At 37.1% G+C, this 63,273-nt stretch overlaps 2 protein-coding genes and 1 long non-coding RNA gene across 6 annotated transcripts; 1 reads left to right on the top strand and 2 right to left on the bottom strand.

Annotated features, from left to right (window-relative positions):
- The first annotated feature begins 26,572 nt into the window (after positions 1-26,572).
- Positions 26,573-36,310, top strand: LOC125256883 (NLR family CARD domain-containing protein 3-like). 4 transcript variants are annotated; one of them, XM_048173183.1, is made up of 5 exons: positions 26,573-26,660; positions 32,728-32,878; positions 33,003-33,107; positions 33,720-35,648; positions 35,748-36,310. In XM_048173183.1, the coding sequence occupies exons 2-5, from the start codon at positions 32,748-32,750 to the stop codon at positions 35,776-35,778; spliced, it is 2,196 nt and encodes a 731-aa protein (XP_048029140.1). In that variant the 5' UTR covers positions 26,573-26,660; positions 32,728-32,747; the 3' UTR covers positions 35,779-36,310. The 4 variants fall into 4 exon arrangements, with proteins under 4 accessions (XP_048029140.1, XP_048029143.1, XP_048029144.1 ...); XM_048173185.1 differs by having other exon boundaries at positions 26,586-26,660; positions 32,743-32,878; XM_048173186.1 differs by having other exon boundaries at positions 33,720-36,310.
- On the bottom strand, positions 27,116-30,091 carry LOC125256884. The gene is made up of 3 exons (XR_007182206.1): positions 29,915-30,091; positions 29,668-29,801; positions 27,116-27,713 (listed from the first exon to the last, which is right to left on the bottom strand). It is a non-coding gene; the product is annotated as an uncharacterized LOC125256884 (long non-coding RNA).
- Positions 36,311-52,458: 16,148 nt separating the features above from the next.
- Positions 52,459-53,632, bottom strand: LOC125257180 (UDP-glucuronosyltransferase 1-6-like). Its single transcript, XM_048173654.1, has one exon. The coding sequence runs from the start codon at positions 53,419-53,421 to the stop codon at positions 52,474-52,476; it is 948 nt and encodes a 315-aa protein (XP_048029611.1). The 5' UTR covers positions 53,422-53,632; the 3' UTR covers positions 52,459-52,473.
- Between the last annotated feature and the right edge of the window lie 9,641 nt (positions 53,633-63,273).

Here is a 63,273-nt window from a genome sequence, read left to right on the forward strand (position 1 = left end):
GCGGTAAAAATAAACTATGCGTAGCAGAAAACATGGAGGGAAGCGCTTTTGAGTACCGGTTCACAGGGATACGTTTACTTACTGGAGTAGGATTTTTCTCCATCTCTGGTAAGATAGCAATCATGATAATATGTGTGTTCTTTAATTATTAGGTGTGCAACGGATCGCAGTTAATCCGTGATCCATACGGATAAGGTCCAACGGTTCGGCACGCATGTGATTCGCGGATTAACTGCTATATTTAACCATCATAGAGTGAAAGTTTGTAATTTGGACGTGTTTTGTCTCGCCAATTAACACATTCAAACGACTTTAAAAGCGGAAGAAGAGGCGAAAATCGGGACTCGCGAACTGTAATCTGTGCGCACAGCCCCCCGAAACGCGCGCATGATGAGAGTCAGACAGCGCTTGAACACCGAATTAATTCCGCTTTCGCGTTTACTTGCGCTTGAAAGGAAACATACACACAAAATTATGTCAAAATACCTGTCTCGGCAAGTATTCTCTCGCTTATGTCATAAGTGAAGTGTTGAGAAAGAAACCGGATGTGTGTCAGTTATTCGGTCCGTGCTTTCCTTCTTAAAGTGACAGCAGCCTTTGCTGTCATTAATGTTAGTAAAAAAAAAAAAAAAAAAAAAAAATCATTATCATCATCTACCATGTTCGAGAGAAAAGAAGATAGTGAGGAGAGCAGTCAGGAGGAAAGTGATTAGGACAGCTTTTAGGATGTGTCGTGTAAAGTGTGAGTACCAAGCAACATCTCCAGGTACTCCCTTGAGAACCAGACCAAAAAAGTTATGTGCACCCCTGTCTATAGGTCAAAAAAGAAGCTATATCTAAACATGATCCAGAAGCGCAGGCGTTTTCTCTGGGCCAAGACTCATTTAAAATGGACTGTGGCAAAGTGGAAAACTGTTCTGTGGTCAGACGAATCAAAATTTGAAGTTCTTTTTGGAAAACTGGGACCCCATGTCATCCGGACTAAAGAGGACAAGGACAACCCAAGTTGTTATCAGCGCTCAGTTCAGAAGCCTGCATCTCTGATGGTATGGGGTTGCATGAGTGCGTGTGGCATGGGCAGCTTACACATCTGGAAAGGCACCATCAATGCTGAAAGGTATATCCAAGTTCTAGAACAACATATGCTCCCAATCCAGACGTCGTCTCTTTCAGGGAAGACCTTGCATTTTCCAACATGACAATGCCAGACCACATACTGCATCAATTACAACATCATGGCTGCGTAGAAGAAGGATCCGGGTACTGAAATGGCCAGCCTGCAGTCCAGTGCCCGGTTGCATAAAGCACCTTAAGTGTAATTTTCCCTTAAGTTCGCCCTTATGTTTCCCTTAAACTTAAGGGTGTTGCAGAAAATAACCGTTAAGTGTTACTTAAGGGTTTCTTTAGGTGAAACGTCATAAACCCTAAGAATTTCCCTTAAGTATATATTTTTCACTTAAGTAATCCCTTAAAAAACCGTAAGTGTTGCATAAAGCCCCTTAACTGTCATTTCCCTAAGTATAACGTAAGGTTCGTAAAACTTCACCTTAAGTGTTACACGGAGTGAGCAGGTTCAATCCAAGTCTTCTAACGAGACACGATCGACCGCTTTATATGATAAACAAATTGTACTTTAGCAGGTTATTCACATAAACGTTAATGAAATCACATATGTAGCACATATCTTATATAGTCAACGGAAGCGCAAACGTGCGTGCATCACACGCAAAAACAAACCTGATTGGTTCTTGCACGCTCGTTTGAGCTCCCGACACAGCCGTAATCATATGGATGTCTTTCAATAAATGGAAATAAATGATGAAAGAATATTAAAAATATATTTATTTGTTATCCAAAGATGAATGAACGTGTTATGGGTTTGGAACGACATGAGGGTGAGTGAATGACGGCAGAATTCTCAATTTTGAGTAAACTATCAATTTGAGTTTCTCGTCTGGTCTTTCTCTTTCATATTTGGTTTTATTTATTGCTTTCTTTATCCATCGTAAGTTGTTTTCTGTGAAAACATGTCGCGATCGGTATTAACAAATAACGTGTCCATGGCAACAGTAGAATTTTTCAACGGCAAATCCTGGGATGCTGTCGTTAAACACTTAACAGTTTCCCTTACCTAAGTGAACAGTTTAAGAGATTATATGCAACACCCTTAAATCATTCCCTTAGTTAAGGGGAAATCACGCCTTAAGTGTCATACTTAAGGGAAAAACTTAAGATGCTTTATGCAACCGGGCACAGATCTTTCACCCATAGAAAACATTTGGCGCATCATAAAGAGGAAGATGCGACAAAGAAAACCTAAGACGGTTGAGCAACTAGAAGCCTGTATTAGACAAGAATGGGACAACATTCCTATTCCCAAACTTGAGCAACTTGTCTCCTTAGTCCCCAGACATTTGCAGACTGTTATAAAAAGAAGAGGGGATGCCACACAGTGGTAAACATGGCCTTGTCCCAACTTTTTTGAGATGTGTTGGTGCCATGAAATTTAAAATCAACTTATTTTTGCCTTAAAATGATACATTTCCTCAGTTTAAACTAGGGCTGTCAAAATAACACGTTAATTTTGATTAATTAATCTGAGAAAAAATAACGCGTTAAAAAAAATAACACAGATTAATCCACATTGACCTTTGAACCTGGAGCCGTTTTAGCCGACTGTAATTGAAGGAGGGAGATGACTGCTGCACTGACGGACAGAACGATTAGAGAGCTCCTCTCTCGTGCGCGCGAGCTCTCTCTGTCTTCAAAGTAAGCACCGTCTTTGCACTCTCTCTACCTCACACATAATAATCTAAATCAACTGACACAAATCCATGTTTCACAAGGCGCATTCGGAGAATGTTTTTCCTGAATAACCGTTGGGTGTGAATAGTGCTAAAAAAAACGTCACCTCATCTTCTCTGACAGGCGCCCTGCACGTGCAGCTGACATAAACCACACTTTCAGTAAACAAAAAGAAAATCCTATCCAGTGGTGAAGTGTTTTCTGTGTTGACAAATCTTTTGCGATGTCCTAATAACAGTCACGATTCGCATGCAACGCGTTAATGTCCGCTAATGTCTAATTTGCGACCTAATGACTCATTTGAACAGATTCAATTTTAATGAATCATGACAACAACTGATCTGTCCACACGGTCTATAATGAATCATTTACTCGAACAACTCTGAAATGAGAACATAAGTGTGCTTACCCCATTTAGCAAGAGTGGTTAGTAAATTAGCCTTAATAATCCACAATATTTTCAGGTTATTTAAATGACAATGTGTAGTAAATTAGGCCTACCTATAAAATCAGTTAAGTTTAGACTGGAGTGAGGTGAAACCAGAACAAAGCAAGTTGTTGTTAGCTAGGTGCATTCGATTGTATATGGTAGAAAATTATATTATTAGTTAATATAACTTCTGAAATGCTACTTTTTAATACTTTTCAGGTTCAGCAAAAAAGCATCTTCTCTTACAAAGCTATAAAATCACTTTTTTTTTTTTTTGCAAAGAGGGCAAGAAAGAATTACAGTGACGGGTACTTTATTGTCAGTATTGGGCTCACAGATCACGTGGGTAGGGCACTTTTTGCTGACTGTGTGGATGACCATGTCTGTCACCACCGAAGACCATTTTTTGACCCAGGAAAAATCCTGCATTGATTCATTTGAATTGAAATATTTAATACTTTCACAACAAAAATTATGTATGCGATTAATTTAGATTGATTAATCACAGAGTATGTAATTAATTAGATTCAAGTTTTTTAATCGATTGACAGCCCTAGTTTAAACATTTGATATGTCATCTATGTTGTATTCTGAATAAAATATTGAAATTTGAAACTTCCACATCATTGCATTCTGTTTTTATTCACAATTTGTACAGTGTCCCAACTTTTTTGGAATCTGGTTTATATCTTTGTCCATATTTATCTATCGATCAAGAGCCCTTTTTAAAATATCATATTACATTATTTCGATTGTGGTGTCACATTTAAGTTCAGAAACGGTCCAGAGTTGGGGGATCTTCTGTTAGAGACTGTGTTAACAAAGTCATGAATAGGTACGTATTTACCTTGCATTGTTAGGTTGTAGTGCTGCATAATATTTCAGGAAATATATATATATATGATTGGCACCATAATAAAAATAGCCTTTTATATTACTTGAATTCGGGATTAGTCTGTCACACCACTTGTTCAGAAGTTTTAAGGTGTCCATACTGACTCACAGTCAGCCAGATGGAAAACAAGAAATCAAAACATAATTTCAGTGTAAGTCATAAATGACGGTCATTACTTGTCACCAAAACTGTGAACATGGATAAGGGTCATAGTTCATAGCACAATGACATTACATGATAGATGACTGGTTGTGGAAGTGTATGTTTTAACATTGCATGCTGCACATTACTGTTAATTGTAATATTGACCTTATGTGATAATTTTTCTGAGATGAAGTAATCTTGAGTATTTTTTTCACAGAATCATGTCAAATGCCCTAATGGTGAAGTTCAATATGAGGGATTGTGGCAACCTTGAAAAGAAGCCATTCAAGGCTACACATTTATACTTTGTAATTCAAGGTAATTTTAGCCTTATGACATTGAAAAAATCAGGGGAAATTCTCTAAATGACCTCCTGTTTTGTTTTTCTCCTCGCTAATGTAATGCACATTTAATGCAGAACATCTATTATTGACATAAGATTATTATACAGTAAAATAAAATGTAAAACATGTTGATTACCATTCATGAAATGGACACAATCTTGTTCCATTGTATTTTAAATTTAGTGGTAGAACCACAAGACATTTTCAAATTAAGTACATGTCACTTTACCTCAAATGTGAATGTTTTTTGTTTGTTTTTTGCATCATGTTCTCTTCCCTCAGATGCTGTGAAGAGGTGGAGCCCAAATGCCACTGACTCGGAAATTGATGCAGCAATGGCAGAACACCTAAAGCATGCTCCAGGAAGAGCTGGGGGAGGTGAATACAGGAAATGAGCCAAACAACTTTCACATGTTAACCATAATTCAGTATTTTGTAGTTTTATTTTGTTACAGTATTTGGTTAATGGATGCAAAAAATTAATGTAAAACTGAAGAAAATTTGTTTCTGTTCAAAAATTTTATATCCACAATAAAATATTATGCTAAATCAGAACACTCTTAATTTGCTTGAGTCTACAAATGTTATTGTTTGTGATGTACATGTGATTAAACCGTTTTATGGACGATCAGGTCTGACTGAACCGATTTTGGACCTTTTTATAACTTTTTTCAAGTAAACCTCAAGACATAATTGATTGCCTTTCACGATGTTACACAATGGGTGTGTGATTATTTTATATGCAAGGCTTACATATGCACTTAAATTATACAGCAAACACACCTTATGAATATCCAGAAGATGACACATTTAGACATCCAGGGACACGCAGAAAAGACGTGGAATTCACGGCCAAATGACGTTGGTTCAACTTTCATTTTGGAAGTATTTATCAATCATGACGGGACGTGTTGGACTGACATCTTTTCAGCATTAATTAAACGTCCAAATGTGTGTTTGTTTATGTTGACTTATAGGCTACAGTTACAAAGGGAGAAAGGGAAAACTTCCATTTCTGCAGCTTCTTATCAATGATGTCATCATACGTACATTTCTTGCCACTAATGACTAATGATGTGTCTGTGTCAAGATCTCAAATTAACTGGATTGTAAATAAGAGGTGCATTACACTCACACGCTTCAGTGTGTGGCGGAAAAGCAAAGGCTGCCAATCATACGGGCCAAAACGGGCAGAAAATTTCCATGCTATGAAGGTGTGAATTACAGTGTGTTGTAGCCTAAATGACTTGTAAATATTTTCTTATTCTACACCTCTGTTTCCACTGTCATATGAATGGCTCGTTTGACTTCCTGCTTCTATGAAGCCACTCCCTCCAAAATACACTATGTGCTCAGATTGGTTAGCAGGCCCAGTTTATCGTGATTCGCTGAAGCACAGATGGGAGTTTTACTTACTCAAACATGTTCTAAGGGCAGAAAGGAAAATGATTGGTTCACAGATTCAACCAATGAAATTGAAGCAGAGGTGGGATCAAGTTTATCATACGTTATCGACTGTTGATAGAAGATTAGGTAAGTGAATTTACACTATATTTTGTTAAAATTCTGAGATAAACAGCCTCTAAAGTGTACTAAGATAATTGGGGAACACTGAAAATGCACAGAACTTACTGAATCATCATCTAATATCGGATCATTTGTATTTTGATTCGACTGCTAACTCCACTGCACCTAAGCTGCTAATGGTCTAAATGGAGTTAAACATGATTTTCCAATACTACCCAGCTGTCTGTAAAGCCGATATATGCGAACACAGAACAGTCAGTTAACCTCATAACAGTCTACCGTCCCGCCGGCGGTCCACTGGGTTTTTAAAGGGTTAAGTATGCTTTTATTCAAGCTTTCTGTGAGATTTCCAGAGATCAACTCTTGAACAGGTGTTGATCTTAATCTTTTGTAGTAGACATGGCTTACACCCTGAGAAATAGCTCTAGCTATTTTTCCTCTCCGTATGTTTCTTGCTGGTCTAAATCTGGTTTCCATTTTCAGATGTTGAATTGAACCATTAAGCCTGACTGTCATTGTAATGCTAGAGCACAGTCGACTGGGCTCTTTCAGCATTACGAAAGAGTACCGTACATAAGTTGAAAATTTACAAACTGCTTGTACCTTCAGATAAGTCACATGTCTCTTGCGGTCTTCCCTGTCTCCCTGTCTTCCTAAACCATTGTGAGTGGAAGATTCTGATATCTTCTCTTCAGATTCACTTTCTGCTTCATGTTTCTGTTGCAAAGCTTCTATTTTCTTTGGTACATGGCATTTCTCTGTAGCATATGTGTCTTTTTGTGTGTCCTTCTGAAATGATGTCTCAGATTCACTGTCAGATGTCACTTCTTTTGTGCTGTCTGGCAAATCAACATAATTATCCTCTGACTCCACAGGACTGTGCAGTAATTCCTTTCCATCTGACTTATTCTCTTCTGTATTCATAGATGTCAAATGTCTGGCTGGCTGTTCTGTGTCATTTTGTGTTTCTATTTCACCTTCACTTTCAAGTGCCTCAACCTCAGGATGTTGTGACTCTACCTCTACTTCCTCAGAGTTAAGAATATCCTTTTCTCCATCCATCCCATAGGTGACATGTCTGGCTTGCTGTGTAGTGTCTGTCTTACTCACTGTTTTCAATGTGTCTTTGTGATCGGGCTCTGAAGAATCTCTTAATTTTTCTTCCTGACTCACACTGGACACCTCTGTATTGTCAATTTCACCTTCACTGTTGATGTCTGTGCTTTTCTTGTCTTCATCTGTCCCTGGAGAACTTTCTTTTTTTTTAAGCTCTGCACTTCAACCAGTCTTTTGATATTTTTTCTACTGAATGTTCATACAACATACAGCCATTTTCTATTTTTCAGCGTGTCACACTGAAATCTTGACCACAATGGCGACTTTGAAGAGGTGTCTTGCTTTAATATTTCAATGGACAGGAAACTTTATAAAACAGCATCTACACCACCAACTATTGCCCAGATGTCTGATCTCGCAGCTGCCTGTCCTTTCTGCGATTTTGGCATTTTCTAAACTTGGGATGATAAAACACACAAACTAATTACTGTAAAATGTATGTATATCATGATTTTTTTAGCCTGGGTTAGCTGGTGTTCAGCTGGTTTAAGCTAGCCTCCCAGACTTCCAGTCTCCTAGCTAACCAAAAACCCTTGAAAACCAGCTATGACCAGGCTGGGAGACCAGCTAAAATGTAGCAATTGAAGTAGGGCTGGGCGATTTTTCTGATTTTTTCAATTAATTTGAATGTCATGTTTTGCCTTGATTTTATTATTTTTTTTCTAAATTGATAAATCGCGGCTTTTAATAAAAATGTTAGCAAGCATTACAACTAGACATGTTGATAATACAGCAATGATAACATATTAGGAGAAGAAAATGATCTGACCTCTACTCTCATGTGACGTTCTATGAACGTAGAACACATCACTATTCTTAACACTCCTATTATCTTACAATAGGGTACAGCCATGGCCCAAAGGTTTGGGGGTTCTCTGCAGTGGTTTCTAGTCTCAGAAACCCTCATTAGATGAACTGCTTGTTAAAAGTTTGCTGCTTTAGTTGTGGTGTTGATTCACATTGTTTCTAAATTATTGTGCAGATTGATTAGATGCATTTTATATACAGTATTTGCAAAAAGCTTCATTGGCAAAAAAAAAAAAAAAAAAAAGACCTGTTTTTGGCACTGGTAAAAAGTGACCAACTAGCATAATTTCACTAATCACATGTCACGGAAAAGAAGACTGGATACAATTGCAAGTTAATATCTCTTTAATAGAGCTTCACGCTAGGTAAGTAGACCACAAAACACACAGCAGCAACACAGACAGCAGGAGAGGGGTAACACAGGGACTTCGATGGGCGATGAAGTGTCCGTGATGAATGATGGTCCTGAATGGTGAGTCCGTGTGAGTATCCGTGAATAAATTCCAGAACGAGTAATCCAACGAGACAGACAGGTAACAGGAAACAGCGACGAGAATCCAGTCCAGGAACAAGAAACACGAGAAACAACGGGACAACACCAGGACTTCAACAAACGATCTGACAAACATGAGACGAAAGACAAGGCGTTATATAGGCAGGTGTAATGATCCACAGCTGCCGCTGATCAGCAATCAGCGGCGACGCCCACACAGAACAATCAAGTGACACATCCCAAAACCTACACACAGACAACAGTATGAGACAGCGGATTAGTGAACCGTGACAGTACCCTCCCTCCTAGGAACGCCTCACGGCGTTCCCAGAACTCCTTACCTGTTGATTGTAATCATCAATAAGGGAGTGATCCAGAATGTCCCTAGCAGGAACCCAACTTCTCTCCTCCGGACCGTAACCTTCCCAGTCCACCAAGTACTGGAATCCGCGTCCCCTCCGCCTAGAGTCCAGAATACGATTAACCGAATAGGTTGGTTCCCCGTCTACGAGTCGTGGCGGAGGAGGAACCGGAGTAGGCGGATTAAGATGAGAACGGTAAACAGGTTTAATTTTGGACACATGAAAGGCGGGATGAATCCTCCTGTACGCCGGAGGCAATTTGAGGCGGACTGCCACTGGACTAATAATTTTAGTGACAGTAAACGGGCCAATGAATTTGGGAGCAAGCTTATTGGCAACGGAGCGGAGCGGAATGTTCTTAGTAGAAAGCCACACTTTTTGACCCACGACGTATACGGGAGGCTTCGACCGGTGGCGGTCGGTCTTAGCCTTGGTACGCGCCCTCACTTGCAGCAGAGTCTCGCGGGCTCTGTTCCAAGTGTGGCGGCACCTCTGGACGAAGGCGTGAGCGGAGGGGACCGCGACCTCGGACTCCAGACTGGGAAACACAGGTGGCTGGTAACCTAGACTACATTCAAATGGAGAAAGGCCCGTAGAAGACACTGGCAAAGAATTGTGAGCGTACTCAATCATAGAGAGTTGTTGACTCCAGGAGGAAGGATTCTTGGACGCCAAACATCGCAACATTCGCTCTAAATCTTGGTTGGCCCTCTCAGTCTGACCATTGGTCTGGGGATGGAACCCAGAGGAAAGACTAGCCGTCGCCCCCAGTAACTTACAAAACTCCTGCCAGAATTTGGACACAAATTGGGGACCCCTGTCAGAAACCACATCCACCGGGAGGCCATGTAACCGGAAGATGTGATCAATGACCGCAACCGCTGTCTCCTTAGCAGAGGGTAATTTGGCTAAGGGTATAAAATGGGTCGCCTTCGAGAATCGGTCCACCACGGTCAAAACAACCGTATACCCTTGGGAGGGTGGGAGGGCGGTAACAAAATCTAGTGCGATATGGGACCAGGGTCTCGAAGGGACAGACAGAGGTTGGAGTAACCCATCTGGAGGTCGGTTGGAAGTCTTACCAGTGGCACAAACTGAACAAGCCAAAACAAAACTGCGAATATCACGAGCCATAGCTGGCCACCAGAATTGTTGCTTGACCAAAAATCTAGTTCGATTAACCCCTGGATGGCAAGCCACATTGGAACAATGACCCCACTTGATAATGCAGGACCTTAGCCCCTCCGGCACAAACAAACGGTTCGGTGGGCATACGGGCGGAGGCGTTACCCCTTCTAAGGCCGCTAGGACCTTCGATTCGACCTCCCATGTAAGAGTGGAGACCACTAACGTCTCGGGAAGAATACACTCGGGAGTGGACGGGCGTTCGGAAGGGTCAAAAATACGAGAAAGAGAATCGGGCTTGATGTTTTTAGAGCCCGGGCGGTACGATAGAGTAAAGTCAAAACGTCCGAAAAAAAGTGCCCACCGAGCCTGCCTAGAGTTGAGCCTTTTAGCCGATCGTATATACTCTAAATTCTTGTGATCAGTCCAAACAATAAAGGGAACCCCCGATCCCTCTAACCAGTGACGCCATTCTTCCAACGCTAATTTGACTGCCAACAACTCTCTGTTACCAATGTCGTAATTGCGTTCGGCGGGAGATAAACGATGCGAAAAATACGCGCATGGATGCATCTTGTCGTCTGAGGGAGATCGCTGGGAAAGAACTGCACCTACCCCCACCTCTGACGCATCGACCTCCACCACGAACTGACGCGAAGGATCAGGGGCAATCAAAATGGGAGCCGAAACGAAGCGGCTCTTCAGTTTGGCAAATGCAGCGTGGGCTGCATCTGACCACCTGAAGGTCGTTCTGGGGGAGGTCAAGGCGGTCAGAGGCGCGGCTAGTTGGCTGAAATTGCGAATAAAACGCCGGTAAAAATTAGCGAAACCCAGAAACCGCTGTAGGGCCTTACGGGAATCTGGGTTTGGCCAATCCACCACAGCCTTAACCTTGTCAGGATCCATGCGAATTCCCTCAGACGAGACGATGTACCCTAGAAAAGAAACAGACTGTGCATGAAATTCGCATTTCTCCGCCTTGACAAAAAGCCCATTCTCTAGCAGCCGCTGAAGCACTCGTCTGACGTGTTGAACGTGCTCCTGGAGAGACGACGAAAAAATCAATATGTCGTCCAGGTAGACATATATGAACTGGTCAACCATGTCTCTCAACACGTCATTGACGAGTGCCTGGAAGACCGCAGGCGAGTTGGACAGCCCGAAGGGCATGACCAAGTATTCAAAGTGCCCTCTGGGGGTGTTAAAAGCGGTCTTCCACTCATCCCCCTTCCTGATGCGGACCAAATGATAAGCGTTCCTTAAGTCCAATTTAGTGAAAACGGACGCTCCTTGCAACCTCTCGAAGGCTGAAGACATCCACCGCCTCCTCCTGCAAAACAGAAACAGACACCGTGGGACAAGCAGACAAAAGACAAGACTTGTGACACTGGGTGCTCCACTCAGTGATGGTTCCTTGTTGCCAGTCGATGCGGGGATTGTGTTTAGTGAGCCAGGGATGTCCAAGAACAACAGGTGCATGAGGTGAGTCCATGAGCAGAAATTGGGACTTGTCAGTGTGATTACCAGATGTGACGAGGGTGATGAAGTCCGTAGTATGGGAAACACTGGGAAGAGACTGTCCATTGAGAGCGTTGACTGATATGGAGTGCGTCAGAGGTGATGTGGGTAAACCGTGTTGTCGTGCGAAAGAAATGTCCATGAAGTTGCCCTCCGCCCCAGAGTCCAGAAGTGCGTCGCAGGTGATGTTATGCGTTGCCCATCTCAGTCTTACCGGGAGGAGGGTGGCTGGCGAGGACTTCTCGGCGGAGATCCCGCCCGATAGTAGCCTCGAATTTACTATCGGGCTTGGTCTTTTACCGGGCAGGTCCTGATGATATGTCCTGACGCCCCGCAGTACAGACAGAGACCCTGGGACCTCCGCCTCTCTCTCTCCTCCCGGGAAAGCCGAGCTCTCCCCACCTGCATGGGCTCAGGATCGGAAACAGGACCGACCGTATCCACCACGGAGGAAAAACGACTGCCGCCTCCGCTGTGTTTCTCTCCAGATTCTTCTAAAAGCTCTAACCTCTTTAAACGAGAGTCCACACGTAGAGCGAGTTCAACCAGTCCATTGAAGGTCTTAGGTAGGTCCAGTGTGTAGATTTCACGGTGGATACGATCGGCCAGCCCATGCAGGAACACATCCCACTGCGCCTCCTCGTTCCACCGGCACTCCGCCGCGAGGGTGCGGAACTGAATAGTATAGTCGGCGACCGTGCGGTTGCCCTGTTTCAGGGCGGTGAGTTGACGGGCGGCCTCCTTTCCTGCCACCGCACGGTCGAACACCCTCCTCATCTCGGCGGAGAGTGCCGGGAACGAGGAGCAGCATTGATCTTGATTTTCCCACACCGCCGTTCCCCAGAGTGCCGCCCTTCCGGTCAGGAGGGTTAGAACAAACGCTACCTTAGATTCTTCCTTCTCGAAGGTGCGTGGCTGCAGAGCAAAGTGAAGAGAACACTTGTTAAGAAACGCTCGACAAAAATCTGGCTCACCAGCATAGCTCTGTGGGACGGGAAGGCGGGGCTCAGGCAGGTCTCTCTGCTCCGGTGATGGTGGGGGAACAGGCGGCGGGGCTGGCGCAGTGGGAGCGCGAAGTTGTTGCAGCTGCTGGGAGAGCTCGGACACCTGTGTTACCAATGCCTGAACAGCGCGTCCGGTGGAAGAGATGCTCTCCTGCTGCTGATCCATGTGAGAAATACTGTGGTTGATGAACTCCGTGATAGCTGCTGAACTTGCTGCATCCATGGTTGGTCAGATCGTTCTGTCACGGAAAAGAAGACTGGATACAATTGCAAGTTAATATCTCTTTAATAGAGCTTCACGCCAGGTAAGTAGACCACAAAACACACAGCAGCAACACAGACAGCAGGAGAGGGGTAACACAGGGACTTCGATGGGCGATGAAGTGTCCGTGATGAATGATGGTCCTGAATGGTGAGTCCGTGTGTCCGTGTGAGTATCCGTGAATAAATTCCAGAACGAGTAATCCAACGAGACAGACAGGTAACAGGAAACAGCGACGAGAATCCAGTCCAGGAACAAGAAACACGAGAAACAACGGGACAACACCAGGACTTCAACAAACGATCTGACAAACATGAGACGAAAGACAAGGCGTTATATAGGCAGGTGTAATGATCCACAGCTGCCGCTGATCAGCAATCAGCGGCGACGCCCACACAGAACAATCAAGTGACACATCCCAAAACCTACACACAGACAACAGTATGAGACAGCGGATTAGTGAACCGTGACATCACATCAGCACATGGGAAAGTGCAAACAAGTTCTAGCCAGGAGGAAAAAGTGCTTCCAGTCATTGTGTTCTTGCGTCTTCAATGGTTTCCTCTAAAGAAAGACATGTACCCATCATTGCTTTGCAGCAATTTCTTTGCATGTGAGGCCATTTTGATGCAAAGCATCTGAAAGAACCATTTACTGGATCATCAAAAACTTCAAGTTGAGAAATTCAACTGCAATGAAGAAGCCTTCAGAACATCACTTCCTGAAGAGTCAATCCTGAACCATGTGCAGAGCTCAATATTGGCAGCAGTGAGGTCAAGACTTTTGGACAGTGGCTTGGTGAAGAAGAGCAGCAAAGAAAAAAAGAAAAACATCATATAGGTATTATTGCATTTGTAATTTATTTTACATGCTATTTTTTTAGTCTATTGAACAGAAAAGGCATAATATTTTAAGTAAAGGATGTATAACCACGCACACACACACACACATTGTTTTTATTTGTAGTAAAATGGTTGATTTTCGTAAGGCTGGCGATTGAGGACAACTGTAATGTAGCGACTGACCAATGAAAATCAAGGATTTCAGGTAGTGCGTAATAAAAAAAAAAGTTAAAAATATTTGAAATAAAGCATGAAATATAATATATTATATATAATTAGCATAGGCTTTAATAACAAACACAATACCATTAGGATATTGTGCTGGTAATTGCCTGTATTTATTTGACATTTCGTCATTGCACAGTAGTACAAAAAGCTATACAGAAATCTAGCATGTATTTTTAAACATGCTGTGTTATCAGATACACAAATAGTTTTGTTTTTTTTCGCTCGGTGCTTGAACCACTTCCGGTGTCTTGTTTAGTATATCTCCCGCGCATTGCGTGGAAAGAAAAATCTAAGCGTGTTTTCATAGCAAATTGCCCAGTGTTCCTTTAACTCCACAAGTGTACATTTTACACTTCTCTGGTGTATATATAGGTCCCACCAGCCTGGTGTTTAAGTAACACTTTCAAAAGTGTTGAATATCTACGCCTCGACAGTGTACATTGTTTTACACCAAAAGTGTACAATATACTCTAGTGTACACTGTGTATTACTCTCTGCAAGAGTGTATTATACACCAATTCAAAAGGTTATTTTTCACACTGACAGGGTAAGATCATTTCTAAAATTCCAAATGTTCATCATTTTGAATTGTGTATATATACATATATATTGTATTGCGATGTGTCTCTAAGCACCTTTACCTTATTTTTATTATTCTCAGGTTAGGTAAGAAAGTCAAATCTGACCTAAATTATAAGCATTTTTAAAAATACTTACAATCAGACAGAAGACTTCTCCGTGGTCTGTTCAGGTTCAACGACTTAAATTAATGCCACATGAGGCCGAGTTTAGTTATAAAGTTATAGGTTCATTTATTTATTACATTAATATTACTAGCATTACATATATTCTACTAACATTCTATACAAGTAATTAAATAAAGTATAAGTATTGAAAAGTTCTTCAGTCAAGGCAATATCAGCGATGGAGGCATCATCAGCTGGTTCTGGTGTCGGAGGTACAGCCTCAGGTGTGAAGCAGCCCCTCCCTGTTCTCTTCATGGTCCAGCCTTTTATAGACTATCTGACCACTTGATGTCATCTTCTTGGGAATTCCCCTCATCTGAGTGTATATATAGAGGCTCGTCTCTTTGTTCTGGACTCTTCTCTTCTGCTGCGGTGTTCTGGCCCACCTGCTCTTCTGATCAAGACATCCTTCAGCGGTAAGATTGCTTTTCTTTCTAATACATATTAGTTCCTTTCTAACCTACTATGTTACTAACAAATGCATTATAATAGCAGTTGTTTTTCATTCTTTAATAAGTGATTAATACATGCAATAAAGGCATTACAATATCAGTTGTCTGTCATTCTTTAATGATTAATATATGCTTTAATAAAGGCATTACAATACCTGTTGTCTTTCATTCTTCAGTGGTTAATATATATGCTATTGGGCTCTTTTTCTTTCTACATTCTTTTGATATGATCACATCTTTCTGTTTACATAAACAGATATCAACCTTTTTGTTTACATGAACAGTTATCAAATAAACAGCTATCAAATAAACATTTCTTTCACTGTTTACCCATAAACAAGTTATCTATATATCGCTCATAACAGCTGTACTTCCTAAACAGCTAACTTCTTTTCACTTGTTTACACACAAACATGTCATTGAACATGTTTCTTCCTCCAAGGTATCTCTTTATGATAGCTGTACCTCATAAACAGCTATTTTCTCTTTTTTTTTTCAAATCACAGTTGTGTTGTCATTATTATTACTTATAAATCACTTATTTCAATAAATGTTTTTTCTTCTTAAATCTCAGTTGTGTTGTCATTATAATTCTTTATAAGTAGAAGAGGTACAAGTAGCCTAAAAAAAGCTGCATTGCCTAACGAAGCAGGGTGTGGCTCATATCAACAAATATATATATATATATATATATATATATATATATATATATATATATATATATATTTTTTTTTTTTTTTTTCCCTCAGATTCAACAGGCCACAAAGAAATGCAAGTCATGTTTTTACATGTTTTTCATGTGTTTACAAACACAATTAGTACAGCAAGCATAAAAAGCAAATCACTTAAATTTTTAGGACTGTATGAATTTGTCATTTGTGCAATTTCATATTACTGAATGACAACATACACACTTAAACATGTGTATTGCATTGTATTAAAATATTAAAAGTACAATCTACAAGGAACAGACAAATATGAAGACCTGAGGACTAAAGCACATGTAACGGAACAATATAAAGGTCATTTTGAAAAGTTCATCAAAGGCTGAGAGAGGACTTAGCCATGCAGGGGAAGAGCCGCTCATCCACAGCAATGTAGTAGTCATGGATGCTACTCTTCGAAGTGCCAACTGCCAAGATGTAGGGCTGTGTTGTCTGTTTTAATCCAAGGACTTCTTCAAAACTGCAACAAGACTGAAAACAGAAAAAAACATTCACGTTTAGGTTAATGTACACCTACACATTAACAAACATTCTAGGCATGACATGCAGTTCTACATAACATTAAAATGATTTTCAGTTGAGTATGGAGCAACATTCAAAGTATGCAACATGCAACTCCAAGTTTTTGTGTGGTCTTCTTGAGCCACTGGCCTGTAGTTTAAAGGCTGTTTTAATAATATGCTGACAACTTTGTGAGAAAGAATAAAAACACAAGAATATATTTGTAAATATTTATTTAAACAAGCAATCATACACATTGAAAAAGCTTCATTTCAGTCACTCTTGAGAAACATACAGTTCTACTATAATAAAATGTCAACAACTTATGTGGAAGAAATTTGGAGAAACATGCCTTTACTGTAGGTGTGTAGTTTATTTTTGTCTTCCAACGCTTCCTACATAGTGATCAGGTCTGTAATAATTCAGGTAAACAGAGAGTATACTGAGAAACACAAGCAACAAAAACGATACATTATTTATAAAATGTGAAGAGTCATACTTATAGTATGAAGTAGTTTAAGTTTAACTTCGTTCAACTTGATTGAAATAATCCATAAGACAAAACACAATCTGAGACACTCACGCAAAAAATTTCTGTTCCACTGTAGTGCTAACCCCGCCCACGATATGGTCGCATGAATATTCATGTAAGCTCCACCCATTGGAACCAAATATTTCAGGAACCGAATACATTGTAACACCGGCCCCATATATCATGGGTTATCGGTGGGACGGTAGGAAGGCCGAGGTCTGTTCAGTCACATTCACCAAAAACAGCAGATTATCTGTGAATCCCAGCTGTCTGATGAAAGTTTGTAAAACTATCTGCTGTAGAACGATCACTTTAGAGACGAAATTAATCCACCCCTTCATATCATCGTTTTAGGAAATTTAAATAAGGAGACTGAGCATATTGTATATTTTAACAACCATGTAATATGCATTTGCGTGACGAAGGCATTACTATCTAAATGTGCAAAGGGCTGTATGACTGTAATGACATTCGAGATTGAGCGAGTGAACCGCTGTAGAGTTAGAGGCAGCGCCACGCTCGGTGCGTCATCGACAGTTATATAGTGTTAGGGGAGAGGCTAGGCTCGGGGGACGATGTGCGTCATCAGACCCCCGTTTTAGCTCCGCCCAAAAAATCCTGAGCAGAGACTTGGTGAAAAACTGTTTAACGCTCTAACTTCACAATAGAGCATTACACAATTTACAGTCTTTGTAATGTGTTTCAGCAATACATTTGTAACATTTATAAAGTGTTTAGAAAGGGACTTTAACTGGTTCCTAACTAGTTGCTTTAAAAATTGACGGTTATATCGTTCTACTTACAGATAGTGCAAGATGTCGCTGGTTATGGGAATGACTTATTCAATGAAAAGGGATTTTGTCAGCTGTCCTGAGAGAGGACGATGTAACAGCTGACAATTTGGCCAGGATTTTTAAGGTATGCTCACGTTGAACCATATACCATCTAGCTAACCTCTGTTTTGTTTGACAACACTTCGAACGTCAACAGGAAGTTACTCCACCCAGGATCGCTTAGAGAACCTTTAACTGCAATAAAACAAGGGAACCAATTAGTACAAAGTGACCACGATTTAAATAAATTAAATTGTAAAAATGATCTAATAGTGATAGAAATAGTGATATACTGTTAATATTGATTATCATCTACATGTAAAGTAAAACAGCAATGCTAGGGCTATCTTTGAGTGCAATCTTTAAAATGTGTTTTAGAAAATCCTTATCCACCACTCACTAACAACTGGATAAGTCATGGAATTTGGTGGGCCTTAAGTACGGCGGTAAAGTTAGTTTAACGTTTGACATTCGTTAGACAAATGTCCTATCAAACCAACTGTAAATTACTCCGATAATAATTCCCCATGTTGCACAAGGCTTGTTTTTCAGATTATTAATCTGGTATGTTTTATATACAGTATTGAACCCATTTAAATCCATTAAACTAACACCATTTGACCTAAAGGTATTAAACCAACTGTAAATTACTGTAAACTGTAGAATATTAAATACACAAGGTTTTTTTTTCTTTTTTTTCTGATGAACAGTTGTTTTACAGTTGGTTTGATACCTTTTAGGTCAAATGGTGTTGTAGTTTAATGGATTTAAATAGGTTCAGTATACATCAGTAGGCTACTTTATATTTAATAAATATACCATGTTATACATACCATCATTAATTTAAATGTAATTTATTTAATACCTTTAGGTCAAATGGTGTTAGTTTAATTTATTTAAATGGGTTCAATAACTGTATATAAAAAATACCAGCTTAATCATCTGAAAAACAAGCGCAACATGGGGAATAATTACAGTTATTTTGATACCTTTAGTTTAGGCCAAAGGATGTTGTAGTTTAATGGATTTACAGTTATAATACTTTTTTTTTACTTAAAAAGTATGCAATAAGGTTATATGTTGGTAATTGCAAAAACACAGATAAAAGGGATATTTTTCTGAACATTTTACTATTAGTCTAATATGTCATTTAGGCATTAACTTGCTTAATTGATTTATATGGATAATTAATATATATTGTATTTCTTTAAACAAAGTCTTGTGCTTAGTTGTTTCGGCTCAAAACATGAAATGCACAGAGTTTAATGGGTATGAAAACGAATGTGTAACAAATGTAAAACTAGCTTTACCATTCTGTCATAGTCTTATTTATTTATTTATTTTTTCCTGATATTGTGCTGTTTTCTTTATCTCCCTCTGTAGATTACCAGTTGTACCAGATGTACCTTACCAGTGACCAGGGATTTTTCAGTTCTATGGACCTTATGACTGGAGGGGTCACCTACCAGGTGATGGGTGATGACATGGGGGTGGTACTCCCAAACCAGGTTGCCTCTTTTCAGTCAAACCCTGGACAGAGCAGACCACGTTTTAGTTTTACAAGGTCTGCCAGTGCAACAGCAGTTCGGCCAAATCAAAGCCCAAAAATGTTCCAAAGGTAGGTTGCATTATTGCACTTTGTCTAAACCACCTCATCATGTGTGGAGCCAATGTAGATGCACTAGACCTATTTTAAACATCTCCACTTAATTTAAACTCTTCTGGCTTTTACTTTTTCAGTTACTGTAAATAAAATGTAAAATTTTTGTTATAGGTTGAATGAAAGACAGGGGATAAACAGGCCTAAAAATATTTTTTTCCATAGACTGCTTTACTCACGTTTACCTAGGGTGCTAGCTGGTGTAAGAAGACCTGCCACTGACCTGGCACCACTAGAGGCAGGTGCCACTCGACCCGCGACTCTTGTATGCACCTGCCTCACAACCTATGACCATTATATGCACCTTTGACTCAGCCTGTTAATGTTATATGTCCCTGCTTTGCAACCAGTGAGTACAACCGTTATGTGCCTACCACTCGTTAGATAATAGTTGATATAGTCGAGCAAATACATAGTTTAGAACTCACTCAAAATTAACTTATTGTTTATTGATCCGTTGTCAATATCACATTTTCAGTCATGCTCAGATTTGGGAAAAGCACTCTTTCCTGTGAAATTGCTTATCATCATGTACATTTAAAACGAGACTGTCCTTCAAAAAAAACGACCCTATAGGTCGTTTTTCAAGCACCTTATTACGACCTATATTTACGTTTTGAAGTCATGCGCCCTCTAGTGGGCATAAAAATAATGACAGTGTCGTGTTATGTCTGTCGTCATGAAATGACGTATTACTGTCATTACCAATCAAAATGCGTGTTCATTTAAATGCAATATGTGGACTTTTTACACCATTTATCCTATTTCCATTTACCAAAACTATTTCTTTTTATTAACGACTACACCCAGTTCTGTGTCTGTATAGTTTAGGATACTGAACTTTTTTCTTTGTTCCTGCAGAACTATTTTCCTAGGACAACTAGAAGGTGACAAAATTGTACAAGATAAAGCCCTAGTCATACCCTTTGAGGAGTCAGAGGCTTGTCTAAAGACAATTACGTCAAAAGTGAAAGAAGCACTGAACATGGGTGCTGAGGAAAACATGTTTTTGACTGATAGTCAAGGACATCTTCTCCTTGACACCCCTGGTACAACAGGTTTGTGTTTTTAGGCAGGGATGAATGTTGAAAAAGTAAATTACTACATGATTACCTGACAGTATTCATTCTGACTTTCATTATTTTTTTCTTTTCTCCACAGGGTCTGGTTACTGGAAGCAAAGCTCCAGGAGGATTTTTGCTATTAGGGATGATGTGTTCGCAGAGATGGGCAGAAGAAAGAGAAGAAAAGTCTGGTTAGTCCATGAGTGTTGTCACTAGAAAATAAAAATCATCTATGGACATTATATTGTCCGTTTACAAAGGTTATTCTAACCTCAGTCATCAAATGTTCTGTCTGTCTGTCTGTCTGTCTGTCTAAACGGTTTCAAACTTTTTTTTTTGCACATACTCAGATAAAAATGTATAGTATAATGCAATGTAAGTCGCTTTTGATAAAAGCGCCTGCCAAATGCGTAAATGTAAATGATGAACTTTCTTTTGTATCTACTGTTATAAGGGCATTTTTCTAACTCTATTAAATGTATGCATCATCTTTTATACCAAATTTTTAAAACTAATCAAATTCAATGAGACAGTAATAAGACACTACAGGGCTGTTACCAATTAATTGCAGTCAGTATTAACAATATCCATATTTGCACTGCAGAGGAGAACACTTGACGCTGCATCTGAAGTGGCATTTAGGAATATTTCTAGAGTCTGTCTAATGAAGCTCAAAGGAGGCATGAAAAACGCAAATAGGTGGTCTTCAGGAATGAATCATTCATTCAACTGATAGTTTAAAATGGCTGATTTATTCAGTAATGAAGCAAGTGACTGACTTTATGAATGAGTCATTGAATCGTTTAGCCTCTACATATAAAAATAGAATTAAACATTGCAACATGTCTTTTATTTATTTATGTATTTTTTACTGCTATAATAACACATCAAGGAACGATGGATTAGGTCTTGGTAATCTCAAGAACATGATTGAGGAAGTCATTATTGCAGCAGATGGCCTACCTGCTGTTTCTGAGAAGATCAGAGAGGTGTGCAAGCAGAGCGAAGGCCTCACACGGCAGCAGTGTGACATTTTGAGGACATCCTTCAGATGCAATGTGTGCAGAGGCAAGTAGTCACCCAGACATGTCACTCTTGACTTTGATAAAATGTTTCCTATACTCTGGACAATACAGGATTATAAATATCTTTATAATGAAGTAAAAAAGGCAAAAAATTATTTTAACCCTTAAACGCATATCTCAGGCCGTCATACACTAGCCTCTCCTTAATTTAATTTTTTTTTTTTTAAATTAGACCTACACCTTCTTAGTATTTCTTGTTCTTTTCATGATCAACAATGTAATGAGAAAAAATAAAACAAAATGGTAAAAGAATGCTAGATTTCTAACTTTATTTTTTTAATAAAAAATGTATAGGGTCGCTAGTGACCCGAGATTTTAAATTTCTTTTTTTCTGAGCAACAATATTGAGTCTCTGACATCTCAGTAAGGGTAATTCATATTTATTCCTCAAGGTGGCAATGTCTGATAAACAGTTATGACATGATGCATCAATCATAGTAATTAGTGCAGCCATTGAAACAAGTGGATTGTTAGTTTTCCTGTCATGTTCCCAAGGGGACAGATTTGAGTGATGCACGATCGGAAGTGAGTGACGTTGAGACAGAGAACTAGCTTTTTGGCACTTGTAATGCTGTTATGCACCTGTGATAAATAAAGTAAGCAAGGATACTGCTTTAATCGTCCATTCTGTATAGTTTGATAAAACAGATCGGAATGAAACATGGTGGCAGCGGTCGTGAATTCAGCCGAAGTTAGTACCGAGCCGTGAAGAGTGAAAAGTGCCGCTAGCTTGTTGTAGTTAGCCTAGCCCGCAAGCTCGAGCAAGGGACTACACAGTGTTTACGGAGTCTTGCCGGAGCAGAAAGGAGCGCCAGACGTCGCGATGGATGGTCTCAAGCCGCCTCCAACACTTTGTTTGGATTCAGCCAACTTAGCGAAAACTTGGAAAAGTTGGAAAGAGGAGTTTACGCTGTATACAGACCTCACTATGCCCGATGCAGAGGAGACAACTAAAGTTAAGTTGTTTAATTACCTCCTCGGAGAGAGAGGGAGGGAACTTTTAGCAACGTTGACAAGCGGTGATACATCGGCGAGGGGGACAGTGAGTACAATGATAACGCTGTTTGATAAACATTGCAATCCGCAACTGAATGAGACTGTGGAGCGATATAAGTTTTTTGTTAGAGACCAAGGACAAGACGAAAACATTGACAGATATGTCACAGATTTGAGAGTATTGGCCAGCACATGCAATTTTGGTGACATTAAGGACTCACTAATAAGAGACCGCATTGTGTGTGGTACACAGAGCCCTGCGATGAGGGAAAGACTGTTAAGGGAAAAAAAACTTAACGCTGGATAAGTGCATGCAAATATGCAGAGCTACTGAACTGTCAAAAGAGAACAGCAAAACCATACAAGGTAAAACGGTGGAAGAAATACATGCAATGAAGAAGAATCTAAAGAGAGACAAAAAGGAGGAGATTAACTGTAACTTTTGTGGCAAAACACATGAGAAAAATAAACACAGATGTCCAGCCTATGGAAAGAAGTGTAAGAAGTGTGGAAAAGAGAATCACTTTGCTGCAAAATGCAAGTCCAAGTTTGAGAAAAACAAGAGCAGACCGGTACACACAATTTCAGAATCAAGTGAGTCGTGTGAGGATATCATGACAATAACAGACATCAGTGAAAACCAAGAGACAATAAATCAAGTGAAAGAAGCACACAGCAAAAGTCAACATCTCTTTGCAGGTATGTTGTTGGACAAAAAGCTAGTTAACTTTCAGATAGACTGTGGTGCTACTTGTAATGTTATCCCAATGCAACTGTTGAACCCAAATATACAATTGGAAAACACAGAGAAAGTACTTGTCATGTACAACAAAAGCAGATTACGACCACTTGGAAAATGTAAAGTCAAACTCCGAAATCCGAGAAATGATAAACTATATAGACTTGAGTTTCAAGTGGTGGACCAGGTGGACAGGATCCCGCTACTGGGAAGAAAAGCTAGTGAAGCCATGAAATTGATCAAAGTACAGTATGAGAACATACTGGCGATTGACAGTATAGTGAAAACACAATGTACAGACAAAACGACTGACAACAGTGAGCAGCTGACAAATATGGAGAAAATAAAGGGAGAGTTCGGAGATGTTTTCACGGGCGTTGGCTGCCTAGAAGGCGAGTACAACATAGAAATAGACAAAAGTGTACCACCAGTAAAACTGCCTAAACGCAGAGTGCCTGTTGCAATGATGACTCCACTCAAAGAGGAACTAAAGAATCTTGAAAGCCAAAGAATCATAGCACCTGTGGAGCGCAGCACTGACTGGATAAGCAGTATGGTGTCAGTGACGAAACAAAATGGAAAGCCAAGGATCTGTATAGACCCCAAACCACTGAATAGAGCACTAAAAAGGAGCCATTTTCCTCTTCCGACCATTGATGATGTTCTGCCAGGACTCTCAAAATCCAAGGTATTCACTGTTTGTGATGTAAAGCATGGATTTTGTAAGAATTGAAAATATCCAAAGATATTTTAAAATGAACAAAGACATTTGCTTTACTGTTTCACACCCCTCTCTCTTGCCAAGGGCCATTTGGGAGGCACAAAGGTGATAGTGATCAAGGCCTGTAGGCCAAGATGTGTGTACATCGGGGGTCTACAAATGGTCACACCTTTAGTACAGTGGGGGGAAGTTTTAATCTTCTGATTGGTCAGTTTGAATGTCTCACATTTGAGTTTTGGTCACATGGTCAAGGAAGGCATAAAAGAAGATTGTAACTGTTGCTCTGGTCTTTTTGATACTCTGCTCTTCTTTCTTGGATTCTTGGGCACTCTCTGGCCCTCTCTCTCTCTCTCTCTCTCTCTCTCTCTCTTTCTCTCTCAGGTAACTTTTTCATACATGCTGTGTACGATTAATGGTATATGATTTTATCATCTCATACATCTATTTTGTGATTATTTTAAGTGTAACCATAATCAGATATTGTCATTAAACCCTTTCAATTACAAATGATGTGCTAACTAGTTTTGATTTAGTATGAACATGAATGTTCTCCCTATTGCAATACAATATTGTCACACTATAGCAACGCTCTCCCACATATTTTGCTATTGTAACTGCGCTTATTTCCGTCTTTGGTATAAGTTGCAGTGGGTGGTAATAGACAAGAAATGTACAGTATTCTAACATCTTACTGATAAAGTTTCTTTAGTCGCTCGGCAAACCTTACAGTCTGAACCGCTGTAGGAGTTCCACCCTTACAGAAGTACTACATGTATATTTACAGATTTTCCTGATGCACAAGTTGTGTTTTGGATGCTGTTGTGTCCCATTGTTCCCTTGACCAGCTCAATCACAACACTTCCTCGGTCAACCAGCTTCTGCAGCTCAGGTTTGCTGGTTAAGCTACTCAAGAGGTCATATCTGCTGAACATTACAGAAAAACAAAGTGCCACAGGTGTTTGTTTTATTTACATTTTTATGTTCTGCCATTAAATAAAATGTACACTGACCTGAAACCTTCAGATGCAGAATTCTGGACGCAACTTTATAAATGTTAATGTTTCTTCAGCAGTCCCTAACAGACCACACAATTTAAAACAGATTCAAAGAGCGTTAGTAACTGTAGAGGAATGGGGGGATTCATGGGGCTTTAAAATCTCTGCTTCTAAGACTAAATATATGGTATTTGTTTTTAAAAGAAAGTTTCCTAATCTAGGGCTGTGTATGTATGGGTCTCCACTGGAGAAGGTGAAGGTTTTTAAATGTTTAGGCATTTGGTTTGAAGAGCACATGACTTGGGCTGTGCATGTGGGTAAAATTGTGTTAAAGTGTGAAAGTTTTGAATGTTATGAGAGGTCTGGCTGGAAAATGGCTGCTCACTGAAATGGGAGAAATGCCCTTATGGTTAAAGCACATTAACTTAGGGTTACAGTACTGGGCAAAACTCAGCGGGTGAAATCATACCTTCACAGCAAGATCTGTTACAAGAGTTTACTGGAGATAATAAATACAATATATTTGTTGTCAAAGTAAATCAGAGAGCTAGGAAGATGTTTATGGAACAGGGAGGTATTGTAGAGCATGCAGGATGGTTACCTGTGCCCTATCGGATGATGCCTGAACTGAATATTGAGCTTGCTTTCCTTCAGGAAAAAGATAAGTGGGAGGTTACACCAGAAATAGTGGAATATCTTCATTGAATCAGTGAGATGATTGTTTTTACAGATGGATCTAGAGATCCAGTTAGTGGGAGAGCAGGATTTGGGGTGTATGTGGAGCAGCTAGGGTTGAAGATTGGACGGCACATTTCTAATGGAAGCTCTGTTCACTACTGAATTAATGTCAATTCTATGGGCTCTGTGGTGGATTGAGGAAGTCAGACCTAGAGAAGTCATTATCTGCTCTGATTCTGCTGATGCTCTACAACATTTAAGAGCAGGAAGATCTAAAGCTCGTCCTGATATTGTAAATGACATCTTGAATGTGATTTTTAGGATTAGGTTTGATTGCGATATCAGTTTTATCTGGGTTCCCGGGCATGACAGGGTGAGGGGAATGAGCAGGTGGATAACATTGAGCTTAGGAATAGAAGGAGAAGTTCATGTGTTATTGGGAGAGTGGAAATGAGAGAAAGAATTAAAGAGGACTTAATAAAAGAATGGCAAATTGGGTGGGAAAAGGAAATTAGGGGTACACACTACTTTTCTTTAAACCTGACATTAAGAAAAGATGTTTCTGTACTTTGATATCCCGCAGGAATTCAGTGAAACTGTGTGGATTGAGGTTGGAGCACTGTGGGTTAAAGTACTCTTTATGTATAGCAGGAAAACATGTTTCTGGACTATGGGAATGTGGGAGTCTGGAAAAGGTGTGTTTTCCTGGAATGTAGAAAATATAGGGTAGAAAGAAATATATTATTTGTTAAACTAGCAGGACTTGGAGTTGAGGCTTTTTCTGTTTTTATCTTTGTTTGGACACAGTAATAAGCATAAACTGATCACTGAGGAAGTTCTTCAGTTCTTCATGACACAGGACTGTGTGTGAGAATTTAGTTTAAATGTTGACCTGAGGAGGGCAGTAATACTCTTAGCAGTGTCTACACTGCCGGAATCCTACAAGAAGAAGAAGAAATAATGTTTGTTTCGGTTTCGTTTTGACCCGATCTTGAAGTGTCGGTGCTGAACGAACATCAGTGAGTTTGACGGTAAGTTCAGTTATCAGCTTTATTTAATATCGTGTCATGTTGTTATATGATGTTGTTCTGTGTGTTTATATGATCGTGACACACTCTTGTTCACTGACAACAACAAAAACTGACGAACATAAAATGGCGTCAGGAATTATACGGGATCTGCGACTTCACTTTTCTAATCTTTATCCAGATTATATCAAAACCGTGAAGATATTTCCACTGAAGCTATATTTAGTAGATGTAACTTGACCTGTGAAACATTTTCTTGTCTTCTGATAATTATAATGTTGTATAGGGAACAATTCCCTTGTCAAAAAATCCTAAAGGATTCCAATAAGAAATCTGTACAGGATTCCAATAAGAATTTCTATCATATTTTGGAACCAATCCTATAGGATTCCATTAGGAACTATCTTATAGGATATTTATGTCTTGTCCTAAAATATTCCTAATGGATTCCTATAGGATTCTGTGGGAATTGTCTTATAAGACAATAAATAAATATCCTGTAGGATAATTTCTACAGGATTTTAATAGGATCCAAATGGGCCCCTATTCCTATTCAGGACTATATGTAATTTTGTATTTATTTATTTATTTTTTAATCTTCTGTATCCTTAACTAACCAATGGTAGTTTTTGATTGTGTTTTACGGTTTACTTAAACACCTCAATGTAGACACTTTTCATTGTTCAATGCCTGTTGCATAACCTGCAGTCACATTATAAATGTCAGACGTGATTTGAAATGAGACAAATCAACAAATTCATGTTTTATTTTCATTTTTTATTTCAATTAATTTAGTCTTCTTTCATAACTTGAATTATATTGAATGTATTACCTTTTTTTACTGTCTAGATTATATTCATGACAGGCTTCATTACAGACAAAAACAAACAAACAAAAATGTTTAATGTTCAAATACAATGTTCCAGAAATCAGTCTGGTTTACACACACTGACACAATCACTGTGGTGCCTTTTTGCCAACTTGCATTCGTCTGCGCATTGCTAGGAGAATGCTTAATTATATTTGCTTCAACATTGAATTTATTTTTGATGTAGCCTGTAAGAGAGAAATAAACAGAACGCAAGTTTACAAAACATTACAATTATTGAGGAATGGTATTTGCCATATATGTACACAACAAAACTCCTCAAGGCTGAGCCTAAAACTAGTTCTTGTTTTCTATTACAAAGGTGTTTGTATGATATATATACAGGGGTTAAATTGCGCCGGGGCCGTCCGGGGCTGAGCCCCGGCACATGGGCTTAGGGCTTGTCATACGCTTGTCCGGGACTGCGGGACAAGTGGATTTTTTGATGTGAAAAATAATTTTACTTGCCTGACCAGATAAGTAGCTTGATTAAAATGTCAAAAACAACCATAACGCGAGAATGATTTATTTAGCTTAAGTGGCGATTGAGAGTGGATATTAATATATGTAATGTAAGTTACATTGGCGGTGATATTGCGCTGTTGAGACTCACGTAACCTCTTGAGGAGAATTCAAAACAAATGAGCTCTGCTCACACAAAGAAACTCAGTTATCATGTTGCAATAAAAATTTCATATGTGGGGTTTTTATAGCTATTTACGACATATGATCACATATCACCTCGGTTGAAATTGACACTAATTTTATACAACAGTTCAATAAACAAGTAGATAATATTAATGACTTACATTTTGGGAGCAATATTGCCTGTTTTTTGTTCTATTGTAGCGGCGAAAATAGTTCCAAACAAAGCAGAACCAGCGCATCTCTCAGCTACTCTCAGCCGTTTTGAATGATTCAGCGTTCTGAACGAATCGGTTGAGTGAAGATTCAATGTCCCAATCATATACAACTGCTTCATTATTGATTCAGCCTTTTGAATGAATCATTTGAATAAATGAATCAGTGGCTCACTCATTAAGACGGTCACTTGCCGCCATCTACTGGTGGTTTAATTTCATGTTTAAAAGTATAAATTTCCCACCAACATTTCTTATTTGCATATTCAAAAATATTTAAAGAATTTTATATCATTATTGAATTCAGTTGTACTTTTTCAATGTAAATTATTTAATTTGGTAACAGCCCTATAGTGTCTTACTATTTTAATTTATCAAATGTAAGAATTTGAAATAAAAGATTAAACATAAATGTAATTAGATTGTGGGGGAATGCCCTTAATAAAATACCCCCAGGGTAAATAACATAAATATGCAGATTTAAATATGTCACTGCTGATAAAACAGTGATGAGAATGTTGCTTGTTTCAGAATAAATTATATTTACAACACACAAAAAAAATCCTATTTTTTTCCAGGCAAGCTACTTTTTTACTCTGACAAGTAAATGACCATTTTAGTTGTCCAAGGGACAAGCATAAAACAAGGCTTAATGTCAAGCACTGTATTTTGTATTTAGATTCTCTCCTTTAATGGTAGCATCACTCTTATATTTGATACTGACACAAAGCACAGGCCTACAGAAAGATTTTATTGTCATCAGATGTAGATTTGCACACTACCAGCATCTATAGAATGATTTTGATCAGCATTTTAGTGTTCACTGCAACTCATTATACTTTAGTTTGTCAATTGATATGATTTTGTAGTCTTCGCATACACATGCACCCCTGAAACCAGAGCCCCCCCACGTAAAAAAATCCCAATTTAACGCCTGTAATATTATATTTATATATATAATTTTATATATATATATATATATATATATATATATATATATATATATATATATATATATATATAATTTATATAATATCATGAAACCGCCATAATCTTTAAAAAGAAAAAAAGAAAGAAAAAAAGTAATACAGATTTTTGCTCAAACTGTCCAGCATTAATTGAATATTTACACTATATACAAAATCAGGACAGAAGTGGATGAAAATGAACAAAAGTGCAAATGGCAATGTGTCTCCCAACTCCCAGTGATCGGATCGACCAAATCATGTGTAAACAGGGTCATAATTACAATCTTACATACACATTAAACACTTTTACATACCAGAGGAGTTTTCCATCGTAATGAAACTCAAACATGATAACTTTGAGGGCATCATGATGATATATTCTTCACTGCTCGAGTCTCCTCAGCAGAAAATCCCCTTTATCAAACTCAGTACAGCTGAACACCTCTCCCTACATAACAACAGAGAAGAAAAATCATCACTGTAAATAACATCAACCTGAGAAAGCTTTATTAAACAAATTAATTTCACTTTAACTTACAGCTATCAAACCATTTAACTAACCTTTAAAAGCATTGATGCATCTGTCTTCTGAAGTGATATCTGTATGTATCCTCCAATGGCTTGGGCTTTCAGACATTATTTGATGTGTCTGCTGTCATATAAAAAAAAAAAACCCTCAATAAGTTTAAATTTGCCATTATTCAGCAAGTTTGTTTTCAGTATAAATGTTAAGACTGACAGTTCTATTGGTACGGAGTGTATTAACAAGTTAACAAGAACACATCTTGAACTCTTTAGTTGCTTAATCTCTTTAAACCAAGCTAATAGTAGTAATATTTAACAGAACCCACACGAAAAAAATAATATAATTATTTTTAGTAAATACTCTAGTGTTTTTTAAACATATGGTAAAGTTACTACAGTAACTTGAACGAATTTGTTGTGGTAATTCTATAGAGGATTTAGTAAATCTACTATAGTAATATAAGCAAATTACTTTACCCAATACTGTACTAAGTTTTTACAACTATAGGGTTCAATACACCACAGTTTACTGTAGTAAAAACTAAAGTATACTACAATATATTCTTTATTACAGTTTATCAGTTCAATATAGTTAATACTACAATATGTTGTAGTGTAGTAAATGATATATTATGCTACAGTATCCTACAAATAATATAGTTTACTACAGTATTTCTTCATGTGGGCAGCATGTCAGGATACTGTACTGGGTGGGAATGGGAAACCCCTCCCTTTCACAGATTGTAGTCATGACAACGCAATATTATGACGGCTACTTGCAAGACAAATTATGTTACAGATACAATTATATTGATGACAAAAAAACAAGTTAAAACTAACTGACAAGCATCTCTGATTCCCTCCTGACAATCTGTTAACAGAATGACAATCACTGTCAGAAAGCAGCTAGCGCGCGATGCTAATGGTGCTAATAACGGACCGTTAGCATCGCGCTAGCTGCTTTCTGAATGTAAACGATCAGCGAGGAGACTACAAAACATGCACAAACTGAACATGCAGTTAAACTGACGAATAAACATTAGTCTTACCTTTCGTATAATAGTTACTTCAAACAGGTCCAAATCATAGATGTCTTCTCAGCTACAGAGTTTCCATTCGGTCCAACAGGAAATGATTATGACGCATCACTAACGTTACTTAAACTGACTGATAACAACTTTCAAATGACTTTCATCACTCTGCGTTTATATATTTAATTTATGATTGATAAATTATATATATAATATATATATATAAAATGTATTTTTAATAATTAGAAAACTGTATTAACATTTAAATTAATACACAAGTTTGACAAAACCAGAAATTAAGAGGACTCCCGGCTGTCAGCCAATCAAATGCCTCGATTCCAAACACGAGGGGAGGGGGTGCAGTACCACAGAACCACCTACGGGGGCGCTGTCTCGATACACAGCTTATACACAAAATCAGGTAATTGTGAACTATGGGGATATGAGCAGAAATTTTGATTTTGCACTTCTACATTGTCTGAATAATGAGGACACCGGCCCTGTCCTCGCAATACAAAATGTCCCTCTAGTGTGGTGTGTATTCATATGAAATGACCTCATAAATCACAAAAAAAAAACAAAAAAAAACATACACACAATGTTACTCTAAAAAAGTAAAGTTACTCTAAAAAATAATTCATTAATTAATAAGTAGAATAAAAAAATATCACAGGACAAAGTAGAATTCCATTAAATAAAATCACAATGTACAATAAGATTCTAAAGGACATGAAATTCTATTAAAATAAATCTGAATATTCAATGGGATTATTAGAATACAGTAGGTCCTATAGGACAAAGTGAAAATCCATTCAAATAAATCTGATTGTTCAATAGTATAATGAGAATCCAATAAGATTCTACAAGACAAAGTGAAATTCCATTAAAATCTTTCATAATGTCCAATAGGATTTCAAGAATCCATTAAGATCCTACAGGACAAAATAAAATTCCATTAAAATCTTTCAGAATGTCCAATAGGATTCCAAGAATCCAATAAGATCCTAAAGGATAAAATGAAATTCCATTAGGATTTTTTGACAAGGGTAAAGCAGGGTTGATTCCTTAATTTTGTTCAGGAAAAATGATTTTACTAGAGTTTACTGCATATTTTGATGTATTTTGTTATTGTTATAAATGTTGTGAATATTGTACCTCAGATGTATGAAATGTTCACCTGTTTGCAAGTGTTTGTCATGTTCTGGTTTCTACAACTTTACCTCAGGAGGAGAAATCTGCCTTTATTTGAAAGAAATAAAGATTTGACATTTATCCTGATGATTATCAATATCCACTGATATGAAATATATGTTGCCCAGCTCTAGTTTAATCATTTAATGATTCAGTTCTTTGTTGTGTTCATATTATCTTTGATGTTCACAGAGAACATCCTAAATAACAAGATTAATGTTCTCTCAAACTCATGAACAAATGTCTTTCCAGTAACTTTAATAGATGGTTTGTTATCTGTTAGATCATGATATAATGAATGAAAGTTATCTGTTAGTGTCAAATGTTAGATGAATGTCTCTTTTTAACTTCTACTTTATCAGGACATTCAGAAAACATTCAAAAGTAACGTTCCCTTAATGTTTCCAGAATGATCAAATGAAATATTGCTTTAGTGTTCACCTAACTAAGAAACATTTTGATCATTCAAAGAATATTTAGAAATAATGTTTTCATAAATTAGTATTAAGACATTCTCAGAGCACATGTTGTTCACTGGGATATGTGCTGAAATCAACACACTGTAAATTACTTGTAATTAAAGCATCTGCTAAATGCAGAAATGTAATATTAATGTAATGTTCCCAGTGTTTCCATATACAGGGAAGATGTCAGACTCTGAGACAAGGAAGAGGAAGAGATCTTCATCTCCAGATCCCAGCTGTGTGTCTCTGAAGAGCAATCAATCCATGCCTCCTCCTACTAACTTCAGTGATGGACAAGTGACCTCTGACCCCAGGTAAGACACTGTCTTGTTCTGGAGACAATAGACTGACTTACACAACAGCATTTGAATTAATTATATTATGTTAATTACAGTGTAAAGATGTTTATGAATTATTAATATATCTAAATATCTTCAGGAAGGGATCTTCATCTCCAGATCCCAGCTGTGTGTCTCTGAAGAGCAATCAATCCATGCCTCCTCCTACTAACTTCAGTGATGGAGCAGTGATCTCTGACCCCAGGTGATTATCACCATTATTTAGTGAGTTTCCTGCTGCAGTGAAACTAGTTTGAGGCACTTATTTATAATAAAATAAATGTACAATGTCAGTGTTTACTTATATAGATAAATATAATGAAATGTTCAAATATGTACAGGTCTAAGCAGAAAGCAGAATTTTAGTTGTCATGGAAACAGTTACAGTATTTTCCAGAAAATAAATCACAACTGACTGTAAGTCACAACGGGTGAAAAATTACATTGTTGAGAGAGTTTCAGTGCCGTCATATTGATGATATTTAACCAATATTATTTAATCTTCACTGAAATATTTAATCGATAACTGAATATTAAGTGTCTTTTAAAGCCCAAATAATCAAGACAAAACTAGGACGGGAATCTAAGAGACCAAAACTTCTACATAAGAGTCCAAAACAGACAAATATAAGATGCAGCACATTTCAGATGATAGAAAATGTGACTTAAATTCCAGAAAATATGTTAAAGTTTAATGTAAATATGTGGAATATAACAGGAGTCTGTTAAACTGACACTTCTCTCTTAAATGTGTTGCTGTTCCTTGCATGATTTATTGATTAACATGTTTTTATGTTTGTATTTTGTTTCCAATCAGAGATGATCAGACTGGAGACCAGGATTCTCCTCAAGCAGTAGATGATGAAGTCCAGAGAGTCAAAGAGCAGCTCAAAACCAGCATGAAGAACAAGTATGAGAGATTATTTGAGGGACTGAACCTCCAGGAGAATGAAACTCTCCTGAACAGGATCTACACACAGCTCTACATCATAGAGGGAGAGAGTGAAGGAGTGAATGAAGAACATGAGGTTTTACAGATGGAGAAAACAGCCAGAACACAACACTCACAAGACACTCCAATCTACTGCAATGACATCTTTAAAGCCTCACCTGAACCAGGATGTGAGGAGAAACACCAGATCAAGACTGTTCTTACTAAAGGCATCGCTGGAATCGGAAAAACCGTCTCTGTGCAGAAGTTCATTCTGGACTGGGCCGAGGGAAAAGCCAATCAGGATGTAGATTTCATGTTTGTGCTTCCATTTCGAGAGCTGAACTTGATCCGAGATCATCAGTACAGTCTTCACAGACTTCTGCTGGACTTTCATCCTGAACTTCAAGATCTGGACTCAAAGATTTATGAGGAGTGTAAAGTTGTGTTCATCTTTGATGGTCTGGATGAAAGCAGAATGAGATTGAGGTTTTCAGGCAAAAAGAAAGTTTCTGATGTGACTGAGACTTCATCAGTGGATGTGTTGATGTCAAAGAAAGTTTCTGAAGTGACAGAGACTTCATCAGTGGGTGTGTTGATGTCAAACCTCATCAGAGGAGACCTGCTTCCCTCTGCTCTCATCTGGATCACCTCCAGACCAGCAGCAGCCAATCAGATCCCATCTGAATACATCAACCGTCTGACAGAGATTCAGGGATTCAATGAGCCTCAGAAGGAGGAATATTTCAGGAAGAGAATCAGGGACGAGCATCAAGCCAGCAGAATCATCTCACACATCAGAAGAGCAAGAAGCCTCCACATCATGTGCCACATACCCGTCTTCTGCTGGATCTCATCCACTGTGCTTCAGAAGCTCCTGAAAGAAGATCTGAGTGCAGAAATCCCTCAAACGCTGACTGAAATGTACATCCACTTCCTGCTGATCCAGATCAACATGAGGAATCAGAAGTATGAAGAGAGAGATCCAAAAAAACTCCTTAAGTCCAACAGAGAAATGATTGTAAAACTTGCTGAAGTGGCTTTCAATCAGCTGATGAAGGGCAATGTGATGTTCTATGAGGAGGACCTGATTGAGAGCGGCATAGACGTCACTGACGCCTCAGTGTATTCTGGGATCTGCACTGAGATCTTTAAGGAGGAATCTGTGATTCATCAGAGGAAAGTCTACAGCTTCATTCATCTGAGCTTTCAAGAGTTTCTCGCTGCTTTCTATGAGTTTTATTCACATGTGATCAAGAGCAAGAAACCACTGGATGAATTCAAATTTTACAGATCTGATAAAGTCTCTCTGGATGATAAAGTCTCTCTGTATGATGAAGACTCTCTGTACACTCTACTAACATCAGCAGTAGATAAATCCCTCAGGAGTAAGAATGGACAGCTGGATCTGTTCCTGCGGTTCCTGCTGGGCGTCTCACTGGAGTCCAATCAGAGACTCTTACAGGATCTACTGACACACACAGAGAACAGCTCAGAGAGCATCAGGAGAATCACACAGGACATTAAAGAGAAGATCAAAGATCAATATAGAGATCTCTCCACTGAAAGATCCATCAATCTGTTCCTCTGTCTGCTGGAAGTCAAAGATCAGTCTCTGTCCAGAGAGATTCAGGAGTTTGTGAAATCAGACAAACACTCAGAGAAGTTTCTCTCTCCGTCTCACTGCTCAACAATCTCCTACATGATTCAGATCTCAGAGGAGCCGCTGGATGAGCTGAACACCATGAAATACACCACATCAGTTGAGGGGAGAAGAAGACTGATACCAGCTGTGATCAACTGCAGAAAAGCCCTGTGAGTGTTTAATCATTAACTAAAGTATCATATTTAATCATGAATCTGACACCTTTAAAATAATGGTTCCTAAATGAGAGATTTTCTCCTCAATAACAGGATCTTAAAGGGTCACGACACGCCTCTTTAATTCAGTAGATAGTCACTAAAACGCCTGTTACGGCAGCGGGTAAACACAACCCAGTCACGTGTGAAACTCGTTGGTGAAATCACCACCAGGTGGCGCAAAGGGACAGTCAACACCATTGATCAGTAAAGCTGGAATTGAGACATTTTCACTTGTGAATGAAGATAAAATGACATAAATTACTGCTAATATTAATAGCAATAATAATATATCATTATGACATTTAATCTTCTGTAATTATTCTTCATAAATGCTTAATGTTCAGCTATTTGACGACTGTTACAGTGAACTATTACAGTGACGGCTGTGCTTGAAGTGTGCTTACTTTTTACTGTATAGCACCAGCCAGTGTTTTACATTATTATATATTTAAAGAGGTGTGATTATGCCATAAATAAATGAAACGATAGAGAAGGTGGATTACTGTGAATGGGAATATTATGAGTGATAAAGGTCTAGTTTTCTAACATATATTTACTCTGTTAGCATTGAGACTACATTAATGTCAAAATAAAATATTGAACTTACATTTCAACAGGTCACACACGTACATTAATTAGTCACACATAAAAATATCTGCCAATGAGGGAAGAAAAATAATCTTAATTTAAACAGACAAGATTATTTTTCTTCCCTTTGGCAATTTTTACTTTTTCTTTTCAGAAAACAAGACTTTATTATAATTTTTCTGAAGTAAATGTGTCTTGATTTAAGAATGTTTAGATACTTTTGCACAAAAGTCATACATGTTCAAAACTTGAATATCTCCACCCTCATTGTGACCGTCTATCAGAAACGCTCGGTTTATGATAAATGACGTCTGTTTTGATTGGCTGATTCAGTGCTTCCCACAGGTTTGAAATATACTTGCGGTGGTAGCCGGGTGAAAAATCCTCCTATTACCCACAACACAAAAATGGTCTACTACATGTGACAAACAAATAATGTGTGATTTTTAACAGTATTTTTTATTTATTTAAATTAATTTTAATTACATAGCATACTATTACAATTTAATTACATACTAATATTATGCATTATTATGCATTGTAAATTATGCAAAATTACAGCATTTAAATAGTTCTCCTTTTCCTGTGTTCTCCTTGCTGTCATATAGTGTCTCTCTCAGTGAATGGAACACAGATTTTACTAGTAAAATTTATATAATGAATAATATATGTGTCAAATAATAGTCTTTTCTTTCTGTGGGGGAGACTACAATAATTTAAACTATAAACAAGCACGAAATACAACGGGACTCTTATTTTGAAATATCTGTACTATTGCAGGCTGATCCTTCAGATTCTTACAATCGTCTAAAACATTTTATATAAAGGCCATGAAGTAGACATTGTAATAACTCATTAACTTGAGTTCATTAGCAATCGCTTGGCATAAATCTGCGCACATTGATTGAGAATCACTTTGAAGCGTTGTTGTGTGGGCTTGTTCAAGTTCAAGTTCAATTTTATTTGTATAGCACATTTCCAACAGCCCCCAGGCTGACCAAAGTGCTTTACAGAAGAGCAAGAATATCACACATACATAAAAATAAACCAGAAGAAAATAGAAAAACACCTATTTAAAAGTTTAACATATCACGGTAATCAGTACACTAAGGAAAATAAAAAAGTTTTTAGCAAGGACTTAAAAATAGGCAAAGAAGGGGCCAGCCTAATCTCTAAAGGTAGAGTATTCCAAAGTCGTGGCCCTTTTATTATACAACAGCGCCCCCTTGTGACTTTGCAAAATGCAGCACCCGTAGGAATGTTAGAAGAATTAAACAGTACAACACACATAATGAGCAGGTATGAAACGAATAGTTAATTGATCGCGGATGGTTTCATTATCTTGGGCGGATATAAAAGTATAAGAGGGTAAAAATAATAAAAGCAAAAATGTGTCTCCAAATATACTTGGGCGGCCGTTATTATACCTGGGCGGCCCGCCCAAGTAAAGTCAATGTGTGGGAAGCACTGTGATATCATTGCATCTCTCTTTTCATCTCCTCATTGCTCACCGCTGCTGTTCTGCTTCCAGAAGTGATCAGGAGGAAGTAGAAAAGAGTCATTTTGGCAGCTTGGTTCCATCAAATACTCTTTTTGCAGTGACAAGCAACTTTGCAATGATGGTAAACCCAGGAATAAGCACTAGTTGGCCACTCATTCTAGAGAACTCTAAACTGTGATGTAATTCTCACTGAGTTTTAGGAATAACTCAGTCAAAAGAAAGAAGAAAAGCCCACATGTCCCAACTCTTTATCGTGTTCATCAAAATTAATACAAACAAAACAACAGCTAGTTCACTGGAGTAATTATACAAACAAAACAGCAAATGATTTACATTAGAATCGCAGGATTATCAGAATTATTCATGTTTTTGTCGTGGTCTAGTAGGGCTGCATGATTATGACAAAGATCATAATTGTTGATTATTCCCTTGAAATTGTAATTGCGGTTATTAATTACAATGATCACAATGTACGCTGAATGATGTTTTGAATAGCTTTATGCCATTATTTGAAGTGACTGCATGCCATATTATATCAAAACAAACAAGCTGAAAACACTCTTTCTGAAAAACTTTTATTGCTTTTCTATAGTATTAAGCCTCATTGTCAAATATACATTGGTTTAGTTGCTTTAAATAAGTAAAAATATAAATATGCATGGTATTATGTTGTACTAAAACTAAAATTAAAACAATGGGAAAAAATCTTTAAGTTAACTTATGTTATCTTATGTTATCTAACTTAAGTTATCTTACGCACACAGAATAATGTAAGTGGACTTTTTTTGTAATTGCTCCTTTGAACGATTATATAATTGTGGCATCCGTAATTGTAATCAGGATATCAAACTTGATTAATTGTGCAGCCCTATGGTCTAGAATAGGCAGGCCTATTCTATAGGCGCGTGCCTATATGAGAACTAGGCAGAAAAAGAGGGATTTACATTTTAATTTCATTTATTTTTTGGATTAGGTCAATCAGAGGTGTTTAAGTTAGAACTGAAGAGAAACGCCGGTGTTTTGAGCGCTGTGTGGTGTGTGGAGATTTGCTCAGCTTCAATTATTATAACAGAAGTGAGATAAAGTAATATAACAACTTTTTGGTGATTACAGAGGGAGCTCTTTGTGCGTTTTCTGCCATGCCAAATCCCTTATACAGTATGTTTATTTTTCTGTTCAAATTAACAGTGGTTTGTGAACGTAGACGCTTTCATAACACATGATTTATCAGGAGTGTTTATGCTGGGCTGTGTAGGTTGTGCGACGACAGGTAAAGTGAAACTATTAAAGGAAATGTATTTAATAATAATAATAATAATAATAATGAGTTTTATTTATATAGCACCTTTCCAGGACGCTTTACAGTGTACAATCAACAGGGAAGAGATAATACAAGTAGACAATAATGAGAAACAATAATGGACAGGGAAGTATACAGAAAAATAGAGTCAAGTACAAAATTACAAAACAGGACTTAAAGGCAGGGTAGGTAAGAAATTTTGTTCCAAATTTGTTTAAACTTTCTATATATATACATGCATAATTAAAATGTAAGAACTCTGATAAAAAGAGTATAAAAATCGAGTGACTCTAGACCGTTTAATCTGTATTAAACACAGCTCATTATTTCCATCCGGGACGAAACATAGGATTGGCTTAGGCGGCTGTCACTCTCTCGCAACCATGGCAACCACCCTTTTGCCACACATGACCTGCCCACTTGCGCGCGCACGTTTGATTTGGGGAATCCAAGAGGCATGGATCCTAGGAATACCAAAACAATGGCAGAGAAACAGCAAGCTAAATTCACAGTATCGGCCTATGCAGTTAGTGAAGGCAAACCAGGCAAAAAAAGGAAGACAGTAACAGTACAAGAAAAGGCAATGAACAAAAAGTCTTTGGATAAACAAAGAAATAAAACGCGAGTTAATATCGGCGTGGCTTTCCAGCGATGGCGAGAACTGAGGGAACTCAAGGGGCTGAAAAGTGACTCCTTGATGGCTTTATTTCTGCTGGACAGGTAAATCTTTCTTTTTGTATTTTGATCATACATATTTTTTTGTTTATTTTTTCATGAAGCATGTGTCATTAGCACACGTAGCTGCGTAATATAGCTAACATAACATTACTTAGCGAGCCGTAGTAGAGACGATAAATAATGATAGCTATAGTGTTGAATTGTGCATAATTTTACCCTCTGTCTAACTCTTTTACCATGTTCACCTGTAAGTTTACCTGCACGTTTTTTTTTCGCCTTTGTTTTGTTTTTATATTCTCTACCTATGTTTACTGATGTCTTTATCTTGTATCTGTGTGTGTCGTACACACTTTGTTGTATGTGTGTGTTATTATTTTGTGTCTGCAATGCAGTTGTGAGTTGATATTTGAGTGTATGTTACTCTGTTGATCTGTAGAACAACGTATATGTTATGAATCTTACACGAAATTCATCTTCATCACAGTGTAAATGATGGTAATGGAAAAACGTGTATCATGCAACCTGTTTTTAGCTTTGCCTTATAGATAGCTCGTTAGCGAATCAAAAAATATATATTTTAAACTTTACCAATATCAATATGCTAGCTTGATAGTGAGTACTAAAATACATCTTGTTTGTTTATCTTCATAATTATAAAGTTATTTTTATTACATGTGATTCTGACATGATGTCACTACATGCCGTGCTCCTTCCTCTCCGCTCGTCTCAGGTAAATAATGCGTCTTCCAGCTCAGTGGTCGGAGTCACACGTTCATGCGTTTTGGGGGCGTGGCTTTGGAAGGAGCCCAGAAGGGAGGGGGTGGAGTGAATGGAAATAATGAGCTGTCTTTAAAACAGTCGTGAGAGGTCTACAGACACTCGATTTTTATACTTTCTTTTTCAGAGTACTTACATTTTAATTATGTATTGATATATAAATAAAGTTTAAACAAATTTTGAAAAAAAGTTTTTTATACATTTTTTTGCCTACCCTGCCTTTAAGAGACATAACATTCAGGGAAATATTAGTAATAATGCAGAGTAATCAATTAATCAAATCAGAGGTTTAACATTCAGAAAATAGGTGAGTTTTGAGTAATGATTTAAATTCAGAGATATTATTTACACAACAGAGTGAGTGAGGGAGAGAATTCCAGAGTTTGGGTGCAATAACACTGAATGATCTGCCCCCCATTGAAGAGAGGCGATGCCGAGGGACAACGAGAAGGCCAGAGTCGGAGGAACGTAGTGAGCGAGTCGGAGTGTAGGGGACGAGCATATAACAGAGATAAGGGGGAGCCAAGCCATGCAGAGATTTAAAAAAGAGCAGGAGAATTTTGAATTTAATACAGAAGGCAACTGGAAGCCAGTGGAGATCATACAAAATTGGGGTGATGTGAGCAGAGCGCTTGGTATGGGTGAGTATTCTATCAGCAGAGTTTTGAATGTATTGTAATCTGGAAATGGAGCTGGCAGTTAGACCAATGAAAAGAGCATTACAGTAATCAAGGCGTGATGAGACAAATGCATGGATGACAGTTTCAGCATCTTTGGTACTGATGAAGGGACAGAGTTAGGCAATGCGACGTAGGTGAAAGAATGCAGATTTGGTAATAGAGGTAATATGAGACTGAAAGGAGAGGGTGAAGTCAATGATTTCACCTAAATTTTTAACAGTATTGGATGTTTTGATGTGAGAACCAGCAATTTCACAGGTGAGATTGGTAGAGATGTTGGAGGTAAGTGAGGGAGTTCCAATGAAAATAATTTCAGTTTTGTCCATGTTGAGTTTCAGAAAATTTGTATTAAGCCAATCTTTTATGTCTTTCACACAAGCAGAGATTTTGTCTGTTTGGTGTGCAGATTGAGTATAATTGAATGTCATCAGTGTAAAAATGATAGCTGAGACCATGACGTTGTAAAATCTGACGAAGTGGCATGATGTAAATTATGAATAATAAAGGCCCGAGAACAGATCCCTGGGGAACACCTCGCTTCAGGGGGACAGTAGGTGAATGAAAATCCTTGATTGAGATGTAAAATTGTCTGTCAGAGAGATAGGAAGAAAACCAAGAAAGAGCAGTACCAGAAATACCCAAATCAGAGAGACGAGAAACAAGTAATTCATGGGAGATGGTGTCAAATGCAGAGCTGAGATCAAGTAGCAAAAGTATAGACAGAGAACCAGAGTCACCAGAAAGCAGTAGATCATTCACTACCTTTACAAGTGCAGTTTCAGTACTATGGAGGGGGCGAAAACCAGATTGAAAGGGATCGAAGAGATTATTTTCAACTAGAAAAGACTGGAGTTGGGAGGCAACAGTGCTTTCCAGTAATTTAGCTATGAAGGGTAAATTAGAAATATGACGATAATTAGATAGAACGGAGGGGTCGAGGTTGGGTTTCTTGAGAACAGGGGTAACTGCAGCAGTTTTGAGTGGCAGAGGAAATGAAGCAGAGATAAGAGATGTAGGGTCTGCACAGTGTCGAAAATGAGCAGATCCCCCCCATAAACTGTGTCTAAGCCTCAATTCAGGGAACTTTGATTTCTCACATTGGCTCCGGCCTGGAGGACACTAATAGATCACGAGACTCATTTTATTACCGCTATAGTAAATTCCGGAACATTTCCCTTGCGACTTCAAAGGACCATAGCCTCCTCCGATATATATGTATCATAATTAATCATAAAGCTTTATGGTTTATTATATTCATATATCTCACCCATAAATTGATTAAATAATGTGTACGATTCATACACCTTTGCTACAGAGATGTATTGATGAAGTGAGAGATAGGTGCAGAGATGGAAGAATGGCAAAGTTTCAGGAGAAAAGTAGGAGCAGGATAAAGTTGACAGGAAGAAGAGTTGGATTTCAAGATTAACTTAGAGACAGAAGATGGGGTTGTCAAAGAAAAACAAGACAGAGTTTGACTGGATAGATTTGGTGGATAGTTGAGCTTTGTATCAGTAGAGAAGTATTGGTGGACGGCATCAGTCTTTTCGAGTAAATAATCCATAAAGGAACAGCAGAGATCATTAGAAGCTAGGAAGTCTTGAGGTTGAGGTTTAGTGAGCTTATTTATTGTATTGAATAATGCTTTTGGTCTGTTACTTGATTTATTAATTGTGGCAGAGACAAAACTAGAGCGAGCTGAGATGAGAGCAGATTTGTATATTTTGAGATGATCAAGAAAGGTTAAATAATGTACAGTAAGACCAGTTTTTCTGTAGAGACGCTCAAGCCGTCTACCAGTAGCCTTGAGAATACGGAGTTCAGGGGTATACCAAGGAGAAGAGTGTGTGGAAGGGACACTTCTGGTCTTAAGAGGAGCATGCTGCTGTAAGATTTCAGAAATTATGGAGTGATAGTTAGATAATATCATGGAGGGAGAAGAAATATCAAAGACATCTGAGAGGTTTGAAGAAACAATAGAGCTTTCAGATTGCGGTATGAAATAACAGTTTTAAGGCATTTCTTACACATAGGCAGACTTAAGCTAAAATCAAGAAGTTTGTGATCAGAGATACCAGTGTCAGATGAAGAGATGGAACAGATATCAAGTCTTGATGTACATATCAGATCAAGGATATGTTTGCTCTAACACTATCGACATGAATATTGAAGTCATCAAGCAAGAGAATGGGAAATGACAATGAACAGGCAAGGGTTAACAGTTCACTGAGTTCAAAAAAAAGTTGGACAGGGCTTTAGGAGGACGATATAGCAAGATAATTATAATAGAGTCAGCCTTCAATACCATATATTCAAATGAATTGGTATCATGAAAATTAACCCTTGTATATTGTTCAAATTTACTACCCTTTCATTATGTTCGTGGATGAAAACATCCACTAAATTAAACTGCTGTAAAAATATATAAGATAAATATTTTTTTTCAATTTTTTTTTGCATAAATCTGTTAATCAACCTCAGTCCTGATCAAAACTACTAAATCTTTTTTAAAAATCCTGGAATTTTACTCTTTTATTGCCAAGTTTATAAATGATGTCACTGATTTGGGGGAAAAAAACACACAAAATAACTTATTTTCAATATAAAAAGTGATTGTGGACTGGATTTTTTTTACCTTTTATCAGAGTCTTGAACATGTGAAAGATTAGTAACAACATTGGTTTTGATGCATTGTTAGTTTTTGTGCAGCATCAGATTTTAATTTTTTCTCCCTCATTTACTGTTCGTGGCTGTTTTTGCCCCATTGACTTCCATTATGACTACATTTTTTGATTGCAAAGCCATGACACCATATAATCTTGCATTCTTGATTTATGGTGGTTTTCCCTGTTGGGAAGAGGTGAAATTTGTCATTTTCACAGTTGATCACCAGGTGGCACCATTAACCCTTTAGATAGGCATGTGCAAAAAAAGCTTAGTTTCTGGCTTTTATATGGAGTTATATGGAGTATAACAGCATATTATAGTGCGTGTGTGTGAGAGTGTGTGTGTGAGAGAGACAGACAGAGAGAGAGAGAGCGAGAGAGAGAGAGAGAGTGTGTGAGAACTTACTGTGATGTATCTGAGAAAATCAAAATATGCACCTCAGCTCTCAGAACTACATGGAGTAAACAAAAACAAAGTAAGTGTATTTATGCACCTGCTGCCTTTTGATGGTGAGAAGTACAGACTAAACAAAAACAAGGTAAGTGGATTCAAACACTTGCATGCCATCCTGATGGTCATTTGATGGAGAGAAGAGCAACAAGCAACATGAGAAAGGGCTTGACTTGTACCGAAGTTTTAGAAATGATTATGCAGCCTGATGCCTCCAGCGAGCTGCAGGATGTATTGTCTTCTCCCTCTGACACCACAGACTCAGGAGAGTCAGATTCTGATTTTGTTGTGGCACCCTCATCATCCTCTCCAGCTTCCACTGAAGGCGAGGAGGATTCAGAGGATCCTGGATCTGGGTGGATTGGGAGAAACGGCAAAGTGTGGTTTTCCACTAATGTGAAGAAAACTCCCTTTCTTCAGCCTGCCAGAGGCGTGACTCCAGAGCCAACGCATTAAGGCAGGAACACACCAAGCTGACGCCGACGAACTAGTGGCGACGAGAGCAGACTGCGGGTTTGGCTCATGTCGGCATGAGATAAATTAAAGAGCAATGTGTAGTATTGTTGGCGGGTACTTGTCTGAGCATGGATGACGATCTATGATTAGTCCAAATGCATGGAAGGGTATCAGGTTTAGAGCAAAAGGTACTCCTGAAGACACGCTGTGAGCGGTGTATGTATCGAGGGCACCGGAGAAGCCCTAGACTCCGGCAGCATTCATACGTCACAGAATCGAGACGCGGGTGGCAATTCAAGGCCCTTAGCTGCGATGGTAAATATCCAATATCCATTTTGGAAGTGAAAAAAATGAGGCAGATAAGAGAAGAAAAAAGAAAAAGTTTTGCCCGAGGCAAACTAAGCAAATGCGAGCCGATCACAGGCAAAAACCACGTTAGCCAGACCCTGAACGCCACTTCACCAAAAACAGCAAACTAAATAGGAGATAACACACCCAGATAGCAAGCGATTAAACGAACAGCGCAACCGACTGAGAGAGGGATAACACAGTTACGCTTGCAAACTGAGTGAGAGACATATGAAAACGTTTATTTAGGTAGGCTAAATGGATGATTTTTGCATATCGTTTCATTTGTACGGTGAATATGGCAATTTTAAGAAATGGGCCCAGGCACAAGATGAAATAGAAGACTTGGAGAATACGTTGAATGACAAAAAGCAGCACAAAGAATTAACACCGGCAGAGCTAGATAGGATAGAAGGCGACAAAGATGAAGTCAATAAGAAAAAGACAACTAAATGGGCAGTTAACACTTTCAGTGACTTTTTGCACCAAAGACAGAACAATTGTGATGTCGAGACCTATTCTGCTTCTCTTTTAAATGAGACATTGCGGAAATTTATGTTATGTTCAGTCTACCGCTGGACGCGAATACAGTGTTGCAAGTTGATTTGTCTCAGAGCAGGTATAAACCGTAATTTTTTTTTTTTTCATTTAATTTGATGCAATTAAATTAATACATTTAATTCAATAAATGTAATATGTCTTTATATTTATAGTAAACGGTGGTTAGAGATGCCGGTTTTATTTCACACTCTACATAATTAATGTAAATAAATGATATGATTAATTAAAATAAAGATTTCCTTGTCACTGTCAGTGTTGCCAGCCTATGCTTTGTTTAAATGGGTGGACACAGGCTTTAACCTGAGGCATCGTAGGCCTGTGAGTATTAGCACCCACAAGGCCCGGCTGTTCAGTTTCACAGTTTCTTTCCAGCCACTGTCAGGTTAGTGGCACAAGACATTAAGGAGGGAAAAATGTATCCTATCCCTTGCTTTTAATTATTGTAATGATTAGTTTAATAGTAATCTAGTATATTAAGAGTTCTAGTTTTATATGCATAACATTATCATTATTTATTATAATGTGTATTTATTTAAATTAGGAAAGTTATTTATATGCTGTTTCTGTATTTCTTCCTTTTGTAATTCTTTTAAAATTGACTAGCTGTTCCTTTGTTTTATGCAGAATGTGTATGTGGTGTGTGTATGTATGTATGTACTATTTCTATGTTTATGCATTATTTTTAACTTGGTACTTGACTCTTGAGAAACGCATAAGAATTCCAATGTACCTGTACTGAAACGTACCTGTGCAAATGGCAATAAACTCTAAACTAAACTAAACTAAACTATTCTGCCCTCGCATGTACGACGTCTGCTTTGTACAGCTAGACAGATAGTTAACAGCAATGAAGAAGAGAAACTCTAGATGTCTTGTTGAGGATTGATGTTTGATCTTTTGTTCTCTTTTCTTCCTCAGTTTTATTTCTTAATCTTTTCTCCATTTAAGTCTGTAAGACTGGAAAAATAAACAAAAAGAACAAACATTACAAAAGTGTAACGTCTGTTGTGTCTATTACACAATCAAATATAAAGTTACCCAGTAACTCAGTAAAATTAAACATTATTCTCTATATCACACTTTTACATAATGAACTACAGATGTTCTTAATGTATAGAAATCGAACAAACATCATCATTATCACCAAACTAACTGCTACACTGTTACATGCATAATCTATGCAAATCAGCAGAGGAAAACAAACCAACTAAGTTAATTAATCTGAGGCGAAGTGTCGATGCTCGTTGCTGAACAGATAAATCAGAGCGTCAGAAAAAACAAAGGCTTTTATCTAGAGCATACGCGAGAAAACGAAAACAGCCACGAACGTAGTAAAATACATTACTGAATGTAAACATATACATCATACAAGAACTACAATTCTGACGTGTAATTACTTACAGAAACATAGAGACAGAGCGCAACGCGTCATAGTCTGAAGACCACGCCCACCGGGGGGGGAAACAAACCAACAGTCCCCATTGACTTTGCATTGCGTGAGGCTGCCTCCTTGTCTTTTCTGGCTTATAACAAAAAACAGAACAATGCCTAAAAGCTGCTGTATGACAAGGTGCACAGCTAACAAGCTAAAAAACCCAGAAATAAGTTTTTATAAGCTGTCGACCCCAAAAAACTAATGTTTAAGGGACACAAAAGTGGATACAGGCAGTGAGACAGAGCGCAACGGGTCATATTACTATAAGAAATACACTGGAGGGGGTCGTAATCGGCGACAACATATGCTAAATAATCCAACAAAGACAAACCATTCATTATTTTTTACCATGTCAAAGAATTATTTCACCTGTCGCCGATAACGTTCCCCTCCAATGCATTTCATATAGTAATATGACCCGTTGCGCTCTGTCTCACTGCCTGTATCCACTTTTGTGTCCTTAAACATTCGTTTTTTGGGGACGACAGCTTATAAAAACTTATTTCTGTTTTTTTTTTTAGCTTGTTAGCTGTACACCTTGTCACACAGCAGCTTTTAGGCATTGTTCTGTTTTTTGTAATTAGTCAGAAAAGACAAGGAGGCAGCCTCACGCAATACAAACTCAATGGAGACGGTTGGATTGTTTCCCCCCCCCGGTGGGCGTGGTTTTCAGATTAACATAAATGCGCTCTGTCTCTATATTTGACCAAGCTGTGTAATGAAGCAGAGTCTTGAATGATTTCTGCGCTGTTGCTCTAACAGGTCCGTCACTGAAACGAGTCCGACTAGGAACTATAACTAAATGCCAGAGGGCAGCACACCTGTCATTCATATATCATTTTAATAAATTCATTAAAGAATCATTAAGTTAGCCTATGTTAGTTAAGTTATATGCTTAAGCAATGAGGGGACTTAAGACTGTAGACTTTAAAGAAGAGACGCACACAGTGCAGGTATCGCGCACGCATCTCTCTCTCTCTCTCTCTCTCTCTCCCCCTGTTGGAGTGGATGTTGGGAAGGGTTTGTGTTTGAGAGCGGTTTGCTGTCGTGCGTGTTTTCTATCTTCTTTTTTCTGTATGTGTTTTTTCTTTTTTCTTTTTTCTTTTTGCTTTGTACATTTAGCTGTGTGTAAAGTTTAATATTGGGTTAAATTTAGTAGCGTGCCGTGCTTTTGCACGGTCCGCCTAGGAATGGCGTCCACAGGTGGAAGAACGCCATTATCTCTGCGTCATGGTTTCAGGTGTGTGTCAGAGTCTAACGCTATAGTTGAGGATGTACTGTTGGCGGTCGGTGAGCAGATAGGTTATGAAAATATAGTTTCGGCTTCGAGAATGAATAAAGCCGTAGTTGTGTTTCTTAAAACGGAATCGTTGGTTAATAAGGTAATTGAAAATGGTCTGTGGGTGAAAGAAATTTTTATTACCGTCACTCCGCTGTTTGCACCAGCAACAAAAGTGATTATATCAAACGTCCCTCCGTTCATTGAAAACGAAGTCATAGTGAGAGAACTTGCGAGATTCGGAAAAGTTGTAAGTGAGGTCAAAGCGGTTTCTTTAGGATGTAAAAATCTTGCGCTCAAACATGTAATATCTTTTAGGAGACACGTGTTCATGTTTCTGAATTCTCCGGATAAATTATTGGATGTATCGTTTAGGGTGAAAGATGGTGATAGCTCGTACATGATTTTTGCAAGTACGGAGAGTTTACGCTGTTTTGAGTGCCGGGAATACGGCCATAAAAGAGACGCGTGTCCTCAAAAGAAAATTTTGGACCAAGCTAGGACAAGTGAGACGGAAGAAACATTGGTGTGTAAAGATGTGGAGGTGAATCAGAAGCCAGGAGAGGAAACATCAGGCTCGGAAGAGGGTCCTGTGGCTGTGGCTGAGACGAATAAAGACAATGGATTGGAGGTGAGTGAGAGCGTTGTGAGTAACCTAAAGCACGCTGACAATGAAAAGCCGAGTTGTAGCAGTGTAAATGGTACTGCACATGTAAAAGAGAAGTTCGTAGATAGTGATGTAGGCTTACACGTCAGTGGGCAGCTGTCTGCGAGTATAGAGGAGGAGGAGGAGGATGTTGAAGTCATGATGCAGAGTCAGGATGATATGAAGGATGATGAGAGCTTGTCAGATTTGTTAGATCTCTATAAAGCTGATGATGATTTGTACTCTGTGGAACAGATAAATGCTTTCTTGGATGAGACTAAAGGGAAAAGGGTAGAGATAGGAGATTTCTTCCCTGATAAGGAAAAGTTTGTTGCTTCTGTAGTGTGGGCACGTAAAACGTACAATCTTACTGTGTTATCCCAACAGAAACGCTATAGGCTTAAGAAGTACATAACGACGATTAGACAGGATAGAAAGAATGTGAATGAAAGAAGAGTTCGAGGTAAAGCTAAATAGACAGTATGGCTTTATACATGCTTTTGTGTGTGTTTTTTCTTCTTTCCTGCTTTTCTTTCTATTCTTTCTTTTTCATGGAGTATCTCAAAATAGGTTCTCTTAATGTGAATGGTTTGAGGGATAGGAAAAAGCAGGCTTTAGTTTCAGAATACTTCAATATTAAGAATATTGCAGTAGGTTTTCTTCAAGAAACCCATAGTAATGTGAGTAATGAGTCTGAATGGGGTTTGTGGTGGAAGGGAGAATATGTTTTAAGTCACGGCTCTAATGTTAGTGCAGGAGTTGCGATTCTTTTTAATCCAACTTTAAAAATAAAAATTGTATCTACATATGATATAGAACCTGGAAGACTACTTTTAGTAAGAGTTGAAATACAAAATTTTTATTTTCTTTTTGTTAATATATATGCTCCTAATGGGGGAACAGAAAGGGTTCTTTTATTCGAGAAATTAGGTCGTGTTTTAAAAACTCTTAGTGTAGGAGATATAATTATAATGGCAGGAGACTGGAACTGCACCTTGAATTTTAATATAGATAGAAATGCTGAAGAACCTCACCAGAAATCAGCCTGTGTATTATCTAATATGGTAAAAAATTTAAATCTTGAAGATATTTGGAGAATAAAAAACCCAATGCTTAAACAATACACTTGGGTAAAAGTCACAGATGGTAGAGTTCATGCTGCTAGATTGGATCGTTTTTATATTTCTCGCGATTCAAGAAATCGAGTGGGTAATGTTAATATTATTCCAAATATAATTTCAGATCACAAAATGATAACAATGGACTTTGTCATGTTGAAAGAAAGTAAAAGGAGTTTGTATTGGTATTTTAATAATAAGCTTTTACAAGATAATGTTTTTTGTGAGAATTTTAAATTGTTTTGGGAAATATGGCGAAAGCAAAAAGGAAATTATAGTGATATTAAACAATGGTGGGACATTGGAAAAGTGCAAATTAGAGTTTTCTGTCAGCAATATTCATCTTATTCAAAAAGGACATTAAAGATCAGAATACAAGACTTGGAGAATGAGATTTCTGACATAGAAGAAAAAATGATGGCGAGGAATGGACTTCAATTGGAAACTGCCCTTTCTGAGAAAAAGCTTCAGTTGAATAATTTATTGTATGATAAAGTGAAAGCTGCCCTTGTTAGGGCACGTTTTATCCAAAAGAAGGACATTGATGGACCTACAAAATACTTCTTCAATTTAGAACGAAAGAATAATCAAGGAAAATTGATGGTTGGTTTAAAAAAAGATGATGGTGTTGTTACTTATGATTCTTATGAAATGAGAAGAATTGCTGTTGATTTCTACTCTAATTTATATGCCGATAATGTCACAGATTCTAATTGTAGAGATGAATTATTTTCATATCTTAAAAAGTTGACGCCTGAACAACAGGAGGTTATTGATTTACCAGTTACTTTTCAAGAAGTGACAAAAGCTGTACATGATTTATCATCTGAGAAAGCTCCAGGTCTTGATGGGTTTCCATCTGAATTTTATAAACAATTCTGGAATGTGATTGGAAAAGATTATTTTGAAATGCTTTTAAGTTCAATACAGACTGGGTCTTTACCTAAGAGTTGTAACAGGGCAGTGTTGTCTTTGTTACCGAAGAAAGGTGATTTGTATTGTTTGAAGAATTGGAGACCTGTTGCATTAATGTGTATAGATTATAAAATCTTTTCGAAATGTATTGCCAATAGATTAAATAATTATATGAGTGTATTAATCATGAAAGAACAATCATATTGTGTAAAGGGGCGATGTATTAAAGATAACCTTTTTTTAATGAGAGATGTAATAGATTATGCAATGTACAAGGATTATGATTTGGGTTTAATATCTCTTGATCAAGAGAAGGCGTTCGACAGAGTTGAACATGCTTATTTGTTTGATTTACTTAAGGCTTATGGTTTTGGAAATGGTTTTATCTCATGGGTTAATTTATTGTATAATGAAGCTGAATGTATGGTCAAAATTGATGGTGGATTGAGTGTTCCTATTAAAGTAAAAAGAGGAATAAGGCAAGGGTGCCCTCTTTCAGGGCAACTCTATAGCCTTGTAATTGAACCACTATTGTGTAAATTGAGAGAACAGTTGACAGGTTTACACATTGAGGGGTCAAATATTTTAAATAATGTGAAATTATCCGCTTATGCTGATGACATAACTGTAATAATTAGAAACAGTGAAGATATTAAAATAGTTTTAGAAAATCTTAAATGTTATGGAAGAGCATCATCGGCAAAAATAAATTGGACAAAAAGTGAAGCCTTATGGTGTGGTTCAGAAAGATCTAATGTCCCACAGCTGCCAAATAATGTCACTTGGGGAAAAGATGGTTTTAAGTTTTTAGGAGTGTTTTTAGGTTCTAAGGTTTATAAGGAAAAGAACTGGGAAGGATTACTGGAAAAAGTGCGTCTCCGGTTATCCAATTGGAAATGGTTAATTCCTCAGCTCTCCTACAGGGGAAGGGTCCTGATAGTCAATAATCTTGTTGCCTCAACATTGTGGCATAAAATGGCTGTATTGGACCCCCCTGCTGCTGTCATAAAGGACATTCAGAAATGTCTTGTTGACTTCTTTTGGACCGGTCAGCATTGGCTGAGACCTGCTGTACTTTACCTACCTCTGAATGAAGGGGGGCAAGACCCTAATAATAATCCTTAGAAGAACAAGAGGGCCCTGCGCGCTTAATTCGCTTGGGCCCTAAAAAGATATTGGAAAAATAAGATATTTGAGAAATATCTCAGTGTTTTGGTCCATAAAATGGAAGTCAACTGTCGTGGTAGTTGACTTCCATTTTGCTCAGATTTCATTAAAAATATCTTCATTTGTGTTCTGAAGATGAACGAAAGTCTTACGGGTTTGGAACGACATAAGGGTGAGAAAATGATAGAATTTTCACTTTTTAAGGATCCATTCAAATGTTTACAACCATCTCTGCACTTACCTTAGTCAGAGGTCTTTTCATGGCACAGTTAATCCCCCCAACTAAAACCATGTTTGGCATCAAGGGTTTTGGAAACTCCAAGATGAAATCATAACGCAGTAGCCATAGAGCTCCACTTCGCAGGATCTCCGCCACACTCACATCTCTCTGCAGGAAACGGGATGCTACATCCTCAGTTGACCAATATATCAGTTTGCAGAGAAAAGGCTCCAGGATGCTCACTAGAACGTTCAGCACACGCTGACGAAAAGACATACGGTCTGAATTGTGTGTAAAGAACCGTGGGACGTAAGAGGGGGGGTTTGGGCAGGCTGTGGCCATCGAGTCCAGTCCGCAGGGTAAGCCTCGCAACATATACACAGCAGGTAAGGAGAGGTTATAAGCCAGGATGGCACCAGTTGGCACAGCTGGGCTGGTGAGTACCGCATCAAAATTCTGCTTCCTCAGGAAATCCACCAGCTCTTGGTTTAAGAGGAGACTCTCAGCTGTGGCCCTTTGGAGGTCCACAAATTTCCTCATGTTACTGATTCTGGTGCTGATCTTCTCCAACAGAGGCTGCTGCTTACTTTCCATGACCTCAGCATTCCGAGCTTGGAGTTCATCCAGTTGTTGCTGTCCATATGGAACTGGAAAAGTTCTAGTAGTGTAGTGTTTACCAGGTCCTAGCAGTACACTGACCTCGGGAATGACCACCATCACTTTGTGACCCCTGCGGCCCATCTCCTCCGCTACAGCCTTCACACCAGTCCAGTGACTTCCGTCCATGGGCACCACTAAAAGCGAACCAGTCCAACCAGGGTTTCTAGGCTGTATCGTCTCTCCCACATTTGCAAAAGCAAGCATGAGGCACCCCACAAATGTAACCAGTCTCATCTTTGGGTCTCCATGTTCAAAGGATGTACTCGAGGAGAGATGCATTCTGCCAATGATTCGTCAAGGTTTTGTGCAGCACTTTCTTTAAATCTCTCCCCTTCACTGCACTGAACAAACTGGATCAAGGCTTGTTTTTCTGTGAGAATTCCTTGCAGGATTAACCAACTGTGTGATTAAAATAGACCTGTAAGTTTAGGGACCACTCTTAAAAGTGATTCAGAAAGAGGAAAAAAAAGGTAAATTAAGAGAGGGTGAAAAAAGAGCCAAAATGTAGGTACAAAGGTCCTGCTTATCTTCTGCTTTTTTTACTGGCTGATATCCCAGGACCTTTGTTACCCTTTCCAGCCTGGGTTAACCTAAAGATAATATAACTAGATAATGACTTTGAAAGTGTAAACCTCAGTTTAAAAACAAACACAACCTGAGTGCTGAGATTCGTGATTAAATGATTAAGTCATTTACATTGACAATCTGATTTAGTGTCAATAGTCTCACAGCATATACAGATCGTTTTTGTATACCTAGTAAAGCTGCTACTACATAGGGTGACCAAACGTCCTGTTTTCCCAGGACATATCCTGTTTTCACGTCCTGACCTGGCCGTCCTGGTTGTTTTTTTATAAAGTGATGAAAATGTCCTGGTTTTCATTGTTTTACATTGGGCCATTAAATTGACCGGTGTTACGAGATTTTCGGTTTCTGAGATTTTCGGTTTCCGAAGGCGGAGCATACATTAATATAAATGAGTATAAATGAGTTCACATTATATCTCAAAACATTAGTGGATTATTCCATAAAGGTAACTATATTCTCAGCGTCACAGCTGACTTATGCCTAAACTATAGTTGTGTACTACTTCTAGGTAACAGTTTATAATGTTTTCATTAGTATGCATGATTTGTGCAGTCGTCTGTAAATAACAGATACTTCGTGTAACAGCAGAGCAACCTTCAGCTATCGTCTACAATGAGTTCAGCTCGTTGTGCTCTTCCTTTGTACCTTGCGATGTAACAGCTGATAGGCCTTATTTAAAGGTGCCGTAGAACTTATTTTTAAAAGATGTAATATAAGTCTAAGGTGTCCCCTGAATGTGTCTGAAGTTTCAGCTCAAAATACCCCATAGATTTTTTTAAATTAATTTTTTTAACTGCCTATTTTGGGGCATCATTAAATATGAGCCGATTTAGGCTGCGGCCCCTTTAAATGCTCACGCTCCCCGCCCATGGAGCTCGCGCTTGCCTTAAATAGTGCATGTACAAAGTTCACACAGCTAATATAACCCTCAAAATGGATCTTTACAAAGTGTTCGTATTGCAGCATGTCTAATCGCGTAAGTACAGTGTTTATTTGGATGTTTACATTTGATTCTGAACGAGTTTGATAGTGCTCCGTGGCTAACAGCTAACGCTACACTGTTGGAGAGATTTATAAAGAATGAAGTTGTGTTTATGCATTATACAGACTGCAAGTGTTTAAAAAAATGAAAATAACGATGAATCTCCGTGAATACAGTAAGAAACGATGGTAACTTTAACAACATTTAACAGTACATTAGCAACATGCTAACGAAACATTTAGAAAGACAGTTTACAAATATCACTAAAAATATCATGATATCATGGATCATGTCAGTTATTATTGCTCCATCTGCCATTTTTCGCTATAGTCCTTGCTTGCTTACCTAATCTGATGATTCTGCTGTGCACATCCAGACGTTCATGGCTGCCCTTGTCTAATGCCTTTCATAATGTTGGGAACATGGGCTGGCATATGCAAATATTGTTGCAAAATATTTGTTACGTAACAGTCGGTGTTATGTTGAGATTCGCCTGTTCTTCGGAGGTCTTTTAAACAAATGAGATTTATATGAGGAGGAGGAAACAATGGAGTTTGAGACTCACTGTATGTCATTTCCATGTACTGAACTCTTGTTATTTAGCTATGCCGAGGTAAATTCTATTTTCAATTTGATGGCACCTTTAAGCAACAAAAAACTGCTGGGAAAGATCAGCTCTACAGCAAAATATAAATGAGCAAACAAGGAGGATGAGGAAGAAAAACAGGATGAAGAGGAAAACAAGGATGAGGAAGAAAACTAAAGATTTTTAGTTTTGTTAGTTTTTGTAAGTTTGTGAGAGCTATTTTTGTTAAATTTGGATTGCTAATATAACAGAGGTATTTTTTAGGTATTTATTTTTCTAATACAGAAGAGACATTATTTCTATCATTATTTCATTCGTTATTTTTTTAAACTTGTCATAATAAAACATGTAGAGTAACCTCTGAGAAGCCTATCTGAATTTGTGTCTTTGGTTATGGATAGCATTTTGTAATATAACAATTTTCTATCCATACAGAGGAGACATATTTTAGATGTATTAAAATTATAAGGCATCTTTGAGTAAACTTCGAGTATCATTTGAGTATCTCATTGCTGGGCCGAGTGTCCTGGTTTTCGGTAATCAAAATATGGTCACCCTACTACTACATGCATCATGCATAAATGAGATGCTCACCTTTAGCGCTCCCATCAGCTTCATTTTGGGCATCAGGGTTTTGGGGCATCAACCAGACAGGATTTCAGTCAGGATCAAATCTTTTTGCAGGAAGCTGGACCTCAAGCATTAGCAGTGATCGCTGCTAATATAGAAGCCAAAAAATCCCATGGACGCGTTTCAACAGCTATCAACACCGCAAATCTAGTAAAGTTTCTAATAATTTCTTTTTTTTTTTTTTTTTTTACATTTATAACGATATACTTTTTAAATATAAATTGCATTTTTCATGAAGTGTTTTGAAAAATGTGCTTAGTCTGACCACAGGGTGGTGCTATTGCATCACGTCAACCAAATCAAATCAAATAAATCTAGTATCATATGATTACTGGCCTAAAACTCAATGACTGAATGGGCAGGGTAAGAAATTGGCAAAGTCAACATTACCACATTTTTGTTAACAAAGCTGAACTTTATAATAAAAATCATAAATACAGTGTATAAGAGACATCTTTCAAAAACAAACTTAATATTCCTAAAAATATATATTTTCTTAGTTTATTAATACATGTGGATGCATAAATACAAACTATTTTGTATTAAATACACATGATTATTAAATACAATATACAAAACAAGAAAAATAAATGAGATCAGTCCTCTTCAGTGTGAGGAGCTGGTGTGCGAGTCTACTGGCTGGCAGTTTTTTCGGTTATATGAGGATATTCGGTGTGTTTCTGGACAGGCACATTTGAAGCCGCCTCTGTAGTTGATGCAGAGGTGAGAACAGCTGCCGTTCTTCAGTTCACACTCATTGACATCTGCAAATATCAGAAGAAAGAACTCTTAACAGCAAGAATTCATCTCTCAATGCATAACTACACAGATTTTAGTTGTGTATATATGCATGCATCAGTCTGTGCTGGCAGGGTATGCCTGTTTGTGTGCTGACCTTCACACTGGTGTCCATTAGGGTGCAGTCTGTACCCACGAGGACAGATACATCTGTAAGTACCTGGCAGATTCACACACTTCCACTCGCATATGTGCAACCGTTGTTGCTGTAGGACCTCTGTTTCCTCACACTCATTAATGTCTAAAACCAAACCCAAAATACAACTTTTACAATGAAAAATACATTCTTCTAAACATTCATTAGCTTAGAAATCAAGTATGCTGTTCTTAAAGGGGCCATTTTATGAATAAAGATCTTAGGGTACAGTAGTAAAAAAATAAAATAAAAGTGGATAATATCGTTCTGTTTATTCTAAATGCGAGCTGAAGTTTTGTCATCTGCCGCTTTAAATGCTCACGCGCTTTAAAGCAGGATGGATTATGATTGGCTGTCAATTTATCATTCATCAGCTGGATTTTTTTTTTTTCTGAAAGTGAATCCAACAATATCATTTCTCTGTTATTGTTATTTTTGTGGTGTGGACTCTGCTATTCTTTTATAATTAGAATGATTTTGGAACTATATGTTTATCATTATAGCTATTGTTCTTGGTATGAATGGGCCTTATGTTTCCTGATATTAGTCTACATTTACAGTAGTAAACCTGTGTATTACAAATAAGTGAAAAATATGACTTTCTGATCTATTAAGACATATCTGCTTCTGTCCACAGGTGTTAAGATAAATCAAATCAATTAAGATCAATGAAATTAAATATATGTAGAAGACTGACCTACGCAATGTCTGTTGGTGCTGTCCAGCTGGTACCCTTCGAGACACAAGCACTGGAAACTGCCTGGTGTATTAATGCAGCCTAATGCACAAAGAACCCTACCAACATGCTGGCACTCATCTACATCTGCAGGTAGAAATATTACCATTAACTAGATCAAGACCATGAGGTTGAAGTATTTAATCAGAAATTGAATCCGTGTATATTTAATGCCAAATGACATACTTTAACTTTAAAAATGGTTGTGTCATTGGCAGTGCATCACACCAGACACTGATTCACTCACCAGAGCAGGATGTCCCGTCTGGAGAGAGCTGAAACCCTGGATTGCAACTGCACCTGTAGGAGCCCAAGGTGTTTTCACAGACCTGCTGGCACAGGTGCAACTCCTCCACACACTCGTCCAGATCTATAAATACCACAGACAGGCACATGAAAAGACCTGCACACATTCTTTCAACAAGCATGACGAAGAAGTGGGATATCACACACATTCCTATATATTCAATATATAATCGAGAGTCAGCGAGAGCCTCATTTGATTGGCTACATGAAGGAGGACCCGCCTTCCTCCTTGCGCTTGCAAAACTCAATGAGTTAGAGAATCGTGTCAAAACTGTAAGGGCAGGTAAAAGAAAGATGGAACTGTACAAATCGGGGTATTTTGGCAACTTTTATGCCCTCCATACTTACACAAGTCATTAACAGTTTATTTTTTTACTCAAAGGTTGGTTTTACACGGTCAATCTGTTTTGCAGTTCCTGACTCTTATTTTTGCTTGCAAATCACTGCTTGCATTGCTTTTGGCGGAAAAAATGTGCCGAGTGTAAGTGCGGAAAAATGGAAGTCAGAAGAATACAGATCATATTTATTTTGCATTAGCATTAAGCTGCAGTTTCACAAAACATTAATTACACTAACAAAAAACGTAAAATGCTGCAAATCTTTTTTTTCTTACAATTGAAATGTGATTTACACCTTTACAAAGCTTCTCTAACGCATACAAATTTAATTTACGCTTGCAATCTTATGTGGACTTTACGGAAGAGGATTAGGGCCAAGCAATAATAAAAAAATAAAACCATCTCGAGATTAAAGTTGTTAAATTTCGAGAAAAAAGTCGAGATAAAATGTTGAGAATAAAGTCATTAAATTACGAGAAAAAAGACGTTAAATTATGAGAAAAATGTTGTTAAATTTTGAGAAAAAAGTCGATAAAATGTTGAGAATAAAGTCATTAAATTAATGAATTTATTCTCGTAATTTAACGAATTTGTTCTCGTAATTTAACAACTTTTTTCTCGTAATTTAATGACTTTATTCTCAACATTTTATCTCGACTTTTTTCTCGAAATTTAATGAGTTTGTTCTCGTAATTTAACGACTTTTTTCTCGTAATTTAATGACTTTATTCTCAACATTTTATCTCGACTTTTTTCTCGAAATTTAATGAGTTTGTTCTCGTAATTTAACGACTTTTTTCTCGTAATTAATGAGTTTGTTCTCGTAATTTAACGACTTTTTTCTCGTAATTTAATGAGTCTATTCTCGTAATTTAATGACTTTATTCTCAACATTTTATCTCGACTTTTTTCTCGAAATTTAACATTTTTCTCATAATTTAATGAATTTATTCTCGTAATTTAACGACTTTTTTCTTGTAATTTAATGACTTTATTCTCAACATTTTATCTCGACTTTTTTCTCTAAATTTAATGAGTTTGTTCTCGTAATTTAACGACTTTTTTCTCGTAATTTAATGAGTTTGTTCTCGTAATTTAACGACTTTTTTCTCGTAATTTAATGAGTCTATTCTCGTAATTTAATGACTTTATTCTCAACATTTTATCTCGACTTTTTTCTCGAAATGTAACATTTTTCTCATAATTTAATGAATTTATTCTCGTAATTTAACGACTTTTTTCTCGTAATTTAATGACTTTATTCTCAACATTTTATCTCGACTTTTTTCTCGAAATTTAATGAGTTTGTTCTCGTAATTTAACGACTTTTTTCTCGTAATTTAATGACTTTATTCTCAACATTTTATCTCGACTTTTTTCTCGAAATTTAATGAGTTTGTTCTCGTAATTTAACGACTTTTTTCTCGTAATTTAAGGAGTCTATTCTCGTAATTTAATGACTTTATTCTCAACATTTTATCTCGACTTTTTTCTCGAAATTTAACATTTTTCTCATAATTTAATGAATTTATTCTCGTAATTTAACGACTTTTTTCTTGTAATTTAATGACTTTATTCTCAACATTTTATCTCGACTTTTTTCTCGAAATTTAATGACTTTATTCTCAACATTTTATCTCGACTTTTTTCTTGTAATTTAATGACTTTATTCTCAACATTTTATCTCGACTTTTTTCTCGAAATTTAATGAGTTTGTTCTCGTAATTTAATGACTTTTTTCTCGTAATTTAATGACTTTTTTCTCGTAATTTAATGACTTTATTCTCAACATTTTATCTCGACTTTCTCGAAATTTAACAACATTTTTCTCATAATTTAATGAATTTATTCTCGTAATTTAACGACTTTTTTCTTGTAATTTAATGACTTTATTCTCAACATTTTATCTCGACTTTTTTCTTGTAATTTAATGACTTTATTCTCAACATTTTATCTCGACTTTTTTCTCGAAATTTAACAACATTTTTCTCATAATTTAATGAATTTATTCTCGTAATTTAACGACTTTTTTCTCGTAATTTAATGACTTTATTCTCAACATTTTATCTCGACTTTTTTTCTCGAAATTTAATGAGTTTGTTCTCGTAATTTAACGACTTTTTTCTCGTAATTAATGACTTTATTCTCAACATTTTATCTCGACTTTTTTTCTCGAAATTTAATGAGTTTGTTCTCGTAATTTAACGACTTTTTTCTCGTAATTTAATGACTTTATTCTCAACATTTTATCTCGACTTTTTTCTCGAAATGTAACATTTTTCTCATAATTTAATGAATTTATTCTCGTAATTTAACAAGTTTTTTCTTGTAATTTAATGACTTTATTCTCAACATTTTATCTCGACTTTTTTCTCGAAATTTAATGAGTTTGTTCTCGTAATTTAACGACTTTTTTCTCGTAATTTAATGACTTTATTCTCAACATTTTATCTCGACTTTTTTCTCGAAATTTAATGAGTTTGTTCTCGTAATTTAACGACATTTTTCTCGTAATTTAATGAGTTTGTTCTCGTAATTTAACGACTTTTTTCTCGTAATTTAATGAGTCTATTCTCGTAATTTAATGACTTTATTCTCAACATTTTATCTCGACTTTTTTCTCGAAATGTAACATTTTTCTCATAATTTAATGAATTTATTCTCGTAATTTAACGACTTTTTTCTCGTAATTAATGACTTTATTCTCAACATTTTATCTCGACTTTTTTCTCGAAATTTAATGAGTTTGTTCTCGTAATTTAACAACTTTTTTCTCGTAATTTAATGACTTTATTCTCAACATTTTATCTCGACTTTTTTCTCGAAATGTAACATTTTTCTCATAATTTAATGAATTTATTCTCGTAATTTAACAAGTTTTTTCTTGTAATTTAATGACTTTATTCTCAACATTTTATCTCGACTTTTTTCTCGAAATTTAATGAGTTTGTTCTCGTAATTTAACGACTTTTTTCTCGTAATTTAATGACTTTATTCTCAACATTTTATCTCGACTTTTTTCTCGAAATTTAATGAGTTTGTTCTCGTAATTTAACGACATTTTTCTCGTAATTTAATGAGTTTGTTCTCGTAATTTAACGACTTTTTTCTCGTAATTTAATGAGTCTATTCTCGTAATTTAATGACTTTATTCTCAACATTTTATCTCGACTTTTTTCTCGAAATGTAACATTTTTCTCATAATTTAATGAATTTATTCTCGTAATTTAACGACTTTTTTCTCGTAATTTAATGACTTTATTCTCAACATTTTATCTCGACTTTTTTCTCGAAATTTAATGAGTTTGTTCTCGTAATTTAACGACTTTTTTCTCGTAATTTAATGACTTTATTCTCAACATTTTATCTCGACTTTTTTCTCGAAATTTAATGAGTTTGTTCTCGTAATTTAACGACTTTTTTCTCGTAATTTAAGGAGTCTATTCTCGTAATTTAATGACTTTATTCTCAACATTTTATCTCGACTTTTTTCTCGAAATTTAACATTTTTCTCATAATTTAATGAATTTATTCTCGTAATTTAACGACTTTTTTCTTGTAATTTAATGACTTTATTCTCAACATTTTATCTCGACTTTTTTCTCGAAATTTAATGACTTTATTCTCAACATTTTATCTCGACTTTTTTCTTGTAATTTAATGACTTTATTCTCAACATTTTATCTCGACTTTTTTCTCGAAATTTAATGAGTTTGTTCTCGTAATTTAATGACTTTTTTCTCGTAATTTAATGACTTTTTTCTCGTAATTTAATGACTTTATTCTCAACATTTTATCTCGACTTTCTCGAAATTTAACAACATTTTTCTCATAATTTAATGAATTTATTCTCGTAATTTAACGACTTTTTTCTTGTAATTTAATGACTTTATTCTCAACATTTTATCTCGACTTTTTTCTTGTAATTTAATGACTTTATTCTCAACATTTTATCTCGACTTTTTTCTCGAAATTTAACAACATTTTTCTCATAATTTAATGAATTTATTCTCGTAATTTAACGACTTTTTTCTCGTAATTTAATGACTTTATTCTCAACATTTTATCTCGACTTTTTTCTCGAAATTTAATGAGTTTGTTCTCGTAATTTAACGACTTTTTTCTCGTAATTAATGACTTTATTCTCAACATTTTATCTCGACTTTTTTCTCGAAATTTAATGAGTTTGTTCTCGTAATTTAACGACTTTTTTCTCGTAATTTAATGACTTTATTCTCAACATTTTATCTCGACTTTTTTCTCGAAATGTAACATTTTTCTCATAATTTAATGAATTTATTCTCGTAATTTAACAAGTTTTTTCTTGTAATTTAATGACTTTATTCTCAACATTTTATCTCGACTTTTTTCTCGAAATTTAATGAGTTTGTTCTCGTAATTTAACGACTTTTTTCTCGTAATTTAATGACTTTATTCTCAACATTTTATCTCGACTTTTTTCTCGTAATTTAATGAGTTTGTTCTCGTAATTTAACGACTTTTTTCTCGTAATTTAATGAGTCTATTCTCGTAATTTAATGACTTTATTCTCAACATTTTATCTCGACTTTTTTCTCGAAATTTAACATTTTTCTCATAATTTAATGAATTTATTCTCGTAATTTAACGACTTTTTTCTTGTAATTTAATGACTTTATTCTCAACATTTTATCTCGACTTTTTTCTCGAAATTTAATGAGTTTGTTCTCGTAATTTAACGACTTTTTTCTCGTAATTTAATGAGTTTGTTCTCGTAATTTAACGACTTTTTTCTCGTAATTTAATGAGTCTATTCTCGTAATTTAATGACTTTATTCTCAACATTTTATCTCGACTTTTTTCTCGAAATTTAACATTTTTCTCATAATTTAATGAATTTATTCTCGTAATTTAACGACTTTTTTCTTGTAATTTAATGACTTTATTCTCAACATTTTATCTCGACTTTTTTCTCGTAATTTAATGAGTTTGTTCTCGTAATTTAACGACATTTTTCTCGTAATTTAATGAGTTTGTTCTCATAATTTAACG

Source organism: Megalobrama amblycephala, linkage group LG21 (assembly GCF_018812025.1).
Source record: "Megalobrama amblycephala isolate DHTTF-2021 linkage group LG21, ASM1881202v1, whole genome shotgun sequence".
In the NCBI taxonomy this organism is placed as follows: Eukaryota; Metazoa; Chordata; class Actinopteri; order Cypriniformes; family Xenocyprididae; genus Megalobrama; species Megalobrama amblycephala.

Bases quoted from the DNA above. Each gene is read 5' to 3' on its own strand.
- LOC125256883 (XM_048173183.1), top strand. From the start codon at position 32,748: ATGTCAGACTCTGAGACAAGGAAGAGGAAGAGATCTTCATCTCCAGAT. The intron at 32,879-33,002 runs GTAAGACACTGT...AAATATCTTCAG, and splicing joins CAAGTGACCTCTGACCCCAG to GAAGGGATCTTCATCTCCAG. The intron at 33,108-33,719 runs GTGATTATCACC...GTTTCCAATCAG, and splicing joins GCAGTGATCTCTGACCCCAG to AGATGATCAGACTGGAGACC.
- LOC125257180 (XM_048173654.1), bottom strand. From the start codon at position 53,421: ATGCATCTCTCCTCGAGTACATCCTTTGAACATGGAGACCCAAAGATG.